The sequence below is a fragment of the Prionailurus viverrinus genome, chromosome D4 (assembly GCF_022837055.1).
Source record: "Prionailurus viverrinus isolate Anna chromosome D4, UM_Priviv_1.0, whole genome shotgun sequence".
Lineage (NCBI taxonomy): Eukaryota > Metazoa > Chordata > Mammalia > Carnivora > Felidae > Prionailurus > Prionailurus viverrinus.
This window is the reverse complement of record NC_062573.1, coordinates 59,528,152-59,599,450: the sequence shown is the minus strand read 5'-3', so window position 1 is coordinate 59,599,450 and position 71,299 is coordinate 59,528,152. Positions and strand designations below refer to the sequence as shown.

The 71,299-nt window shown below is 42.7% G+C and overlaps 3 protein-coding genes and 1 pseudogene across 6 annotated transcripts; 3 read left to right on the top strand and 1 right to left on the bottom strand.

The window, feature by feature from the left end:
• The first annotated feature begins 3,748 nt into the window (after positions 1-3,748).
• Positions 3,749-4,689, top strand: LOC125149878 (60S acidic ribosomal protein P0-like; annotated as a pseudogene).
• Positions 4,690-11,497: 6,808 nt separating this feature from the next.
• LOC125150379 (procathepsin L-like) lies at positions 11,498-32,213 on the bottom strand. 2 transcript variants are annotated; one of them, XM_047830231.1, is made up of 9 exons: positions 23,589-23,696; positions 15,503-15,819; positions 15,215-15,350; positions 14,796-14,915; positions 14,561-14,695; positions 13,911-14,135; positions 13,050-13,212; positions 12,280-12,397; positions 11,498-11,811 (listed from the first exon to the last, which is right to left on the bottom strand). In XM_047830231.1, exons 3-9 carry the CDS (start codon positions 15,338-15,340, stop codon positions 11,712-11,714), a joined length of 987 nt encoding a protein of 328 aa, XP_047686187.1. In that variant the 5' UTR covers positions 15,341-15,350; positions 15,503-15,819; positions 23,589-23,696; the 3' UTR covers positions 11,498-11,711. The 2 variants fall into 2 exon arrangements, with proteins under 2 accessions (XP_047686187.1, XP_047686188.1); XM_047830232.1 differs by lacking the exons at positions 15,215-15,350; positions 15,503-15,819; positions 23,589-23,696 and adding exons at positions 24,159-24,178; positions 32,088-32,213 and having other exon boundaries at positions 14,796-14,898.
• A 5,179-nt stretch (positions 32,214-37,392) lies between these two features.
• On the top strand, positions 37,393-38,046 carry LOC125150840 (protein YIPF6-like). Of its 2 annotated transcripts, XM_047831249.1 has the most exons (2): positions 37,393-37,452; positions 37,573-38,046. In XM_047831249.1, exons 1-2 carry the CDS (start codon positions 37,393-37,395, stop codon positions 38,044-38,046), a joined length of 534 nt encoding a protein of 177 aa, XP_047687205.1. The 2 variants fall into 2 exon arrangements, with proteins under 2 accessions (XP_047687205.1, XP_047687204.1); XM_047831248.1 differs by having other exon boundaries at positions 37,393-38,046.
• A 27,967-nt stretch (positions 38,047-66,013) lies between these two features.
• Positions 66,014-69,365, top strand: LOC125150423 (procathepsin L-like). 2 transcript variants are annotated; one of them, XM_047830362.1, is made up of 7 exons: positions 66,014-66,139; positions 66,669-66,791; positions 66,890-67,036; positions 67,221-67,445; positions 67,890-68,052; positions 68,697-68,814; positions 69,265-69,365. In XM_047830362.1, exons 1-7 carry the CDS (start codon positions 66,014-66,016, stop codon positions 69,362-69,364), a joined length of 1,002 nt encoding a protein of 333 aa, XP_047686318.1. In that variant the 3' UTR covers position 69,365. The 2 variants fall into 2 exon arrangements, with proteins under 2 accessions (XP_047686318.1, XP_047686319.1); XM_047830363.1 differs by having other exon boundaries at positions 66,014-66,143; positions 66,676-66,791; positions 66,890-67,024.
• Positions 69,366-71,299: the final 1,934 nt, after the last annotated feature.

Genomic DNA, 71,299 nt, shown 5'->3' with positions numbered 1-71,299 from the left:
ATACACATTTTTCTCAAGTACACCTGGAACATTCTCCAGAATAGATCACATACTGGGACACAAATCAGCCCTCGATAAGTACAAAAAGATCAAGAAAATACCTTTCATATTTTCAGAACACAATGCTATGAAACTCAAAATCAACCACAAGAAAAATTTGGCAAGATAACAAATACTTGGAGACTAAAGAACCACCTACTAAAGAAATAATGGGCTAATGAAGAAGTTATAGAGGAAATTACAAAGTACATGGAAGCCAATGAAAATGACAACACCACAGTCCAAAACCTCTGGGAAGCAGAAAAGGCTGCTCTAAGTGGGAACTATATAGCAATCCAGGACTTCCTAAAGAAGAAAGAAAGGCCTCAGATGCAGAACCTAACATTACACCTTAAAGAGTTGGAAAAAGAACAGCAAATAAAACACCAAAACAGCAGAAGACAGGGAATAATAAAGATTACAGCAGAAATCAATGCTATCACAACCAAAAAAACAGAACAGATCAACGAAACCAGAAGCTGGTTCTTCGAAAGAATTAGCAAAATTGATAAGCCCCCAGCGAGTTTTATCAAAAAGAAAAAGGAAAGGACCCAAATAAATAAAACCAAGAATGAAAGAGGAGAGATCACAACCAACACAGCAGAAATAAAAACAATAATAAGGGAATATTATGAGGAGTTATATGCAATAAAGTGGGCAATCTGGAAGAAATGGACAAATTCCAAGAAACACATAAACTACCAAAACTGGAACAAGAAGAAATAAAAAAGTTGAACAGACAATAACCAGTAACGAAATCGAATTACTAATCAAAAATCTCCCAAAAACCAAGAACCCAACACCAGATGGTTTTCCAGGGGAATACTACCAAACATTTAAAGAAGAGTTAACACCTATTCTCTTTTGAAGCTGTGCCAAAAAATAGAAATGGAAGGAAAACTTCCAAACTCTTTCCATGAAGGCAGCATTACCTTGATTCCAAAACCAGATGAAGACCCCACTAAAAAGAACTACAGACCAATTTCCCTGATGAACAGGGATGCAAAATCCTCAAGAAGATACTAGCCAACTGGATAAAATAATACATTAAAAGAATTATTCACCATGACCAAGTGGGATTTATATCCGGGATGTAGGGTTGGTTCAATATCAGCAAACAATCATTGTGATTCATCACACCAATAGAAGAAAGGACAAAAACCACATGATCCTCTCAATAGATGCAGAGAAAGCATTAGACAAAATGCAGTGTCCTTTCTTGATAAAAACTCTACAGTAAATAGGGATAGAAGGCTCATACCTCAAGATCATAAAAGCCATATATGAAAGACTCACCGGTAATATCATCCTCACTGGGGAAAAACTGAGAGCTTTCTCCCCAAGGTCAGGAACATGAGAGGGATGACCACTCTCACCACTATTATTCAACATAGTATTGGAAGTCTTAGCCTCAGCAATCAGACAACACAAAGGAAGAAATGGCATCCAAATCGGCGAGGAGGAAGTCAAACTTTCACTCTTTGCAGGTGACATGTTGCTCTGTATGGAAAACCCAAAAGATTCCATCAAAAAACTTCTAGAACTGATCCATGAATTCAGCAAAGTCACAGTATATAAAATCAATGCACAGAAATCAGTTGCATTTCTATACACCAATAATGAAGCAACAGAAAGAGAAATCAAAGAAATGATCCTATTTATGATTGCACCAAAAACCACATTATACCTAGGAATAAGCCTAACCAAAGACGTGAAAAACCTATACACTAAAAACTATAGAAAGTTTATAAAAGAAATTGAAGTAGACACAAAAACATGGAAAAATATTCCATGCTCTTGGATGGGAAGAACAAATATTTTTAAAATGTTGATACTACCCAAAGCAATCTACATATTCAATTCAATCCCTATCAAAATAACACCAGCATTCTTCACAGACCTAGAACAAGCAATCCCAAAATTTGTATGGAGCCAGAAAAGACCCCAAATAGCAAAGCAATCCTGAAAAAGAAAACCAAAGCAGGAGGCATCACAATCCCGGACTTCAAGATGTATTACAAATCTGTAAAGACAGAATGGTACCGGCACAAAAACAGACACTCAGATGAATGGAACAAAATAGAGAACCCAGAAATGGACTCACAAACGTATGGCCAACTAATCTTTGACAAAGCAGGAAAGAATAGCCAATGGAGTAAAGACAGTCTCTTCGGCAAATGGTGCTGGGAAAACTGGACAGAGACATGCAAAAAAAATGAACCTGGACCACTTTCTCACACCGCACACAAAAATAAACTCAAAATGGAGGAAAGACCTAAATGTAAGACAGGAGGCCACCAAATTCCTGGAGGAGAAAGCAGGCAAAACCTCTTTGGCTTCGGCCACAGCAACTTCTTACTCAACACGTCTCCAGAGGCAAGGGAAACAAAACTAAAAATGAACTATTGGAACCTCATCAAAATAAAGAGCTCCTGCACAGAGAAGAAAACAATCAGCAAAACTAAAAGGCAACCGACAGAATGGGAGAAGATATTTGCAAATGACATATCAGATAAAGGGTTAGTATCCAAAATCTACAAAGAACTTATCAAACTCAACACCCAAAAAACAAATAATCCAGTGAAGAAAACATGAACAGACACTTCTCCAAAGAAGACATCCAGATGGCCAACCGACACATGAAAAAAGGCTCAACATCACTCATCATCAGGGAAATACAAATCAAAACCACAATGAGATATCACCTTACACCTGTCAGAATGGCTAACATTAACAACTCAGGCAACAACAGATGTTGGCGGGGATGCGGAGAAAGAGGATCTCTTTTGCATTGTTGGTGCAATGCAAGCTGGCGCAGCCACTCTGGAAAACAGTATGGAGGTTTCTCAAAAAACTAAAAATAGAACCACCCTACAACCCAGCAATTGCACTACTAGGCATTTATCCACGGGATACAGGTATGCTTTTTTGAAGGGACACCTGCACCCCCATGTTTATAGCAGCACTATCAACAATAGCCAAAGTATGGAAAGAGCCCAAAATCCATCGATGGATGAATGGATAAAGAAAACGTGGTATAAATATACAATGGAGTATTACTCAGCAATCAAAAAAGAATGAAATCTTGCCATTTGCCACTACGTGGATGGAACTGGAGGGTATTATGCTAAGTGAAATTAATCAGAGAAAGACAAAAATCATATGACTTCACTCAGGACTTTAAGAGACAAAACAGATGAACATAAGGGAAGGGAATCAAAAATAATATAAAAACAGAGAGGGGAACAAAACATAACAGACTCTTAAATATAGAGAACAAACAAGGATTGCTGGAGGAGACAGAAGGTGGGATGGGCTAAATGGGTAAGGGGCAATAGGAAGACACTTGTTGGGATGAGCACTTGTTGGGTGGTATTCATAGGGAATGAGTCACTGGAACTAGCCTTGAAATCATTGTTGCACTATATGCTAATTAACTTGGATGTAAATTAAAATATAAATAAATAAATAAATAAATTTTCAAAAAAAGGACATAAAAAAAGAAATATAAATATTCTGTGCTTCGTCTTTATCAGATCATTCAAGAAAACTGAGTCTTAATATTAAAAGAGCTAAAGTTTGTTCACTATTGTATAACCTTCAGCATTTGCCTTTAAAATCTTTTATTCTTGGCCCTCCTCTCCAGGTGTCATCATGAGAGTCACTTCTTTCTTAAACTCTGCATGGCAATCATTGATGCATCCCCATGATGCCCAGGAAATACAAGGTGACCCAGAAGTCCAAGTACTTCCTTAAGATCATACATCTTTTGAACGATCATCCTTCATTGTGGGAGCAGACAACGTGGGTTCCAGGAAGATGCAGTAGGCCCCCATGTGTTTGCATGGGAAGGCTGTGGTGCTGCTGTGGCATGATCCCCATGATGTATGAGGTCATCTGAGGACATCTGGAGAACAACCAGCTCTGGAGAAACCGTTGCCTCATATCTGGGTGAATGTGGGCTTTGTGCTCACCAAGGAGGACCTCACCGAGATCAGGGACATGCTTCTGGCTAAGGTGCCAGCTGCCGCCATGGTGGTGCCATAGCCCCATGTGAAGTCACTGTACTAGCCCAGAACACTTGTCTGGGGCCAAAGAAGACCTTCTTCTCCCAGGCTTTAGGCATCACCACTAAAATGTCCAGGGGCACCACTGAAATCCTGAGTGATGTGCAGCTGATTAAGACTGGAGACAAAGCGGGGGCCAGCGAGGCCACACAGCTGAATGTGCTGAGAAACTCCCCCTTCTCCTTTGGGATGATCACCAGCAGGTGTTTGACAATGGCAGCATCTACAACCGTGAAGTGCTTGACATCACAGAGGAAACTACATTCTCACTTCCTGGAGGGCGTCTGCAGTGTTGCCAGTGTCTGTCTGCAGATAGGTCACCTGGTTGTTGCCTCACTGCCCCATCCTATCATCAATGGACACAAGCAGGTTCTGGCTTTGTCTGCATGGACTGGTTACAGCTTCCCACTTGCTGAAGCCATCACCACCACTGCTGTACCTGCTGCTGCCCTCAGCCCTGGCCAAAGCTGAAGCATAGGAAGAGTCAGATGAGTTGCATGAGGATATGGGATTTGTTGGTCTCTTGATTAATCACCGAAAAGCAACCAATTCGGCCCATTTTATTTGTGGAACAAGGGAATAAAGGCTCACTTCTCTTCAAAAAGGAATCTTTTATTGTCACTTGGGTTGAATAGTTAAATATTGTTGCATAATGATATGTGATCCTATTTAATCAAATGTTCAAATATTTTGATGTTTTGTAACACACACTTTCCAAAATCAAATTCTAAAATGAAGTATTTTGACCACAATGCAATTAAAATATTCCAGAGGATCCATGGAACATTTTCAAGAGATTTGGTCTTTTTATAAAAAGGAAGATATTATACTAATTAGGCTTATTTCTTATGCTAAATTACATAGGAAGCAATGCCAAATAAGGGATACTAACATCCTTAGATTACATTTATGTAGAAATATGTTAATAAAGTAAGTGTTTTAGAAATCATATGCAACTCTTAGAAACCTGATATGTCCTGAGATGTTACTGTCGTGTGTCAGAGAAATAACCAATTTCCTTGTCAGCAGCCTTGTCATGATCTCTCATCAGATATTTAACCTTGGACATTTTAAATCTTTATCATTTATAGACAGTTAGACTTTTACGCAGACGCTTTTACAAAAGCTTCTGCAAATGTGTTTCACCTGCAATGATGCTGATGGGAAGAACTCTTTTCTATAGGCTTCTGAAAACCTTAAGATTGTAAAGCTGCACTTGGTTAAGAATTTCCAGAATGAATGGAAGATCTGTATTGAAGCAGAACAAGAATTAATAACATGAGACTGGATGAATGGAAGATGATTCCCATTTTTACAAATTTTTTTGAAACATTGCTGATTTTTAAATGTTTTTTCCAGTATTAAGGAAACTGTTTTAAGCTATGACTTACAGCTGTATGATAAAACATGCTTCTGTGAAAAGACTGGGACACTTATCTTTTTGTCCCTACCAATCTGTCCAGAATTCAAAACCTTTCAGTGAGTATTCTCATATGTTCACGACAATAGGTTAATTTGCATAAGTTGAATAAGAATCTGCTCTCCTTGTAACAGGACATATTTGGAAACACTGGTTACATCACCAAGACTTTGACAGAAATGTCATATTCAAGGGGGGACTTGCACAGACACAGATATGACCAGACTGCTTGAAGGAACTCAGGCAGACTTTATGGAGCCAATAAAGCCCATTGGAAAAACAGCCTGATACTTATATCTGGGTCTATAAGCAAGGCAGTCAGTTTTTATACATTGTGACAAGAAGACAACAAATTCATGATGAATTAACAGGATGAAGAAAACAGATGTTTGGGACTGTTAATTAGTAAGGAATCCTAAGCAACTTTTTCTCATAAGCTATGATTTACAGCAGTTTCATCATCAGGCCAAGTTTAAAAAAAAAGCAACTATTACACTTTGCAAACAAATTGGTCTTAATTTGGCTGTCCTTGGTAAAAATGAGGATGATTATAGAAAGAAACATTATGTTTCAATTACACACCATTGTGGATTTTACAGTCTAATAGAGTTCACTATGAACTGGACGAGATCCTAATTTCTTCTAGTTTCCTCTGAAGCCTGGCCACAAGTCTCCAAACTAATATTTTCTACTTTTTTTCTATCCTTTTGACTTGGAATCACTGGATACCCAAAACTCCCCTTTTCCTGAAGCCCTGCAAATGGAATATGAACAACTTGATGTAACCTTCTGAGAAATCACTGCAAAACTCATATGTAGACAATCTTCATGCTGGTTCCTCTATGAGCCTCTCAGAAAGTCTGTCAGCCTGCCACTACCTACCTACCTTATCTGCCTAAAGATGCGTTAAGCCCAGCATCTAGAGATTCTTTCAACTGGCTATCCTTGGAACTCAGAAACTGGTTTATAACTGGATCCTTTTATTAACCATTATCTTTCTTGTACTGCCATAGAATTGCCTCTTATTTATTACCTGATCATTTGAATCAGAGGCCTCACTCTAAGAAGATACCTGCATTGCCTCTTCCTGAAATGAATTTGACTGAATTGACTCACTGTCTGAACAGAGACTGGATTAAGGACATAAAACCATCTATCAGCTCAACTTTGTTCTGAATGACAAGTTTGCTGGGTAAAGGATTCTTGTCTGCATATTTTTCCTGTTCATCACATTGAAAATTTCCTGCCATTCCCTTTTGTCCTGCCAAGTTTCAGTAGATAGGTTTGCTACTACCCTCATGTATCTACCTGTGTAGGTTAAGGGCATTTATCCCTAGCTGCTTTCAGAATTCTCTCCTTATCTTTGTATTTTGCCAGTTTCACTATGATATGTCATGTAGAAAATCGATCCAAGTTACGTCTGAAGGGAGTTCTCTGTGCCTCCTGAGTTGCAATATTTGTTTCCTTCCCCAGATTGGGGAAGTTCTCAACTATGATTTGTTCTTAGCTTTGGCCCCCCTCTCTCTCTTCTTCTTCTTCTGGAACTCCTATGATACGGATATTGTTACATTTCACTGAATCACTTACTTCTCTAATTATCCTCTTGTGATTCAGAATGTTTTTATCTCTCTTTTTCTCAGCTTCATCTTTTTCCATAATTTTATCTTCTATTTCACCTATTCTTCCCCCTGCCTCTTCAATTCTCGCTGTCACCACCTCTAGTTTATTTTGTACCTCATTTACAGCATTTTTAAATTCATCATGACTATTTTTAAGTTCCTTGATCTCTGCAACAATAGATTCTCTGCTGTCTTCTGTGCTTTATTCAAGCCCAGTGATTAATTTTATGACTATTATTTTAAATTCTCGTTCAGTTTTGATCAATTCTCTGTCATTTCCTCCTGGAATTTCTTTTGAGGAGAATTCTTCCGTTTCATCATTTTGGCTAGTTTTCTGTCCCTTATGTGTTTTAAATGCTCATTATATGTCTTGCACCTGCAAGCACTACTATATTAAAGAGGGATCATACGCTGTCCAAGGCCTGGCCCTTCAGGAGGTTTTCTTCGGAGAGTTACTTGCTCTCTGTTGTTGTTACTTTGGTTACTTTATCTCCCTGCTTGTAGTAATGTTTTGGACTCTCCACCAGGTGTGCTTTGGTTTGTTCATTGAAGTAGTCCTGGAAAGGAAAACAAACAGACAAACAAACAAACAAACAAACAAAAAACAACAGAAAAGACACACACACACACACACACACACACACACAAAACCAAAAGCAAAAAATCAGAAACACCAGCTACAAGTAAACAATGGGGTGGAGGCAGTGCTGATGGAAGAGGCCTTATCCCATACAAAAAGAGAAATGACAGGGCTGGGGAAGAAGAAAAAATAAAACTTGACCAGGCAAAGAAACTATAGGCTTAATCCAGAGAGAGAGTAAGGAAAATAAAGAAGGAGGTGGGGAAAAAGAAAAGAAGGTAAAGTTGTCCAGACAGAGAAACTATTAGGCTTAATAGAGACAGAGAAACAAAAGTAAAGAAGGGGGTGGGGAAAAAGAAGAGAAAATAAACTTGATCAAAGAAACTATATGGTTTAATCCAGAGGGAGAGAAAGGAAAATAAGGAAGGAGGTATAGAAAATGTATCAAGAGAACGGATTAAACATGTCTGCTTAAATAGGCCAAAAACCAGGGTAACCAGACTAGAGGAGGGAAGAGATAAGAATAAGAAAAGGAAGGAAGAATATATCTATATAATAAGAATTGTCCGTGAATTAAACCAGGCAAGGCAAAAGCGCTGCTCTGGAGGAGGGGCTATCTCAGCTTCAATCCCACTCCAGTAGATAGGCAGTTGCCAGGCACGGGAGGGTGGAGGTTTGATGTAGGCAGGTCCCGCCTCCACTGTGGGCATGATGTCTGTTCCCTGAAGCGCTCCTCCTATGGCCTGTCAGGTTGTCCAGGTGGGTCCCTGGAAGCAACTCTGCCTCTTTTCCTCCCGGACTCTTGGGGTTCAAGGTCCTTTGGCCTCAACATGGCTTTGTTGGAGAGGACAGAACTTCGGATCCCCCTACTTCTCTACCATGTTGGCCCCTCCCTTCAACCCCTCCCTTTTGAGGAACTGGGGCTTTGACCCACTGAGTTCCTCTGGGGGAGGGTCTTGCAGAGCAATGGCCAGGTGCCAGCCTGTCCACGGGAATGTTCAGGATACCACGCTGCTGCTGGTGCACAGAGACTGTGGCTGGGTGCCAGCCAGCCGCGGAAAAAGTTCGCGTGATCTTTTTTTTTTTAATTTTTTTTCAACGTTTTTATTTTTATTTTTGGGACAGAGAGAGACAGAGCATGAACGGGGGAGGGGCAGAGAGAGAGGGAGACACAGAATCGGAAACAGGCTCCAGGCTCTGAGCCATCAGCCCAGAGCCCGACGCGGGGCTCAAACTCACGGACCGCGAGATCGTGACCTGGCTGAAGTCGGACGCTTAACCGACTGCACCACCCAGGCGCCCCACCAAGAGAGTTGCAGAGCAAGGAATTGTATTGACCAAAGACAGGGCACCTAAAAACGTGGACCAAATATCTGGGCTTACTTGGCTGGGTGACAAAACCAAGCTTCCTAGCTGCCGGAGCCAAATAAGAAGACTCTGAAATCAGCTATTTTGAAACGTGTGCTGCTCTCAAAGACTGACAGGACCACAAGAAAAATGGAGATGTATGAACATTAACACTATCAATTAACACTCCAGACTTTGAAAAGTACAGGTTTCAACCTCACCTTGTCTGTAAACCACACTGCCTTTTTTTTTGAGAGAGAGAGAAAGAGAGAGGGCCCAAGTGGATGAAGGGCAGGGACAGAGGGACAGAGAGAAGGAGGGAGGGAGGGAGGGAGGGAGGGAGGGAGGGAGGGAGGGAGAGGGAGAGAGACAGGGGCTCACCTGAAACCAGGCTGGAGCTTACCTGATATGTGACTCAGGCTCATCAACTATGAGGTCATGACCTGAGCTGAAGTCAGATGCTTAAGGACTGAGCCACCCAGGTGCCCTTCTCCTTTATTTCATGTGTCAACAAAGCATATAAAGGGCTCCCACCTAAATGGTCAGAACCATATGGACTTGGATACCTGGCTTTTCTGTCACTGTGCTTAGTGACAGAATTTGTTCATAAAATTGTGTCACACCCACATGCCTGTTGAGGAATCATAGAAAATCGGATGATACATCAGAATTCCAGGTTCTCTTCAGCATTAAAGATCTTATTCCCAAGTTTCAGAGATGATGAATTAGAAAAGGCAATCCTAAATCTGTCTATGATAATGGAACAAGGAGGGTTCAATACCACTATGCATGCTTTGAAAACACTCCAGTCAGAAGGTAACAGCTTAGCCTCTGGGGGTCTCCAAAGTCATCATGTTCTAGATACCGTGACTGCTTAGCAGGGGATGCTCGTGCAATCATCAGTGGAAAATGTTGCTTTTTATCTAACCCAAATGAGGCACATAATATCTAAATTAAATCTACTTTAAAAAATGAATTAATATTTTCCATCAGATAAATGAAGCACATTTAATTGGTCAGATCTATTCCAGGATTGTGGGACTCATTTCATGAGGTGTGGGGAAATGTGTTCTCTTCTATTTATTCATTCTCTTGCCTTCTTTCCCAAATGTTTTGAGTATAAATGACACACGATGTTACCATAGTTTCAGGTGTACAACATAGTAACTTGCCAACTGTATACATTATGCTGTGCTCACCACAGTGTAGCTACCCCACCCCCCACATTGCTATTAAAATACCATTGACTATATTCCCTATGCTGTGCCCTTGATTCCTGTGACTGATTCATTCCATACCTGGTATTAATGAATACCAGGTACCCCCCACCCTCATTCACCTGTTCATTCATCCTTATGGTGATCTATGCTTTTCTTATTTTTTGTAGATTTCTTACTGCTCAATCCAAACTGGATTTCTCTCTCCACAGTCATCTACTCAGCTATTTATTATATAAACTTCCAGGGGAGTTTCAGAGGAAGAAACTGTGAGGCCCCAGGGAGGCCACCCCAAAATGTACCACCATGGCATATTGACTATCTTGAGTTGAAGCTGCTTGGGATACAGCCGGTGCAAGAACACCCAGGCTGTCACATACCCCTCTTGAAAGCAGGAAATGAGTGGCCCATATGAAAGGTCCCCTCCCTGTACTATGAGGTAAAGAGACATCCTTATCAGCAGAGATGGGGCTTCAAACCTGAAAAAGCTGTAGAAACAAACCTTGTTACTTTTTTACTCATCTACAACCTCAGCCCAGATTCCACTTAGAATTCCTGCAATTTAAAACTCCCACACACCTTTTCTCTTTTACCTGTCAATTCCTCACAAATTATTGTCTTTGTCCAAAATATATAAGACTGCAAAAAAACAAAACAAAACAAAACAAAACAAAACAAAAAAACCTGTCTGCCTTGGCCATTTCTTTGGGCTTAAATTCATTAGTGGGCCTACCTGCCTATGTAATAAAACTTTGAGGGTTGTTTTTTTTTTTTCCTCCTGTTAACCTGTCTCATGTCAATTAAATTCTTAAACCAGTTGGAAGAATTTTGGAGGAATGAGGATATTTCTTCCTCCCTACAAAACCATTGGATTTTTACTACAAAGAAGTTTATGTATCAAAAACAGAGCACACCTCAACATATGAAAGTAAATTTTATTTTAAAAGGTAAAACTTTCATGCAACTTTTAAACATGAACGTTCAGGGGCACCTGGGTGTCTCAGTTCACTGAGTGTCTGACCTCAGTTCAGGTCATGATCTGATGATTTGTGGGTTCGAGACCCACATTGGGCTCTGGGATGACAGCTCAGAGCCCGAAACCTGCTTGAGATTCTGTGTCTCCCTCTCTGGTCTCCCCCACTCACACCCTGTCTGCCTGTCTCTCTTTCAAAAATAAATTTTAAAAAATTAAAACATGAACATTCAAAAGTTATTAAGCAACTTAATCACACACTGTTGATTAGAGCAGGGAGTAAAGAATTAGTTTCGTCACCAGCGTAAACACTAACAGAATTCGTCACAACTTGGATCTCCAGTGATTCAAGTGTTTTACCCCACAAAATAAGATGTGATCAACTTTAGAATAAAATACATTTCCTGGATATTCTGTTATCAGTCAAGGCCTTCTTCATCACCATCATCTCACACGATAGGAAAGCTGGCCCTGGTGGCGATTCCACAGTTGTTATTCCGGTCTCTGGCCATTTTTATGTAGCCACCCATGCCCCAGTCAGTGCCCCAGCTGAAAGAAGACAGGGTTTTCCAACTATTACAAACAACCAAAAACATACATCTTTTGAACAATAGCATCCAGTATTGAGCAGTGCACCAGAGGCCAGGACAGATTCAGGAAGAATCAGGAGAGGCCGTTCTTGTTCATGGTTGAGTTCTAACCAAGCACAGACATTTCACAAAACTGCAGTGTGAACAGGAAAAGGAAACCCTTGGGACCTGGGTGTGATATACAATATTGAAAAACTTCCAATTTAGAAATACAGTGGTACCAAAACTATATCAGGACCCTAGCAAGCCTGAGACAGTATCTTAATGTTTCATCATATGACTATGTCTGTGCTCCCCCCCTAGATGGGGTAAACACTGCTGGGATTTCAGAAGTGTGCTCAAGGGTTGGGGGACCTGCGTCCAAACACTGGTTCCAAAAAACATTCCCTTTTCAAATTCAAAAGTACATATTCCTCGATTTTCATACCTGTTCTTGACAAACCAATATTTTTGGTTATCGGATTCTTTTCCTTGAAAGCCATAGCCAACCACCAGAACACCGTGATTCAGGTCTTCACTGCTGCACTTTGGATCATAATAAATGCCTGGGGAGTAATATTCAATGCTGAGTGAGGATTCCCACGTGACATGTGATAGTAACCCAGCCTATCAACCACAGTAGGGGAGGCATTTCAAAATTCAGTTATGATATTGGTATGAATTCAGATGAGATTTAAAAGTCAGATATTTTTGTTTAGTGGGAAGGGGTGGGGATTTGGGCCCTCATCTCACTCCAGGAGAAATACTAACTGTCACAATCCCTTTTGAAAATAATAGAAAAGGGGCATTAAAAAAATCACCTGCCGAAACCTTATTATTCTACTTGTAGGATGTCAACCTAGGGAAACAGCAGAGAACATAAAATTACTTGAGCCAAGAGCTACTTTCCACTGTTAATTTCAGTATCAAAATTCTTTAAAAGTTATCAAGGTCTAACATTTGGAAAAAAGTAAAGTAAGCTCTACTAATTAAATTATGTTGTCATTTAAATATATTTATTATATACTTACACTCATGGGGATTTGGGCCAAGTAATGGCAAATGGAAACAGCAGACATAAATATTACATGTACAGAATGAACAACTATATTAAATCCACACACCCCAAAATTATACATTGAATTCTACATACCAAAGTGTCATTCTTGCTGTTTCTTAGGGTGGTTTTCCAATTTTTCTGTATCAACAAATTCTTACCTCCTTTATAGAAGCGGAAGGTATCCAAGCTTGCATCTATAGCAGCAGAGATGGATCCCATGTTTTTCATTGCCACAAAGAGGGCCTCCTCCCGCCGAGGAATTGTCTGAAAGGCAGTGACATTGGCAGCAGAATACTCAGGCCTGTATTTGCAGGGTCCATCCTTTGAATGGTAAAGGAAAAGAAACTTGATTATGACCATCCACTTCCTGGGGAACATGACTTCAAGGCAGCTTACAGGTAAAAGATTTCCAAGTCAAGTTTGTTGTGAAGCAACCCAGGAAGTGAAAGGCTATTTATTGCCTTAAAATTAAAAAACTAATTGGTGGCTCAGTAGGTTAAGCATACAACTCTTGATTTTGGCTCAGGTCATGATCTCACAGTCATGGGATCGAGACCCGTGTTGGGCTCTGTACGGAGCATGGAGCCTGCTTGTGATTCTCTCTCTCTCCCTCTCTCTCTCTCTCTGGACCCCTTCGACTCTCATGCTCTCCCTCTCTTTCTCTCTCTCAAAATTAATAAAAAAAACCTTTTTTAAAAAAAGCAAAACTAACTGGTGTGGATTCAATGAAACACTCATGGTCTACCTGTCCATAAGAAGTTTTTCACTCTGGGGAAATCCGTACCTTGTGTAAAAGGTATGCATATCTCCATGTAATGTAGAAATAAAAACAGCTGTGTGGTAACCATCTAAGCAGAGAACTATGCCAGGCTAATACCGTTTAATGACAGTCCTGACAGACTGCAGATAGAGAGTCTACAATTGGAAATGTGAATGTTAAACATGGTGTCTGTTTTCTTCAAAAGCATTCAACTCTAAGGACAGAGCTGGAATGGTGACAAGTGAGGAGCTCTACTCACTCTTGCAACATATGGATAGGATGCTTCTGTGTCCAGACCTCTGTTGTTCCTAACATACTGGAAGGCATTACTCATTAGACCACCATTGCAGCCCTCATTGCCTTCAGCCTGAGAGCAGTCCAGGAGGTTCTGCACACTCAAGGAAACACGTTTGCCGTATTTCCGGAATATCTGTCCTTCGATGGCACCAGTTGCACTAAAAGCCCAGCCAGAAGCACACCGACCCTGAAAACAAATTATAAAGGTCTCAGTCTACAAAACCAATAACAAGAGTGAAAACAGTCCATCTATATGAAAACTTTAAAACATAGCAACGGCAGGGTGCCTGGGTGGCTCATGGTTAAGCGTTGGACTTCAGGCTCAGGTCATGATCTCAAGGCTTGTGGTCTACCTTCATCTACTCTGCATCAGGCTCTGTGATGACAGCTCAGAGCCTGGAGCCTGCTTTGGATTCTGTGTCTCCCTCTCTCTTTGCCCCTCCCCAACTCGTTCACTCTTTCTTTCTCTCAAAAATAAATGAACATTAAACAAAATAAATAAATATAGCTACAATATATTTTTCCACAGCAGGAAACCATAGCAGGGAGCCACTTTCTTTTTGGCTTTCCTCTTGGAGAGAGACCTGATGAGTAGTCATCCTTGATACTCACAAGACTAATATCAGGTGTCTGTCTCCTATTCATAGGTAAGGAGATACCAGCAGGGAAAGGGACTTTAAACACTGTCCCATTCTCATTCTTCTGGATTTTGAGACCAATCATCATGTGCCTGAATTCTTCATTGGTCTTCAGGGAAAAGAAAGTAGAATATTGACAAGCATGAGATTTTGGGGGGAAAGTACTGAGAGAAACAACAACACTTTCAGCAAATCCATGCCATACTCACCATGTCACCAAAGCCATTCATTGCCATCAAGAAGCTATGTTTCCCTTGAAGGTATTCCCTATTGTGCTGCATAATCATTTTCATATTCTTCTGCCACACGGCTCTTCTGCATTCTTCAACCTACAGGCAAACATATAACATATCATTTTTATTTGTATTTAAAACCTACTGACCTGCACCAAGTGGATGTGCTCACAGAGAGGAGGAGAAACCACAGCCATGGATGGTCTTATGCTTCTGGGAGCTGTTCTCCAGCAACCACACAGCAGGACATATGTCCACACTATGCACACTCATGGTGCTGTGCTTACTGCTTTGGTAAGAGTGGTCTCAAGATGCTACTCTGTGCTACAAACTCCCACCAGCACGGGCATTCTCTGTGAGTCCCCTAGATAGTTTAAATTTTAGATGTTACCAACCACACCATATTGTTTTCCATGTGTCTCCTTCCACCGGATCCACTGTGCATCTAAACTTTGATCAAGCTCTATAGTAGCTGAGACTATTCCCAAGCAAAGTGCAGTCAGGAAGTCAAAAGGATGCATGTTTCAAAACCTAGGAAGCAAAAAAAAAAAAAATGAGAATCTGATTAGACAGATCTGTCTAAAAATCCATCCTCCTTTCTTCTAGATGTTAGAGCCACTATGGTGGAGTAAAAACATTGAATTTATCCTCCCAAGTACTTACAGAAGGATAACACTGCTCACCTGATCATGCAGCTGTGCAGATGCTCTCGGCAGATATAGCCCCAGGGCTTTCTGGTGCTGGGCAGTGACTCTGAGGCCACCCACTTAAATCCCTGGGGTTTGGCCTGATTGGCCCTATCCATATGGCCCAGTACACTGTAATCTTCCCGATCTGCTTTTGTTTCCCAAGCTGATGACTTCTATTCTGATGTTTTCTTGGTGATAATTGCTTGTTCTTTACAGAAGAAAAACTTGTTGACAATGGTCTGGGCTCACTTTCCTGTCAAATGGTCCTTAACTGGTTTGACTAAAACAATAGAGCAGTCACAGTGGTCCAGCTAAGGGTCCAAAAGAAAAAGCTCATGCTTATTCAACAAAGAAAATAATGTTAAACTTCCACTTAGTTGATGCCATTATAAGATATGAAAAAAGTGTGTATTGAAGGCACACTGAAATATATTTAGTGGTGATTTAGTGATCTGTGTCCCTGCATGTCAAATCTGAGGACAGGGAGCTGGGAGGAGCTTGGGACTCCCCTCATTTCATTCTCAGAGGCTACATATCAAAGATTCAAAGCCACTGGTGGAATGGCACCCGGGTGACCGTCATTCCATAGGCAGGGGACAGAGGAACTCTTGGGATCTCTAGCCTGTGACCTGAGAACCCCTTTCTTCTGTTTCTCATTCTTTCCTGATTGCCTTTCCACTGGAAGGTTACATGCTTGGGCCTGTCTCATGGGGAATCCAGGTGTGTTTTCCATTTTCTAGCATCCCCTAAAGTACTCTGTAGAGCTCTGGCCCTACTTGGGGAACGTGGGAGCATTCACTGGGTTGCATTGGACTCTGGGAAAATAGGCTTCAGCAACTGGAAGGCTGAGCGATCAAAAGGAGAAAAGCCATATGATTATTTTAATAGATGCTTTTTAAAAATAAAAAGAAACATGCTATTTCAAATCAGTGGGAAGAGAATGGTCAATAAGTAGCTAGTCATCCAGGAAAAATTAGAAGCAGATCCACAAAACGTATTACTGATGGATTCCAGAATTCAACATAAAAAAACAAAAGTATGAAAGTATTAAAAACATAAAAGAAAATGTATTTATGACCTTACACGGGACCAAAGACACTAAGCACAAAGTGTAAAGAAAAGATAGATGTGATTACGTCAAAATGGGAATTACACCCCACGAACAAAGTTAAAAGACACTCCACAGCACAGGAGAAAAATGTTTGTAACGTGTAACACAAAGTGCACATCAAAGATCATACCTATTAAGAGGGAAAAGAAACATCACTTCAGAGAGATAAACTAAGGATATAAGACTACAGTTTGTGAAGAGAAAATACAAATAGTAGATGAAGCCATGGGAGACGGTGAGCTTCCCTGAGGATCAGGAAATGAGAAGAACATGGCCCATCCGTTCTCACTTAGCAGATGCACAATAAACAGCAGCGACTGATCCTTTCAGATGTCCTCAGGTGCTGGGACACGGCCCTCTTCTGCCTGCTGGAGAGACAGATCACAGGACGGCCACGGGACGGCAACGTGGCAGCTCTGTGGACTTTGAGAAGTTTAGATAAGCAGGCCCTCTGACCTGCGGGTCAACAGGAAAACCTAGATGAGCCTTTCTAAAGTTACATATTGTCTGTAAGAGCAAAAAGATGGGAAGGATCCAAGTGTCCAGCAGTAGGGAGATGGTTGACTGTGGAAAGCTCTTCAGTGGTTTGAGAAAGTTGGGAATTACTTAGAAACCCGCTCCAGCTTTTATGAGCTTGGAAATCAATCCCTTACCTGGTTCAAGGGACATCACAATAGATGAATGTGAAAAGAAATATATTGGTGCCATGCTAAGTAAGGCCTTTTACTTCCACCTATCCTGATGACAATTAACACCGTCTTGACTCTCTATTCACTTCCTGTATTGAAACTAACCACTTTCGGGGCGCCTGGGTGGCGCAGTCGGTTAAGCGTCCGACTTCAGCCAGGTCACGATCTCGCGGTCCGTGAGTTCGAGCCCCGCGTCGGGCTCTGGGCTGATGGCTAGGAGCCTGGAGCCTGTTTCCAATTCTGTGTCTCCCTCTCTCTCTGCCCCTCCCCCGTTCATGCTCTGTCTCTCTCTGTCCCAAAAATAAAAAAAAAAATGTTGAAACTAACCACTTTCTATAATAATAATAATAATTGCAAAGAAGGGAAAAAGGCATGAGAAAGATATGCTAGGAGATGGTGGGTGGGTCTATAAGATGGGTCCGTGTATCAGTCTGAGGTCCCCAGAGAAACAGAACAGAATTTAAGCCCTCCACCCCACGTAAACACACACACACACACACACACACTGTGTCACAGTCTAGATGCAGCATTCCTTCTTCCACAGAAACCTCAGTTTTGTTCCTAAGACATTCTACTATTCGCTGAGGCTGCAGGGGTTTGGGACACACTCCCCCAAAGTAAGCGACTGTGGCATATTGGTTGTTTTGAGCTGCAGGCACTTGAGAAGCAGCAGATGCAGGAAGGGCTCTCTAACATCCCCTTTCCAGAAGCAGGTCATAAAATTTCCCTGAGAAAGGTGTTCTCCCTTGAGAAAGGATCCAGCAAGAGAGCATCCTGACCAACGGAGGCTGGGAGTCAATAGCGAACGCATCTATGCAAACAATTCCTAAATAATCCTGTTCTTCCACTAGTTTTGTCCCCTGCCCCCCAAAGTATCTCCTTGTCACTTCCCCAAAACTTACTGTGCTTTGTCTTGTCATTTATTTACAAATTTATCAAGACTTCCTCTAAAGTTACAGAAGCTTCCAGCTGTGGTCACCCCTTGGGGTATTTAATTCGATTGTGAAGGCCCCCATGTCAATATAAAAATTTAATACACTTGGATGCTTCCTCTGATGAATTTGCCTTAAGTCAGTTTAATCTCATGTTAGACCAGAGATCTTTTTTTTTTTATTTTTTTTTTTGACGTTTATTTTTGAGACAGAGAGAGACAAAGCATGAATGGGGGAGGGTCAGAGAGAGGGAGACACAGAATCTGAAACAGGCTCCAGGCTCTGAGCTGTCAGCACAGAGCTCGACGCAGGGCTGGAACTCACGGACCGCGAGATCATGACCTGAGCCGAAGTTGGCCGCTTAACCGACTGAGCCACCCAGACGCCCCAAGACCAGAGATCTTAAGAGCACAGGAAAACATTTTTCAGCCATGTGTGCTCAGGTGTGTGTTCTGCGTCCTCGCTGGGAACTCGTTCCCCAAGCCCCAGTCTCCTTCACCTGACTTATGTGGATTCCTGTTGCAAAGGGGAACTGTTCTAAGGTTGCTGCCCCATGATTTTCACAGTAGAGGCTCAGTGAGCACTTGAATCAGAGGAATCCAAGCAGTCTGGGCAATAATCCAACAGGTGCTCTGCTGTGATGTTACTAGAAAGGTCAGGCTTGGTGCCAACAATCACCTGTACAGGAGGAGATCCTGCCCCAGCCACACAGGGCTTGGGTTGAATGCAGGTGAAATGTGGGCCCCACGGCCCCCTCCTCCAAGCACATTGTAGCAGTCTACACAGCACACAAGCGTTTGCAGGGACTGGACAGGAAGTATGCTGTTGCAGGGAAGATGCACAGCCCGCTGCACCCCTGCTTGCTCAGAGCTCATGATCTAGACAGGTGGGCAGCAGAAGATCCCTGCTGGCTGGTCACACTCATAGGACAGCACCAGGGAGCTGGACCCCAGGAGGTCAGCACTGTCCTCCTGAGACCACAGACCACCATCTTACCCAATGTGTTCCTTGCTCTTTTTCCAGGACAGAGTGAGAAAGCTTCCCACGCTCGCCTGCTGACTGGGAAGCAAGGTGAATCGCTTTTTACTGTGGTGAAATATGCACAACAAAATTGACCCTTTTAACCGTTTTAATTTAGTGCAGTCACACTGTTGCAACCCTTACTACTATCCATCTCCAGAATATTCCTCATCTCACATTGAACTCTGTCCCCATGAAACCCTAACACCCCTCTCCCCTCTCCTCTCAGCCACTCAATTTCAACTGTGATGGGGATAATATTTTTGGAAGGCTTATGTTCATTTTTTATTCACATTCGTATATGCAACACACCCTTGATTCACCAGAAGCATCCATTGCCTTGGGAAGTATAGTAAAGGAGACATGAAAATAAAAGTCAAATGTTCAGGATTTAACTTGCAAAACCAGAGTTTTGAGCTCCTGGCTTTCAATAATAAGCCAGGCTTTATAGATAGATACACTGTCCTTCCAAATGCCAGATGCTCAGGAGAAGCTGGGTGGCACTGAGGACCTCCGACTCACAATCACCTTGTCTTCCACTGTGCACGTCTTCAAGAGACAAAGGAATCCACAAGCAGCACCATAACTAGTTGTCTTAGAAATGTTTACATGGCTATCGTGGATGAGGATTCCAGGCTTCTCTGTCACATGGAAGGAAGGACAGGGATGGGAAGTTCAGGTGGGAACATGAACACTCTTATGAAGTAAAACCTGCTCTTCCCATTCTCCATCCCAGAGTCTATGGAATAGAGATGCACTGACCCTTGTGTTTCATGACAGGCCGTGGTCTGACATGTGCATGACTCCAGGTTTCCTACTAACGCTGGAATCTGTGAGTGCATTTCAAGAGCAGCCAGAATCACTGGTCTTCCCAAAGGGAGGCCCTGCCTGCGGAACACAGGATGACTTTTACAGTGTCATGGGACGGGATCCATGTGGGTACGAAATATTTCATGGGCAGGGCCTGTGGGGCTTTCCCTGCACTTCTATGCACAGCACAGTCAAATGCCTCTAGACAAGCAAAACAGCAATAAACCTGAAAGCCACACTGCCCACAGCAATGTGGTCACTAGTCTTGTGAAATGGAGAAGAAATAGGACCATAGGATGCTTTTGTTCTAAGATTAAGTTATTCAATTAAAAAATGTCCAGGGGCAGCTGGGTGGTTCAGTCAGTTAAGCATGTGACTTCTGTTCAGGTCATGATCTCGCAGTTTGTGAGTTTGAGCCACAAGCTGAGCTGACAGCTCAGATCCTGGAGCCTGCTTCAGATTCTGTGTCTCCCTTTCTCTCTGCCCCTCCCCTGCTCGCACTCTGTCTCTCAAAAAATAAATAAATGTTAAAAATAAAAAAAAAAACAAAGAAAAAATGCCCACAATTCTGAGGCTCTGACTCTCCTAGATTTCAGATTTCTTTGTTTTAAATGCTTGTTTTCTTTCTTTCTGTTTCTCTTGATAGCCAATACAATGTTTAAAACTATTTTACCATGACTAGTGATTGCGCTGGGAAGCTGTTGCTGTTTCTAAGTGGTCTTACTCTGTGTAACAGAGTGTCAGTCTCCATGTTCTTCGTGAAATTCACACAGTGTGGGAACCTCCGGCACACAGTAGGGCTGCTCAGGTTCTGGAGTCAGCAAATGAAAAGCTCATCTATGTTAAAAACAGTCTCAAACTACTTTGGGAACAGAGGTAGTAAAGCTTATTCTTATTTATTTTCAGAATAGCGTTTTGCCAAAATGATAAATGGAAACGAACCATGTTGGAAGTCCACGTTTGTCCAGTTTATGGGGCATAAGTTAGATGTCACCAGTAGAAACAATCAGGTAAGGCCACAAATCAGAACATTCTACAGGATAACCAGTTTTGCATGTTGGCCCTGGAGCTGGGTGTTCTCTACATGATGGGTCTTTTGTGGTGTCCTTGCTATGTACAGTCCTTGTTGACTGATAAGGTCCCCCAGTCAGGGGGAGCCTTTCCCAATGGGAGGCCAGGCAGGGCTCCAGCTGGACAGCAGGCTCCCAGGCGCAGAGATGTGAGGAGGCTGGAGAAATGGGGACCTGGGCCAGGTGGCAGGGAGCCTCACAGGGAGAAAAGCCCAGAGTGCTAGTGAGGCTGTGTCCCCAGTGAAGGGAGCCCACAGAGGAATTCAACCCCTCAGACCAGACTGAGAAGGATGCAGACCCCCAGAGACTGGCTAATATTGTTGCAATTCAACGAGCATTCAAATGAGTCAGCAAATGAGAAAACTCCACATGTCTGAAGATTCTAAAACTTACGTTTCAATAAAAAATATCTAACTTGATAGAGGTTTTCCAGATTTGGAAAAAACTCTTAAAACTGCATCCATAATGAGTTTTGAAGCTAAAGGTTTTCTAAACTACTAATAATTATAATATTGACCAACATTTTTGTTTCTCATGATGGTAGGAAGATTGAATTTTCTTTCCATTCATGCTAAAACGTGACATAAAATCTGTTATATTTAGTAAAACAATGTTGTAAAAAAATATTATAAGGTATGGCAAAAATTCATTAATAAATTCATATTTTTCTAGGAAAAGTTCTCAGCGTGCTCTTTCAGTGCCTGGAATGTGGAAAATGGACACTCATGGATAAATCAGTGAGTCTCAAGGCTCTTGCCCAGGAGATCAAGTTTTTAGGGCTAGAAAATCCTTTACGTCATTAAAAAACATACACACATACACACATAATAACACAAACTTACATATATATGTATATATACACATGTATGTGTGTATATATATGTATATATACATATATATACATGTGTATATATATGTATATATACACATATACACTTACACATAGGCACACATATAGTTACATACATTCATTCATTCGTGCACATATATACATATGCACACACATACACATGTGCACGTATGCATACACACTTTCACAGTATCTAAATATATACGTACACTCATAACACACACATGCTCATACACAATATTATACTTTAAATACTTAGCACAGGAGAATAACTGGCCCCCAAGTGTGGGCAGACAGCCTGACAATTATTCTGAATTATAATAATTAAATATAAAATTCTATTTAAAATCTTAAACCCTTTGTTTCAGGTCACAGAGAGAATGGCTTAATCAAACCCTCTGAAAGTCTCCTTAGTTGTAAATTCCATGATTTCAGGGAGACAAGGCACATCATCCTCCCCAGAGCTGGCCTCAGTCCCCTCTCTGTGCCCCTGACAGGAGCCCCACAGGGTAGAGTCATAGCATCTGGCACCTGGCCAGGCCCCCTCACCAAACATCAGCCCCAAGAGGGAGGGCACATCACAGTCCCACCTCGGGGGAACCTCTGCTGTAGAAACCTGTGCAACTTCTTTCCTGCCCCTCCTCCCCATGCCCACACTCTTCTTCATTCTTTAGGAGCAAAGACTTGGCCCTGAGAGCGATAGTCACAACCAGCAAGCATCTGAGGATGGGGTTCTAGAATATTAGCAGCATTATCCTGAGCCATTTCTCCCTCCGGTCACACACATTTCCAGAGGTGCCCATGGAATCTCCTTAAAATCCCCTTCCAGGGTCTCCTCCCTGGCCTTCCCTCCTCCAGGGTGTTCAGTGGGGACCTGCGCTCCCACCCCTGTCCTGGCCTGTGTCTGGAAGCTACTGAGTTCCAGGCTGAGGGGGCTGAGGCCCCAGCCTGTCAGCAACACATGACCTTTGGTTGCGAAGATGAAGTCTGATCTTACTCTCAGGTGGCCACCCAAAATACAGCTCCAATCCCTGGAAATAACACCCAGAAACAATTTTTCAGGCACTGTTGACTTGACCCTGGTGACCTCCCTGGATAAGCAGGCACATGAGTGAACCTGACTCTGTGCCTTCTTGTGAGCCTGGGGCTGGCACTCACCATAGCTGCTCAGCCATGGTCTCTAGACAATGAATCTGATAACTGCCCACCTTATAAACAGTTTGGCTCAAGTCCTCAAGAATCAAAAGTCTGGACAAGACTATGATTCAAACTGGGGGGAAAAATGGAAAAACAAAAGAGAAAAAAGTCAAACAAAATTTTTAATTCTTCCTCTTCTGATACCACTTTAGATGTTTCCCTAAAGTAACACATCTCAAATTCTTGCAAAGTGCATTGGATCATGTTTTCTATCTCAGCCCTTTTTGGGAGCCCAGCTTCTCTGCATACTCTGAACACAGTGGGAAATTTTGCATATTCCTCTGCAAGCTTTTCTCTTACCTGGTTATTAACTTTCAGCTTGATGGGTTTTTTTTACTTTGTTTTTAAGAAATTGTGGTAAGAGAGACAAACCTCAAAATTAGTCGTTTTAGCACATTTACCTGCGGGGTGCACCCTCAGCACCAGCCTTCTCCAGAGCGTTTCTCATCTTGCAAACCTGGAAACTACTCCTCACAAAGGCAGTCATTTTCAGCCTCAGGTCTCCCAACCTCCCTCAGGTTTTACAGCCTGCATGCCATCTAGTGGCTGCTTGCGCAGGTACAGCCAGGCCGGCCCTTGGTGTTGGAGGGGCTCTCCCAGGGTCACGCCATCCAGGTTTAGTGACAGCCCCGTGGACTCTGGACATTGATGAGTCTCATTTGGCTGCAGGGGCTGAGCCATGTTCTGGTTTCTTCCTCCTGCAGGGGGTGGAGCCAGCAACGCATGGTGGGACTTCACCAGACAGTTCCCACCTCACCTGATTTCAGGAACAGAACACCCTGAAGGCCCCCCTGGCCTGTCCCCCGAGGGCTTTCCCAGGATGGGGCAGTGAGCGCAGTGGTCCTTAAGCCCTTCGGGTTTGGGTTATACGCCTCGTTGTTTTACTTTAACATTCCCGGAGCCCAGGCAGCCCCACATCCTGATGTACACGTGCCAGTCCCGGCACCTGCATCTGAGAAAAGTAGACAGACTCTTGCCATCCTTTGCTTTTCTTTGCCCAGAGCTCTTCTGGTCCCTTCCCTGTTAACAGAACTCTCCCCGTGGGGAGGATGGCTCCTTTCCCAGCACCGCCCCGGGGCCCTGGGGCCCTGGGGCCCTGGGGCCAGGCCACCAGAGAACTCCATCTCCCCACCCCTTGATGCTTATGCAGGCCCACTCCAGAACCCACGCTGGGCCAGTCAGAACCTTCTGTGGAGCTCTGCACACAGAGAAAGACAGAGACAACCCTGACTTCTGGGTTCGGGCAGTGTGGTGCCACATCCCTGTATGTGAGGGTCTCTTTGAAGCAAGAGAGAGAGCCATCGCCATTCAGGAGAATGTTGCCATGAGAAAAGAGCATCCACTCTCCTAAGGAAGGGATGCCCCGAAAGGTGGACCCCATGGAGGCCTCTCCCAGGCTTGCCTGTCATTGGGCTTCTACTTAGGGTCGGCTAATGGGGGCACTGCACGGGCTGGGGGAGATTAGGCTCACGTGTTTCCTCCCCCATCACTCAGTGCTGCTTCTCTGACTCCAGCTGTGTGTCTGTGACTCTAAATTCTTGAGCGGCTTCACCCCTGGGCTCCAGCTTCCCCAGGAAAGGATTTATCCCTGTGTCTTTCTGCCCCAGGGGAGGTAATGGCTTCCTTCTGTCCCAGCCTCCAGATGCTTCACTGTCTCGGGTCTTCCTGTGAATTTTGCCCATGACTCTGCCTTTCATTAATGTCCCCACCAGGACCCTGACTGATGTGGATCAAGCACTATCACTCAGGTCCGAGAGACCATTTTTTGTTAAAGGCAACAATAAGTGCACACAGGAGCTGTCCGAGGTTTTCGGTGCCACTGAGCATCCCAGTGAGAAAGGTCTTCCTTTATGGAATCCCCTCCAGGGCTTTCGGTCGCTCTAGGGGCAGGTCTCGATTTGTGGCCTGAAGTTCCTCTCGGCTAATCTCCCCTGTTGAGAAAGCAGGACTGAGCAACTGCACGTACCAGATGTCAGCCCCGTGGTTGGCGGTTCACGCAATATTTCTATCAATGGCAGCAATAGTGCTTTTCCGTTATGGGAAGGATATTAACGATCCACTTTTCAAGTCCACGTCTGTTAGTAAATGGAAATAACGGATCAATTTTGAAATATCACATAAACATGTATGGTGAGACCTGTGAGGTTAGCTGGAAACACGATTTGGGTCCCTTGCGTCTGTACCTAGAGCCTGGGGGCCTCAGGAGTGGTGCCCATGGACCCACGGCCCCATTACTAGCGTGCCTGCCTGTCTCTCCTCCATTGTCCTGAGGGCAGAGCTAGTCTGTCTGCCTCAGGGCTGGGACTTGGGCAGTGAGAGGCGGTTCCCCATAAGTGCACTGGGGGAGGGACCCGGGGAGCTGAGATACAGCTGTAGTTAGCACCTTAGGTTTGCAGGGAATAGTAACACACATTGCAAAGTCCTGAAGAATTGACCATTTCCCCCAGGCTGCCTGACTTTCACAGTCGGTGAGCCAAACACAAAGTGAGCCCTTGCATAAGAGCAAAGATTTCAGACTGAGGACAAGCCCAATGGGAAAATTCAAGGCAGGAAGGAGAAAAGCAGGAACAGTTACTCTTAAGTGAATAGGTCTCTCTCATTATACAAGTAGGACACTTGGCCAATAGAAATGTAAAGAAGAAATGACGTAACCCTCAGTGGCAACGTGGGCCCCGTCGCAGTGTGCTTCTCTGCAGACTTTTAGTCCAAGTGGCGAAGGCTCTCGGGTTTCCCGAGAAGGGGTCTGTCCACTCCCCGTGGCGTCAAGCCTGTGTCCTGGACAAGCACCGTCAGGGATGGACTGTCTCAGTGGCACCATGGCCTCCGGCTTCCTAGGAGCAAACCAGATTTGCCAAATGAAAGGCATTCCGGCACCTCCTGCAGGAATTTTTTGTCGGGAGGACAAAAGATTGGGACAGAGTTGTACACAGTATTACAACAATAATGATTTCATGTGGAGACATTAAAATTACAGAGGGAAAACATTAATTTTTGCTAACTGCTGGCCCCTAGTGGCCTGATGGAGAAGCCCCTTTGCAAGCTGGGCAGAAGACCTTCCCTTGTGCTCCTCTCTGGGGACAGAGGGCAGCAGCCCTCTGCAAGAGGCCCAAATACCCAACTTGTCCAGTGACATCTCTTCAAGTGTGAATGGTGGCAGCAAATCCAGTTTTCCTCCTCCCTCCCTCACCCATGTGCACAGCACTGCCAGACCCTGGGTCTCAGCCTCTGCCTTCGTCTCAGGCACATTACGTCTCTGAGCCCCGGGTTACTTCTCCCCGAAGGGGGTTTATCACACAAGCTCACCAAGTCGGGAGAATCCGGTGAGATGACACAAGTGTGGCACCTGGACCAGGTCAGCAGCCTCCCCGGGAGACCCGCTGCATCGCTGTGCTGATTGCAGCTGGGGCGGCTTCTGGGTCAAAAGGCACATCCTCCTGACAGAACCTTCTGTCACCAGGCCCCAAGTCCCAAGTCTCCCTAAGCAGTGGCTGAAGGATGCTGCCACCCACAGTGACACCTGTGGATAATCCCGCCACCCTGGGCCACATTTTGTCAAGAATCTACTTGCAGAATCTTCAAGTTAGGGAAAATTGATGAGAAGGAAGATGAATGGAGACATGACTTCTGAGGGGTGAGGGGTGAGTAGCAAATAACATTTCTCTCTCCCCAGGAACCATGTGTCACTTGTTGTGCGGCTGGTTCAGGGTAACTCCTAGGCTCCTGGAACATAATCTTCATTACCCATGAGGACCTGTGAAATTTCCAGGTAACAGATATAAACAGATTTCTTTGTCTCTCTATCTCTGTCTCTCTCCCTGCCTATCCTTGTCTCTCTGTCACCAATCTTTGTCTCTGTCTCTCTCAGTCTCGGTCTCTCTCTCTCTCTCTGTCTCTCTCTCTCTCTCTGTGTCTCTCTCTCTCTCTCTGTCTCTCACTCAGGCACACAAGTTCTCATCCTATCCTGCCTCCCTTGTGGTTCAGACTGGAATAAATTTAACCCCACAGCAGGGAGCTGGCTCCCTCTAGGGGGAACAGCAGGAATTGTGAGGGAACTTGACCTACAACTAGAAGCACTGGCCTGATTCATATTCAGAGTCTGAGCCTAATCATTAAATCAGGAAAACTGCTGCCCTCAGAGAAGGTGTAACCCATCCTACATTTATAAATCAAATCAAAACTACAGAAGAAAATGAAAAATGCATGTATGAAATTGCCTTTATGCTGAAGTCATCACTAGGCACTGGCAAAAGAACCAGATGCTTCATGAACTGCCAGCTGTGTTGCAAGGGCAGCCCGCTTGGCCCCTCCAGGCTTCAGTGAAATTGTGGAGAGATACCCTGTAGGCTCTCGTGTGGACATCTATGAGGTGTCACATGTACTGTATTTTGTCCAGTGCTCTGCACACACTTGGTGCTCAGAAAGTAGTAGCAATATGTATGAGCAACATTGTAGACATCAATCCAGTTTGGTATTATTTCTTCCCAAAGTAGCAATTCTTCTGTGTTCACAAAAAATAAGTGGAAAGGGCATGTTAACCTCAGTAAACTGTCCCCTGTTCCCAACAAATTCAACTCAGATGTCCTTCCTCATGGAGAGAGGGTTCACATAGAAACACCATGTATAATACCATTGTTTTTGATGTGGCTACAGATATGACACTATGTGATATCATGTACACAAGTGAATTTGAGGTACAAAATTGAAACTGTTATGGAAAATCAATGAGAGGCTATATTCTTATTTTCCCAAAGGTAATTTCCTCACTTGGGGGGATCTGGAGAAATAAAATCCCAACAAAGCTCCGTGTGAGTGAGTGCGCAATCCCAACATTAAGCCACATTACGGAGCATTCATTCCAACATCACCAACTTTGAGATGCACAGGAACAGGATTCCATAGGAACCCAATTGTGCTGCCCTCTGCTCTCAAGTCACTGGGTGTGCCCAGCATTCCAAGAAGAAATCCTAAGGCGAGGACCCATCCTGAGGCCAATGCTGGATCTGTGCAATCTGGAAGCTGTGTTCATCGAAACTCATTGTGTCTTCAAGGGCTGGGTCCCACCTTTCCTCCCAATAGAACACGATGCCATGTGCAGTTTACACATTTGTGATGTGGACTTTTGTTTTCTGTGACCATGATTTCAGTGAGGCCTGTCCTTGCTATTGCTGGGACATCTGCAAGTGCAGGCCAGGAAGGGGGTGGACACAGGGCCCACAGCCAGGCTGACCACACCTAAGTCCACCAAGGCACTAGGAGACACGAGCCAAGCAACCAACGCAAAGCCAGCACTCCTCCTAGACCATGACAGGAGACAGCACAAAGCAAGCACGGAGTGGAGAGACAGGAGCCGGGGAGGAGGCGCCTATGTGCTGGCTTCCAGAGCCGGGGTGAGGGCAGGAACCTTGTGGAGCTGGTGGAGGAGAGGCTGGGACAGTGTCTTCTGAAGAAGTTTCTCAGCTGCAGACACTTAAGGATCCCACCAGGGTGGTTTTCCCAGACCCCAAGGGGCCCAACAGCTGCTTTTGATTCCACCCTGGATATTAAGGAGGGTCACAGCTACTGGAGGAAGGGTCCTCAGTGCGTATCCTGAACACAGGTGACAGAAGGTGTGTTACTCACAGAAAAAGGCAAGGCCCTGAGCAGATTTTAAATTTTGCCCCAGGTTCAGAATTCCTGCCTGGTCTGTGCTTTTTGTGATAAGAACTTTCAAGAGCTCCTCCCTTAGGGACTTTCAAATATGCAATAGAGTGTAATGAACTGTGGTTCCATCCTGTACAGTACATCCTGGGACTTACTTATTTTACACCTGAAAGTGGTACCCTGGTCAGCGATGCTACCCATGTCTGATTCTGTCCCGTTGCATCTAAAAACAATTCATGTAAAGTGCACACAACAGATAACTGACCATTTTAGCCATTTCAGAGGGACTGAAACTCTGTGGCTTTACTATGTGTACAATGTGTACAACCAGCACTGCTCTGGGTTCCAGAGCATTTCCATCCCCTAAGGAAGCTCCATAGCTATAACAAGTCACCCCCTGTCCCTGCCCAGGCTCTGGCAACAACCAGCATGCTCTCTGTCACCAGGGATGTGCCCGCGTCCATGGTATTTTGGTGCACAAGAAATGGGGTGGAGTAACTCCCATGAAGCTGTCAATTTAAAAGGGAACCAGAGTCAGCCTGTCAGCCTGGCCCAGGGGCCCCTGCCCCTCTGTGTGGAGGGGTCCCATTCCCTCATGACACCGTGATGGCACCAGATGCTGAGAAGGGGCATCAGGAAGTACATACATGATGCTGTATGGGGCCAGAGGACCCCGTAACCTTCCCACTGTCCTCTCTCAGCCCTACATGGAGAAGCAGGATTATTCACAGGTTCACTCACTCACTCATTTATGGAGGCCCCCATGGGCTGAGCAAAGTGCAGGGAACAGGAAGGTGTGGACCCGGCCCAGATCCGTGTCCTGAGGAGACACAGACACATGAACACTGACACCAAACCCAACAAGAACTCTGATAGGATGGTGTGGGTGGGTGCTCTGTGCACCCAGAGAGCCTACTTCTACACCTGCACGGTCAGGGATGGCTCTCACTGCCCTTGCTCCAACCAGCCTCACAGCCAGCCTGCTCTCCCACCCCCAGCCTGATCCTGGCCCCAGAACAGGGTCTGTTGGAGTGTGGGGTGTAGCCTCGGGGGGGATTCCCTCCTGACCCAGGATGGTCCAGCTGCTTTAGCCTGGAGGGCGCAGTTGGGTGAGGCTTGGTGTCATAGTTCTGCTCTCCACTAGGTGACACTGCTTAGTTTACTGGGATGGATCAGTGTACAAGTGGAAATAGATTACCCAGCTCTCCAGTCTGGCACTGGAAATTGGCGCTCTCACTCACCCAAAATCAACCACCCCTCTTTGTCTCAGGCCTCCTCCACTCCCCGCCTCTACCCGGTCTGTGTCCAAGCTGTTCACTTGCCCGGCGGCACCTTCCTCCAGAGTTTCATCTCAGATGGGGTGTTGTTTTAAAACCACACGCTTCAGAGACTCCCACAGTTCGGACCCGTGCCAACTCTCTGAGGGAGGGTCTCACTGAGAAATGGCCAGTACTGGTTTGCCCCAGAAAACGTTTGTGCGGTCGGGAAGCAGCAGAGGTTCAGAGATTATGACAAACCACAACATACAGCGGGCACCAGGTTTTGCTGCAGTCTGGTGTCTTTGTCCCAATACCCGCAAATGTGGCTGCTCTCTGGGGTCCTGTGGGACCTTTGCCTGCAGGGAGGCCCTATAGCCTCTACCAAATGCACACCAAGCAGGGAAACTGCTTCTCCCCATGTGGCACAGGGACACCTCAGATCCTGCTGCCTGTTCCTGGGGATTCGCCCTGCTTCCTCACCAGAGCACAACTAGGCACTGAGCTCCAAAATTTCAGACTCTGCTCTTCACTTATTATAGAATCTTGGTGGTATTGAAACCCTCTTCTTTCTCCCTGTAAATGATTTGGGGAACAGATTTCTTGTTCAGTCTCCTGCGAGTATTTTCACTCTTTCTCCCCAGCTACTTTTTTTTTTTGGAGGGGGGGTTGTGTGCCTTTTGTGCATGATCCCAATGTGCCATACTCTCCCCATTTCTCTTTCTCTCTCTGTTCTCTCTCCATGAAAATGGCCCCCTTCCCTCCACAGCCTTTCTCTCCCCACTTCACCTCTCCACACCGCAGACTTGCCAAGCTCTGTAGCTCAAGTTATGCAGATTGTTGCACTAATCCTCAGATCAATTCCCTAGGAGTTCAAAATGGTTTGGTGGTGATCTAGCTGCATTTCAGGGATAAGACAATTCAGGGTCTCCATGCTGCTCTGTCATCTTAAACTCTCCCTAATCATCTTTATTTCTATTTAAAACCAACTCAGGGCACCCAGGTGGCTCAGTCCATTAAGCATCTGACTTAGGCTCAGGTTATCGTCTCATACTCGTGAATTCAAGCCCTGTGTTGGGCTCTGTACCCTCATCTCTGAGCCTGGAGCCTGCTTCAGATTCTGTGTGTGTGTGTCTTTCTCTCTCTACCCTTACCCCATTCATGCTCTGTCTCTGTCTCTCAAAAATAAATAAACATTAAAAAAATTAAAACCAACTCTACTGTACCAAGTGGACATGCTCAAAGAAAGGAGGAGAAACCATAGCCAGGGGTGGCCTGATGCTTCTGGGAGCTGTTCTCCAGCAATCACACAGCAGGACATATGCCCATGTTGTGCACAGTTATAGTGCCCTGCTTACTGCCTTGGTAAGATCAGCCTCAAGAAGATACTTTCTGCTTGTTATGCTAAGTGAAATAAGCCATACGGAGAAAGACAGATCCCATATGTTGTCACTCTTAATGTGGATCCTGAGAAACTTAACAGACCATGGGGGAGGGGAACGGGAAAAAAAAAGTTAGAGAGGGAGGGAGACAAACCATAAGAGACTCTCAAAAACTGAGAATAAACTGAGGGTTGATGGAGGGTGGGAGGGAGGGGAAAGTGGGTGATGGGCATTGAGGAGGGCACCTGTTGGGATGAGCACTGCTTGTTGTATGGAAACCAATGTGACAATAAATTTCATATAAATAAATAAATAGATAAATAAATAAATAAAAATTAAAAAAAAAGACAGATATGCTATGGAAATATTCTGGATTAAAATAGGCTAAAAAATTCTGACAACTAAATGCAATACCTAACTCTAGACTGGATCTTTGTATTGAAGGCATGAAAATGTTACCATAGGCTATTATTAGGTCAAGTGACCAGAATATGGATAGTAGCTCAAATAAAAATATTACATCAATGTAAAAAAAAAAAAAAACATACTCCCTGCTATGAACTCCGACCAGCACAGACTGTTCTCTGCGGTGGTCCCTCTGTGCAGCTTAAATGTTACCAACCATGCCATATAGCTTCCCGTGTGTTGCCTTCCACTGGGACCATAGTTCATCTAAGCTCTGGTTGAGTTGCGGAGCAGCTGAGGCTATTCCCAAGCAAAGGGCAGCCAGGAAGAGAGAAGGATGCATGTTTCAAAACCTAGGAAAGCAAAACACATGAGTTTCTAATTAAACCAAACTGTCTAAAAGCTATCTCCTTTCTTCTGAGATGTTAGAGCCACCCTGATAGAGAAGAAATACTCCCAAGTGTTTGCACAGGGCTGGGGAGGAAGGCTGAGGACGTGGGATTTGCAGGAGACTTGCAGAACTGCTCCCCACCCTGCAACCATTTCCATTTCCAGGGCATGTGGACAGGGGCACATGGCACGGCCATCCACAGCCCAGTAGGTGGGGCGTATGATGGGGCCAGGCTCAAGGACAGCACCTTCTGCGAGCTCTGAACCTCTAAACCAAAAGGTGGTGGCCAAGCTTGTTTGGGGGTGGCCCATCCCCTCAGGACTGGCCCAGCACCTCAACTGTGCCAGGCACAGCCCCACTGAGCTGACAGAAGGATCTGCTCTGAGCCAAACCCCCGCTTTTCAGGCCACATTCTCCATGTGGAAAACCTTACCAAGGTTCCCAAGGGAATGGGCGGTGGTGCTCACAGGGCTTTCATAGTGATAGGACACATGCTAATAAATGAAGGTACGTATTTGCCTGTCTTGTTTTGTATAAATAAAGGCTATTGCCAGCAGGTCTTGAAAGCCAAGAAACCACAAAACTCAATGGGCATGGGTTGAGCATTTAAAGGCTGCTAGAGCTCTGACCATCTCAAAGAGACACCCATGATGGCAGAAGGTGGTCATAGAACAGGTTAGACGGACACCAGGTCACCTGTCAGCCTCAAGAAAATTTTCCTATAACTTGGTACCCTGTGACACACCGCACAGCCCTCAACCCCATGACACCTCCCTTTCAGGTATTAGCTTGGCTCCACAAAACCCAAAGCCATAACTACTGGGATCCTTAAATTCTAGAGTCAGGTGTGCTAGCTTTTCACACACCTGCTTATTTTCTGTCTAAGAACTGTAGTCCCAGAAGGTACAGATATCTAGAAAGATGAAAACATTTATTAAAAATAACCTAGAATTATAGTGGCCATTATGGGGAATTTCCAGTTGGACAGAACTATTCACTTAAGATGTATACATGAAAGTCAGGCTTCTCAGTTTAAATAAACAGAATGGGGTACTTATTTTAATGCATATGCAGAAGACTCCAAAAGCCTTCAGTATTCCAAAATAGCTGCATTGAAAGATTCACTACAAAAGCCTACTGAAAAATTAGAAACACAACAGGTGCTTAAGACCAAAGACTGTAAGACTGACTTACGTCCTCCACCTCCTCAGCCCTCCTTGCCCTGAGTGCTGCATCTGCTACTTTCCTGTCCCAGATGCCTTTCCACCTGAAGACACACTCACCTTTTTACAGGACACCACAGGTGATCCTCCTGAGAGGCTTTTCATTGTTGGTCAAGGACTGAACTGAGGCCCACAGTAAAATATTTCTTTTTTTTTTTAATATTTATTTATTATTGAGAGACAGAGACAGAGTATGAGCATGGGAGGGGCAGAGAGAGGGGAGACTCAGAATCTGAAGCAGGCTCCAGGCTCTGTGCAGACAGCTCAGAGCCTGACATGGGCCTCGAACCCAGGAACCATGAGATCATGACCTGAGCCAAAGTTGGACATTTAACCGACTGAGCCACCCAGGTGCCCCGCCCACAGTAAAACATTTCTTAAACCTGAGCAGGGCCCCCAAGAGTTTTTTGTTTGTTTCATATTTATTTATTTATTTATTTATCTATTTGTCTGTATGTGTTTGTTTCATTTTTTAAAAATGTTTATTTATTGACTTTGAGACAGACTGCACTTCAGAGCCAGGGAAGGAAAGAGAAAGAGGGAGAAAGAGAATCCCAGGCAAGGTCCATGCCAGCAGCACAGAGCCTGACTAGAGACTTGATCTTACAAACCATGAGATCATGACCTAAGCTGAAATCAAGAGTCTGATGCTTAACCAATTGAGCCATGCAGACTCCCCTTTTTCTTTCATTTTTAAATCAATTCCTCCTGAGAAATAAAAATTCACATTATCCCTTCCTTTCCAAGTCCAGTCTCATTAGTTATGGATCCTTTTTTCCCAGGAATAACTCTTTCCTTCTTATCCGTTTGGTTTTACATCCTAAGAATGTGGCTTGGCTTTCCACTTGCCTGGGGTCTCTCTTCAGCTATCTTTGGGAGTGGCTCTAGATCTTGTCAAAGTAGTACTGTTTACACCCTTTTGGAGGATGTCTTTCAGGTCCATGATGTTGTTTAATACTGCCAGAAATGTTATTGGTTTTCCTGGCTAAAAACTGATAATATATTTTTAAAATTTTTTATAACTCTATAAGAAAAACTTACACCAAAATTAAAGTTGATCATCAGAGCCTGCTGGAATTTTTTTGTTTTAATTTTTTTTCAATTTTTAATTTTTAGGCCTTATTCTACCAAACAGAAAAATAAAAACAGATCCAAAGTAAAAGGTTTTTTTTAAGATTTTATTTTTTAAGTAATCTCTACACACGACATGGGGCTTGAACCAACAACCCAGAGATCAAGAGTCACATGTTCTATCAACTGAGTCAGCCAGGCTCCCCCAAACTAGTAAGTTTTATACCTATTTCATGACAGTAATTTTACACCAGAAGCTATAAGGTCTGCGACTCTGTACATTGACGTTCACATTTTTATGTGTTGTAAACGCTTCCACATTCAGATGGCATTGCTAAAATTCCCTTGTGAAGACCTCTATTTACCTGGTTCAAAGGCAAATGACAGTAAGCACTGGGCATTCTAAAACTGCAAAAGGTAGAGACCAACCCAAATACTTTCAAGTTCAAAAGATCTAAGAAATTACTTGATAAGGTACTTTAAGTTTGATGGTTTAATTAACACAAACACATCTTTAGAGTTATCAACAGTAAATAAACAGACTTGTATTCTACCTGAGTTCACTAACCAAATAAGTTATCTCTTATAAGATCTTACAGCCACAAAAAAATAAATAAATAAAATAATAGCCTAGGATAAAACTTACTTTGTCTAATGCCTAATAAAGCTTTGTAAGTAATCTGCACAAAATTGTTAAAAACAAGTAGATTAAATCTCAAGTTTTGGAGCAAATTTTTTAAATGTGGATGCAGGGGCCAAGTGCAGGCTGCTCCAAGATGGGCCACTTTGGCAAAAAGATTGTTTTGGAGTTAAAAGAAACCAAAACCCAGCTGATTCAGGAAAAACTCTTTACCTCTCCCCTCAACTATCTGTCTGTAGAAGGAAGGGGACATTAGCTTACAGATTGCTCCTTCCCTAAGAAACTAAACTACACAACAGGACAAACATTGTTTTCCAAACATCCTGCTTGCCAATGGTCTCCCTCCTCTTTGTATCCTCAGCCCTGACCTTTCTCCTTATCTCAGGATGTCCTGTGAGCCTCATGTTGCCTGTCTTTGGAATTCCATGACAACATGGGTTCCCTGTATGTATGAAACTAAATTTGATTTTTCTTCTGCAACTCTTAGATTCTTAGCCCAACTTAAAGGGCAGAGGAAATTTTTCCTCCTGGTAACTAACAAAATTCAACCAAATAAATTTGGAGATCTAAGTGTCTTTCTGAAATGCTTCATGAATCAGGCAGGACCCCACTGAGCATATAGAGATGTGCATCCAGGAGTAGTACAAAATGGAAGACTTTATAGAAGGGGGTGTCCAGAGAGTTATTAGCAAAGGAAAAGGATTGCTCCTGGCAGTGCTCTTTCTAGGGGACAAAACATGGTTTCTACCTCACCTCTTTGAGGGACGGAGAGGACCCAAGTGGCAGACTCATTGGACTAGATTGAAAAATTCTTGGCTGACAGATTAATATTACATTGGTGGGGGGTAGGTGGAAACTGCAGTTAGGTTCTATATTAAGAACCACTTTGAGGGGCTCCTGGGTGGCGCAGTCGGTTGTCTGACTTTGGCTCAAAGTCAAGATCTCACGGTTTGTGGTTCAAGCCCCGCATTGGTCTCTGTGCTGACAGCTCAGATCCTGGAGCCTGCTTCAGATTCTCAATCTCCCTGTCTCTCTGTCCCTCTCCTGCTCATGTTCTGTCTCTCTCTGTCAAAAATAAATAAACATTAAAAAAAAGAACCAGTTTGGGAACTTAGCTGAAATGACATTCTGGATTTAAAATGACTACTTTTGAAGGGTATTGCAAAGATTATAGAGGATAAGTTATATGGCAGTCAGCATACAATCCCTAGCATATAGCTACTATATTATTCTTCATGATGTTCTGGTATTTAAGAGGGCCCTTATCATCAAAACACCCTTGTTAGGGTCATATCTTAAGATATATCACTGAAGATTTGAGAACTGTCAAACAGTCCAGAAATAATAGGACACATGACAAGCCCTTGAGGTCTGGGGAGGGAAAAGCACCTGAGGTCACAGGACCCAACAGAGATGGACGGAGGATTAGGGTCAGAAGGCCACAACTCTCTCAGCTGGAGCCATTCCAACACACTGCCTCAGGTGTGCTCTCTGCTCAAGGTTGGATGGAGAATAAAAGACTAAGGTGCACTTGGAGTCTCTCAACCAAACCAGCTTCCATCATCATAGCTTTCTGCCCAGATTTTCCTTGCTTACTGGGTCCCCAAATGGGCATGATGCACTGAAAGAGGTCAATCGTGGGTAGATCTTTGGGCAAAATGCAATGCTGCCTCCTGGACTCACCTCAGTGAATCTTGCTCATCAGTGATCAAGCTGGTGTTCTTCCCCTCTTTTCTTGCGCATTCTCAGAAAAATAATCAGCAGGTCAAAAACTACTTTCTCCACTTCTAGTGGATTCACTCTCCAAACTGGACTTGTCAGAAAACATGAGTCAACAGTTGCCTTAAAATTTCAGTGTCTAAGTCTTGACCTATTTGTAATCTAATGGAAAATAGGGTTTTTGTGAAAATACAGAGTACGTGGATGTTTAATTATCAAGTGGAACAACTAACCAAACCAGCGACCTAGCTCATGAGCAATAGTGTCACATGTTGCTTACATGGTCGTCCTGGGGATGGGACAGGAATGCATCATTTCCCTGGCTTGTCTCCCCCCATTAGAGCTTTCATGAACAACTTGGCAGGGGGTGTTTTTAAGGATTCTCAGAGGGACCTTGGCCATTGTCCTCCCAGCAATTTCTTCTGTTTTTTAATTAAGAAAAACAAGTAGGGAGCAACCCGGGAGAAGGAGGGCCAAGATGGCGAAAGCAGCAGAGTCTTCGGGAGAGCCAGGGACAACGTGGCCCAGGCCCCTGTTTGCAGGCCTTTCTGATATATCCATCTCACAAGACATCCTCGTGGAAGAAGGAGAATTCACCATTCCTATGAGATCTCACATTCGGGAATTTGACAGATCCACGTTAAATGAATCTGTTCAGAATACTATTATGCGTGATCTAAAAGCTGTTGGGAAAAAATTCATGCATGTTTTGTACCCAAGAAAAAGTAATAGTCTTTTGAGAGATTGGGATTTATGGGGACCTTTGATCCTTTGTGTGACACTTGCATCAATGCTTCAAAGAAGCTCTGTAGATAGTGAAAAGGATGGAGGGCCCCAGTTTGCAGAAGTCTTTGTCATTGTCTGGTTTCGTGCAGTTACCACCACCCTCAACTCAAAACTTCTTGAAAGAAACTTATCTTTTTTCCAAAGCCTCTGTGTGCTGGGTTACCGTATACTTCCCTTAACAGTGTCAATGCTGGTTTGCCAGTTGGTCCTTTTGGCCGAGCAGGGACCAATAAACTTCATGGTCTGGCTTTTTGTGGTGATTGTGATGTTTGCCTGGTCTATAGCAGCCTCTACAGCTTTTCTTGCCGATAGCCAGCCTCCAAACCGCAAAGCCCTTGCCATTTAGCTTGTTTTCTTGTTCTATTTTGTCATTAATTGGATGATTCTCACCTTCACTCTCAAGTAAATCAGAAAATGGAAATCAAAAGTCAGTGAATTGAAAGCTCATCTGAAGGATACAATTCACCATGGAGCTTTGCCTCTGGCCCTCTTTTGTCTAATTTTGGAGATATTTTGAGATGAAATGGGAGCCATAAAGCACCATCGCCACTTATATAAGGAACTGATGTTCGAAAGGTTGTCCTTTTCCTCTTAATGTCATTTCTTGAAAATACATAGTATACACAGTATAGTGCTGCCTTAAGGCATGATAGGGTCACTGTGGTCCATTTGAGTGACAACCAATGATTTAGAAAGCACATGGATACATCCTGCAAGTTGAATAGAATTAGTAAGTGTATTTTCAGTTTTGAGAATACCAGTTCAGGTGCAGCTCTTAAATACATTGCCTTATGACTATTAGAATATGCCTCTCTCTTCATAAATAAGAATGGATAGTCTGTATCCATTTTCTTTTATTTCTCTCTTAGGCTTAAAAAGGCAATGACAGAGGTTGGGAAGGGGTTTCATAATTGGGTAGGAGAAAACATGCATTCACCAGTGTTCAGATTTTGACAGGGGAAAATTCTACACTTGTTGCTTTTTTAAAAAGCAAAGGGCAGCTAAAGAATTGGCTTCTTTAGTCTTTCCATATAGTCACCTTTCTGCCATGCTTAACAGCACCTCAGTGACACTCTAATTTTTCATCTTACCCCCCCCCAGCTCTGAATATGCAAACTGTTCGCAGTTACCATATAATTTTCCTTTGATTAAAGCTCTCTGTGGACCAGTGCTTGAACTTATCCAGGTGGAAGACCTTAGTCCTTCATTCATATTATCATGTGGGCACTTTCTTCTTAACAGTAGGAGGTAGTTTGGATACAGCATAACTCTAAAGAATTATTCTGCGTAGTCTGGCCTCTAACTAGAAAGTAAAGCTAAATCAGAAGCCTGCACTTAACCATGTGAACACGGAGGGATTTAGTGTTCTGATGGCTGGTTCACAGAACAGCTAGATGCTTAGAGCATGATGTAGAATGAGTTAGGTTTACAGCTGCCACCTTTTCATAGTGGGCTTAGCAGTTTTTCATTAGATGTGCTTGTCGGATTGGGGAATAGCAATATATTTTCTTGGTTTTAGACTTTATTTGTAAATCTAATTAACTCTTCTTTAGAAAAGTACTTTTTTTGCACATGTGCACCTGCTTGTATTCTCAGCTATTTATACACACAAGTGTGAGGGCTTTTCAGGGAGCAGAGTGTCTGGAAAGGCTGATTTCTAAGTTAAACTGGGTTCCTTTAAGGTAATATGAGCTACTGCCTTCTATAAATTGCACATTGAAGAACTCTTAGTAGACAAAAGATTGGGAGTCAGGCAGACAACATTCACTGTATATACAGTTACTTATAAAAATAGGAATTTATTCCACATTTTTTCTTTATCATGGAATTTAAATATTTATTAATTTTGTATCTAAAGACTATCTACACATAGATATATAATTTTAAAAACACACTTTCTCCATTCTCAGCTTAACTAAGAACAATACTAGGACAAATGGGTTCCTGGAGTGATATTAAATTACAGAGCATTACAAAGTTGGTCCCCTCTGTCCCAGCCTTGTCCAGAGTTTTTGGTTATATCTTTATTTCAGCTTCCCTTCTAAATTTCAAAATAAACCCGTGAGCACAAAGCCAATGTTTCAGTCTTAAAGTGGTAAAGAAAATATTTTGAAACTGGTTCTGATTGGTCCAAAAGTATCATCCATTTCCATTGTCTGAGATTTTCTAACTTCTTACCAAAAACATCTCTCTTCCAAAGTTATTTCATACTCTGTCACAATGGTTATAATGTAAAATTTAAAAAAATAATACTGTTTCTCAAAAGGGAATTATCTGCTGAATTTTATTCAGGCTAAATATTTTGGTCAGGAATTTTTAGGGCCACAAATGAAGTAAGGGGTTGTGTGGGGGTGGGTGGCGGGGGTTATACATATTGGGTGTTGAGGCAGCTTATTCTGTATATTAACCTGTTGCTCTTTGGTGACTTCAAGAATGATTTTATTTGATTTAAATGAAGGTGGGTAAAATGGAGATTATCTTTCTCAAAATGAACGATCCATTTTATGGCATAAATTATATTTTCTTAATATATGCAAAAAAAGTGCATTGCTTTCTGTAGCAGAAGACCTGATTATCTGGAAGTTGTAATCCTCAACACAGCTTTCCCTGATTTGCTGCAAAGGCACATGGCTAATTATAGAAAGAAAGACTAGAAGAGAAGGGGATTTTAACAAAGGAAACCCTCTTCCAAGAATTGGGAATTTTCATGCTTTAAATGAAACTCAAGTGTGTGAGCATCATTACCAAATGTGGTGGATCATTGCCGAGTGTGGTGCATCACTACTGTCGTGGCTTGTCATTTGCTGCTCCTGCTTCTGAGATTGAGCCTCCACTGTCATATTCTTTAGCAATAGGAAGGGTAAAGACTGGATTTAATCGCTGTTCAGATTATAAAAACTCAACTGCAAAAATATTTGAATGTGCCATGTAGTCATAAATGTCAGCCATACCATTAATTTTCAAGTCTTTTGCATTTTAAAAGGCTTATTACATTAATTCAATTGGATCTTTTTATTTTGATGGGGTTTTGTTTTGTTGGGCAAGGTGGGCTTGTCCCAGAGCATGGGACTGGTAAGCATTTAACTGTTTACTATATTTGTCTTTTTATAAAGTATTCCCCAGATGTGATGAGAAGGTTAGCAAGCCTTTGTATTTGAAGATTTAATTGTACACTTTTTATAAGCTAACTACTTACCGTACCTGGACTTCCTGTTTATTCCTGGAGATGAAAATGAAAATCTCCTGTCATTTCAAATCTTTGGGTCATCAAGTCATTGAAATGTATCTAAATGCTATCATGATATGATCAGACATCCATTGCATGCAGCTGTTTTATTCCAGGTAAAATACTGACATTGTTACTCTTCATTAGACTGTTAATTTCTGAGACAATTTGGATAGAAATAAATGTGTGAATGTTAAAAAATAAAAAATTAAAAAACAAGTAATCACTTTGAAAATATGACAAAGTTCTGGTAAGTGAGATTAAAAAAAAAAAGCATCCAAAATTCCAGTCTACTTCCTTGTGGCCTCATGAAACCAGTAGACAACTGGGATTTATGGCTCACTCAAGGAATACTCTGTTTTGACTGATGGCCTTTGATCATCATAATAAACTTTATCTTATCTTACAGATGAATGAACTAAAGCTTAGAGAGGTTTGGGAACTTCCTTAACAAGCAAGCAGGGAGCCAGGATTTTATCTCAGGAGCTGTAAGGTATAATTCCAGACCAGAAAGCACTTAGCACCACAGGGCTGTGCCAGACCCAAGATGGAAGGCTGACAATCAGTGAAGATAATGGAAGAGAATTGCAAAGGACAATAGTTAATGTTTTATGCTGCAGCCAAGGGACTTCACACCTCCCCACCACCTCCCCAAAATCAGTACCCTAGGCACAGTCCCTAAAATGATGGTTTGGAGAATTGTTGCCAGGCATGGGAAGACACTTGTAGAAATCAGAATCCAGTTGTTATGATGATCAGTACTAGAATCTACTATGTACAAAGCTGTGTCTGAAACATATAATCTCTCTATAATCACTTCATTTTTACCAAAGGTAGTCAAATTAATATTATTTGCAAAATAAGTCTAGTTTTGAAAAATACTTGGCCTGATTATTTACCTAAGTGCAGCAAGAATAGTGATTGACATATGATTTCATCTTCTGACATCTTCTTGGGGCTTTATAGGCTCCATAAAGTCAACCTTAGTTCCTTAAAGCTGTCTGGTCAGATCTGAGTCTGTGCATGTCTTTCCCAGGTAGGTAGGACATTCCACTCAAAGCCTTGGTCATATAACCAGTGTTTCCAATGTGTCCCTGTTCTAAGGAAAATAGATTCTTACTGAATGTATGCAAATAAATACATTGCCATAAAATATAAGAGTACTCAGTGAGGTTCTGAATTTTGGAGGGTTCAAGTGGGGAGAAAAGATGGCTGTTTCAATCCTGCTTACAACAGTGTAATACATCAAATTGCTAGAAGTCAGTTAGCTTAAAAGAAAATGTTTCCTTAACTCTGGGAAAACAAAACATTTTTTAAGTGAGCATGAAGTCATAAAAATGCTACCAATCCTCCTTGGTTCATTCAGTCCCATGTTATTAAGTCTTGTTCTGCTTGAATCCAGTTTTTCCACTAGTTCTGGATATTTTTACATAGCTCAGTTTTATGATCTTAAGGTTGTCAGAAATCTATACTCAGAGGTTTAGTTTCTGGTTTTGTTTCTATGTTTTATTTTTTTCATGAGCCTCACTGAAGATGAAACACATTGGCAGAAAGCTTTTATAAAAGTATTTGAGTAGAAGTATAAATGTCTGTAAATAATAAAAAGCTTGAAAACTGCCATGGCTAAAGAACTGGTGAGAGTTCATGACAATACAATTGACAAGGACATTTGATTGTTTCTATGACACACAACACTTCAATATAATAACAGACCTGGACATCAGGTCTCTGTGGGCTTTATACGATTTTATACGATTTTGAAACACTTATTTTAATAACATCTCTATACAATTATAATCTAACAGAATTTAGCATCACTTACTCGACAATGCTTTAATTTTTTGTCATTTTTAACACACCAAGAAAGGCTAATTAATTTCTCAGAAAATCTTTTAAATGTTCCTATATTATATATATATATATATATATATATATATATATATATATACATAATGTGTGTATATATGTGTATATATATGTATATATACACACATACACATCAAAAGGTTTGAACACTTGATTAAATGGGATCATAGATCATTATGTAACAGTAGTTACGCATTTAACAAAGTGACAATAAAGGATGTCAAAGGCAAAAAAAAAGGAAAGAAAAGAAAAAAGATGTCAAAGGTTATATAGTTATAAGCAAAATTTGTTAAGATTTTTAATAGAAAGACTCAGTTTTCTTAAGTTTTCAAAATCCAGATAGACATAGAAAAGTATTTTCATGGTATATAGAATCCGGTTTTTTGTTTTGTTTTTTTAGCAGATAACTTTGAAGGTAAAGAAAAACCTTTGTTTATAATTTTTTTTAACGTTTATTTATTTTTTTTGAGACAGAGAGAGACAGAGCATGAACAGGGGAGGATCAGAGACAGAGGGAGACACAGAATGTGAAACAGGCTCCAGGCTCTGAGCAGTCAGCACAGAGCCCGATGCGGGGCGCGAACACAAGGACCGGGAGATGGTGACCTGAGCCGAAGTGGGACGCTTAACCAACTGAGCCACCCAGGCGCCCCCCTTTGTTTATAATTTTTAATGAACAGCCAACCATTAGTTCAAGAAATATTTGTTCTTTTAACAAAGAGAAACAAATTTTCCACTAGGGTGCTTTTTTTTTCTTTTTCTTTTATATAGTTTATTTATTTTGAGAGAGAGAGAGTGCGCGCGCACACACAAGTGGGGGAGGGGTAGAGACAGGGAGGGAGAATCCCACTGACCGTGCAGAGCCCAATGCGGAGCTTGAACTCACAAAACATGAGATCATGACCTGAGCCAAAGTAGGACCCTACACCAGGATGCTTTTAATATAAAAATTCATTTCTGGGGCACCTGGGTGGCTCAGTTGGTTGAGCCTCGGACTCTTGATTTTGTCTCAGGTCACGATTCCAGAATCATGGGATCAAAACCCGAGTCCAGCTCCATGATATGTGTGGAGCCTGCTTGGTATGATCTCTCTCTCTCTCTCTTTCTCTCTCTCTCTCTCTCTGTCTCTCTCTCTCTTTCCCTCTGAACCTCTCCCCTGCTCACACACACTCTCTCAAAAAAAAATTTTTTTACTTAAATTTATTTTTTTTAATTCTTTTTAATATCTATATTTTTGAGACAGAGAGAGAGAGCACCACCTGGGGAGGGGCAGAGAGAGAAGGAGAGAGAGGAACCCAAGCAGGCTCAGTGCTGTCAGCACAGAGCCCTATGTGGGGCTCCATCACATGAACTGTGAGATAATGACTTGAGCCGAAATCAGGAGTCTAGCACTTAACTGATGGAACCACCCAGATGCCCCAAGATTATTTTAATTTTAGCTTGTACTGACCAAACATAAAACTCCTCTCCAAAGATTACTTTTCTATAAACCTTTTACAACTTTCCTTCTTACATTCAGATAGTCTTAACTTTTTGTTGTTTCGTTCGTTTGTTTTTGCCCCCAATCAGCCTCACATTAAGAGAAAAATCTTCTTTTCTCTAAAAAAAATATATATCTCCATCCTAATACCTTTTTTGCAATAGAGCTAGCCTGCACTTATTTGAATCTTAGCAAACACACAATAAAAGTCTCATATTTAATGCTGATAATTCTAAAGATACGTCTATTTTAATAAAATCAATAACCTTAAATTACCTTTAGTACCAAATATTTTCCAAGATCACATGAACTTGAAAAACATTTCAGGTGTTTTTTTTATCTTTTTGAGGTTTACAATGCCCAATTTCTACAAGCACTTACCTCCAAACTACATAGAGCTCTTTCACAACTTAATGTTAGCAATACCATCTGGAGGAACAGAAATCATCCCGCATTTACAACATGTGCAGACATATACACAGACAAGATAGATAGTAAAAAAATACTAATTTTCTGGAGAGGACATAGGCACATTTTTCAAATATCTCCCTCTATTTTTTCATTTTTTTTAAATTTTTTTAATGTTTATTTATTTTTGAGACAGAGAGAGACAGAGCATGAACAGGGGAGGGGCAGAGAGAGAGGGAGACACAGAATCCGAATCAGGCTCCAGGCTCTGAGCTGTCAGCACAGAGCCCGAAGCAGGGCTCAAACTCACGGACCCTGAGATCATGACCTGAGCCGAAGTCAGACGCTTAACCGACTGAGCCACCCAGGCGCCCCTACTTTTTTTTTTCTGATGACACCTTTTTCTCTACAGTTTGCATTTCAAAGAATGGCTTTAGGTCTTGGAGAAGATGGGGGTAGAAAATTTATATCAGGAAGCTGCAGAAAGAGTGTTTTAAGTTTTCTCCAAGGTAGAAATTAAGAGCATATCTTACTGATATCGGAGGTGATAGAGTCTGGGAAGAAGAGCCCTTTTAGCAGTTTGTATTTTAAAAAGCTCGCTAATTTAATCAAGTGAGTAAGTAAGTAAGCAAGTAAAATTTTTTGAAAGGCCACTTTCCCTACTCCCGGCCAGGCTCAGATGATTCGAGCTGTCTTTACATTTTAAGACAAGATTTATAATTGTAAGAAGAGAGAAAATAATGTACACTTTTTTTCTAGAGTTTCAGAATAACTGCTATTTAAAATGGATCCTACTTGGGACACCATGAGTAGCTCAATCAATCAGCCACCGGGTAGCTGACTCTTGATTTCAGCAGGTCATGCATGATCTCATGGTTTGTGAGTTCCAGCCCCACATCGGGTCTGAGCTCACTGTGCAGAGCCTGATTCGGATCCTCTGTATCCCTCTTTCTGGCCTTCTCCAGCTCACATTCTCTCTCTCTCTCTCAAAAATAAGTAAATGTTAACAAAAACATGAAAATGGATTTTTTTTCCTGAAGTACAGGACAATTTGTTCCCATACCCTGATCTTTTATATCCACAAACATTTTGAGAGGAATAGGTGCGTTTGGAGGATTGGTAAATACATGTGGATTTGGACTTGCTTTTAGGGTTGTATTTCAGGTCTTGCGGAGATTTGGAAGACAGATGGTTGTTTCTAATTTCCCAAAGAACTGGATTATACATTGAATATCAAGGGATTGGCCCATCTTTTTAATGAAATGATTTTGTTTCTCTTTTTATATCAGAAAGACTTTGCACTGAAATGGGAATCAAAAGATTTATACCTTTGTAAAGTCTGTGTAAAGCATTTTAACAAAAGCCTTCTTTCTGGGTATCCAACTGAAACATGGCTTCTATTAGCCCCTGAATATTGGCCTTTTGCAGATCATTTGTAGGAGGGCCTAGGGGAATTTTAGTCCTGTTTCCTCTGTGAAGTTGGGGGGGGGCGGGTAGTGAATAGTCATTATTCTACTTCTCTCCACAGCTGGTAGGATATATTTTTTTAAGTTTATTTATTTATTTCGAGAAATAGAGAGAGCTCAAGCAGGGGAGAGGCAGAAGGACAATCCCAGGAAATTTCCGCACTGTCAGCATAGAGCCTGATATGGGGCTCAAGCTCATGAACAATGAGAACATGACCTGAGCCAAAATCAAGAGTGGAACACTTAACTGACTAAGCCACCCAAGCACCCCTCTTGTAGGACGCTTTAAAACCAGGGGCAAAAAGCTTTATAATTTAAAAGATCTGCTGGTGCCCAGAGGACACCAATTCTTTGGTGGTGGGGCTGTAGGGTACACCTGTAAAGAACATTGGATAAGAATGTCTGACCTGCAGCGCCTGATGATGGAGCCTACAGGTTGGCAAAAAGTGGGCCTTACTGCCGGTCTCAGGTGCTTTTGTTAAATTCTTTTTCCAGCTTTCAGCATTTAATTTGAACCTGGACATTGGGCCAGAGTGCTCCCTGAAAGTTTTTAGGGCAGGGAAGTAGTAACAAGTAAATGAAGCCCAACCTTAAGAATGGCAGGCTGTCCTGTAGTAATGCCTGGGAGTGAGGAGCAGGGGCTATGGATTTCCTAAAGATGGCTCCTGCCTTAGAATATTCTCTTGTGTGTTTCCCCACCCGCCCCTCACAGGCAGGCTGGTGTGGCTAGATGCAGAGGTGAGGCTGGAGTGTCCATGGCTGTGGGCCTCTTGCAGGTGTGGCTGCTAGTGTTGTGAAGAGTGGGGGGGCAGGGGGGTGGGAGCAGCAGGGAACAAGAGGAATCAGAATTCTAAGCCAGTCCCTCCTTCCAGGTGGTCAGAAGAGTGTATTTGCATAAGTAGGAAGCAGAACACGTGCTATTTCCCTGTTTGTTTGCTTTAATTTTCTACTTCAAGTATTTACCCAGGAATGGGGGCCTCTGTGTGCATGCCTGCCCATGGCTCACAAAGTAACTGAGGGAGGGAAATTCCCTAAGTGGGTTCCATCTTGCTCCCACCTGCTGAGCACATCTGAGCACAGGTAACTGAGTCTGGACAACCCCATCCAAGTGCTATCATAACTCAGGACCTTCTGCCTGCTCATCCTATCTTCTGAGCTCTGAGCCAGCAGGGGTGGGGGAGGCTGTGTATCTTACCTGCAAATGCTTGTGTGCTGTGTAGACTGCTGTAAGGTGCCTAGAGGAGGAGACTGTGGGGCCCACATTTCGCCTGTATTCAACCCAAGCCCTGTGTACCTGGGGCAGGATCTTCTCCTGTGCAGGTGATCCTTGCCACCAAGTCTGACCATTCCAGTAACACCATTTGGCACAGTCTCTGTTGGATTTGTGCCCAGACTTCTTGGGTTCCCCTGAGCTCACTAAGCATCCACTATACAAAATCATGGGGAACTGACCTTAGAACAGTTCCCCCTTTGCAACAGGAATGCACACAACACAGGGTGGAGGAGAGTGGGGTGTGGGGAAGGAGTTCATCAGCCAGGACTGAGAAACTAAAGCACTGAGCCAGGACTGAGCACATAAGCTGATGCAGCCAAAATGGCTTAACCTATTAGAGAGACTCTGGCATTTTCTTTTAATGTGTGTTAACCTTAATCCTTGTTAGTATCTGAGTAGAACTGGAAGTGAAAGTGTATCCACTGGAATCCTAGGACAAGCCTAAGGAGGGAGAATAAACCTCAATTCCCCAGAATGCATCAACCCCCTGCCACTTCCTTCCATTTTCTGTGAACTAATTAGCCTTTGTCATACTCAACTATGTCTGTAACCCAGACTTTGGGCATGATTAATCTCCACACTATTGAGAACTACCATATTCCTTTATTCTTCTTAAAATCAATGTGACCTAAAGCCACCATGAAAAATCTAGTGTCTTTCATTCATGGAGCCCCTCCTTCTCCCCATGGCTGTGCAAGGGTCCTGGAGTTTTATAAACATTCTGTTTTTGCCAGCCCTTGGTCATTCCAGGATGCCTGGGAATCTTCCATAGCCCATCCTTGCTAGACCAGCTTCACATAGCATGAGTACAAGCAGGCTACTGTCCTCAGTCTGAGAATCCCCTGCCCTTCTCCCCTCTTGTCCCATTCCACTAAGCAATAGACACTTCATTCCTTGATGACAGACACATTATAGGAGGTATTCTCTCTCCCTGCAATTAGGAAATCTTTTGGTTTTGTTTGTTTGTTTGTTCGTTATTTTGTCTTCAAAGCTTGGCTTTCAGAGCCCTTGGACTCAGGAATTCTAAATGAGACGTCAAGTGCTGAAAAGTGACTCTTTTCCTCTTTGCATTCCTGCTGTTGAAATCCTCATTTTCCATGAGACAAGGATGTCCCTAGCCATAGAGGGGACCAGTCCCTAGAAATGGAATGCAAACGGGAAAAGAACACTGACATTTCAGACAGTACCACTGCCCTGTGACACACATGAGGGCCCCTCTCAGCATCTGATACAGTCTCCCCTCAGCCCTGACAACGGCACCCAGGACCTGCTCTAGAAGAAAGAACTCAGGAGTGGGAGGTCTTCTTCTAGGAGAAGAGAGTTGTGGTTCCCGGGGGGAGAAGGGAAGATCTCCCCATGAGGCAGTGCAAGTCACAGACACAGGAGGCACTTTCCAGAAATGTTGAATGGACACAGTGACAGAGGGTTAGGGACTGTGCCAGGGGTAATGATGTGGGGCCCCAGGGAGGACTGTGGTGCCTTGGTTGCTGTCCCCAGGACTGCAGCATAAAGCATTGGCTGTTGTCCTCTGCAATTGTCTTTAATGATCTTTACTGACATCCAGCCTTCAATCGCGGGTCTGGTACAGCTCTGTGTGCTGCCTTGTCTGGAGTTACAGCTCCTGAGATCAAACCCTGGCTCCCTGCTCACCAGCTGAGGAAGCTGCCAAGCCTCTCCAAGCTTCAGTTCATTCATCCATAAGATGGGATAAGGGGAATTATGGTGAACAAAGGCCATCACCCGAAGCAGAGTGTTTGTGACTATATTCAGTTGTCCACTGGCTTCAAGAGGCCACAAGAAAGTAGACTGGGAATTTGGATGCATATTTTTTCCATTTTGCTTATTTTATTTGTCTTTTAACTTAAAAGAAAGAGAGAGAGGAAGGAAGGAAGGAAGAAAGGAAGGAAGGGAGGGAGGGAGGGAGGGAAGGAGGGAGGGAAGAAGGAAGGAAGGAAGGAAGGAAGGAAGGAAGGAAGGGAAAAAAAAGTAACAAAGAAACTTTGGAAGCACAAGGGCCAAGGTCCTTCTGAGAATCCTTCACAACAGCCACTGCCAGTTTGTTCATGAAGGTCTACGGGAAGGAGACAAGCCAGGGCAACCTTGCATTACTGCCACCTCCCCAGGGACATGACATAAGGAATGTGTGACATTGTTGCTCATGAGCTGCGTGACAGGTTTGGTTGATTGTTCCACTTGGTAATGAAACATTCACGTACTCTTCATTTTTATAGCAAACCACTGCATTTCCATTAGATTATGGATACGTCCAGGACATAGAGACTGAAATTTTAAGGTAATCCTTCACTCATGTCTCCTGGCAAGTCCAGTTTGCCTGGACCAATTGTAGACTGACTCTACTGGAAGCCTACAAAGTCATTTTCACTTGTTTCTCATTTTTCTGACAACACCCAAGAAAAGGGGGGGAGGAACACCAGCTTCCCAGATGGATCACTGATGAGCAAAGTTCACCAAGGCAAAGCCTGGACTCAGCATTGAATTTTGCCCAAAAATCTGCCCACAGGTGACCTATTTCAGTGTGTCATGCACATTTGGGGCCTCAAAAAACAGGGAAATGCAGGGCAGAAAGCTATGATGATGGAAGCCAGTTTGGTTGAGAGACTCGAAGGGCACCTTAGTCCTTCACTCTCCATCCAACCTCAAGCACAGAGCACACCTGAGGCAGCGTGTTGGAATGGCCCCAGGTGAGTGTTTGTGGCCTTGTGTTGCTAATCCTCTGTTCATCTCTGCTGGTCCTATGACCTCAGGTGCTCTGCCCTCCCCGGACCTTAAATCTCTGTCACATGTTCTATTCTTTTTCTGTGTTGTCTGATAATTCTATAATCTTAAGTGATATATCTAAAAGCATGACCCCAACGAGGGTGTTTTGATGGTTTAAGGGCCCTAATAAATTCCAGAAAATCATTAAGAATAATAGTAGTAGCTACATGCTGGGGATTGTATGCTGACCACCATATAATGTATCCTCTATCATCCTTACAATATCAATCAGAGGTAGGCATTTTTAATCCCCTTTCACAGATGAGAAAATGGAGGCGCTTTAAGGTGAAGGGTCTTGCCAAGGTTATACATGACTAGTAAGAAGCAGAATCAAGATTTGAATCCAGAATTATTTAATTCCAAAACCAGTGGCCTGAACGACTACATATTTATTTGATTATTGTCTGCCTTTGCCTGTGAATCAATCATCACGTTCATGTAGGTCCTAAATAAGTATTTGTTGAATGAATGAACACTATCTCCTGTCCACACCTAAGGAATAGAGGTATAATGGTGGAATGGCAGATTGTTATGACAGCTGAGCAAACAAAGAGAGGACTTACCCCTACTTCCCCTCCTTGCTCCAGCTAAACTGAGTTCTCACAAGGCCCCTACTCGTGAAGTATGAAGTATGGGGTTGCACTATACCCAAAGGAACTACTCGAGTTTTCTAACTTAAACAAACAGCTCTGGGGAATATGTATGAGAATGGATAGTAAGAGAGTGAAGCAGTGGGGAGAAGAACATAAACTTTTACTAAGATGAATTTCTTGACATGGACTCCTCAAGAAGAGGTGCTACATTTAATGATGGAGCTTGGGGAGTCAGAAAGGGTCTAGCAGTTTGTTTGGTTGGTTGTGAAACATGGACCAAAATGTGGCCCATAGTAACTGAGTGGAAATGCCAGACCTGCCCTGGTTTAATGTAGAAGAAGGGATACACGGGTGTAGAAAAATTGGAATGTTAGGTAGGATTTGTCACTTAAGACATTCTTACCCACACTGGGAAGATGCAGAAGACATATTTTGGACCACTCTTTTTTTTTTTTTTTTTTTAATTTTTTTTTTTCAAAGTTTATTCATTTTTGGGACAGAGAGAGAGACAGAACATGAACGGGGGAGGGGCAGAGAGAGAGGGAGACACAGAATCGGAAACAGGCTCCAGGCTCTGAGCCATCAGCCCAGAGCCTGACGCGGGGCTCGAACTCCCGGACCGCGAGATTGTGACCTGGCTGAAGTCGGACGCTTAACCGACTGCGCCACCCAGGCGCCCCAGGACCACTCTTGTGAGAAATGAATTTGTAATGGGTCCAGTGGCAGCCCAAGGCAGAGTTGGTGCCATCACTGTGATGGACAGCAAAGTCAGAGCAGCAATCAGAATTGTCTGCCTCACGCACACCTGTGACGTTGGCTAGTTGATCACAGTGTTCCTAGAGGTCAAACAAATATGAAGCTGCTAAATTCTTACTAAGCAGAAAAGTTCCAGATTAAGTGAACAAAAGTCTAACCTGAATCATAAATGAGAATCACATCCCTTAATCAATTCCCAGACTTGATCCAGTTTACAGACCCTGGACCATTGAATGAAGGGGAGTCCAGGACCCCTTGAGGAAGGACTCTGGTACAGTAGCAAACATTTTTCCTGTTAATCCCTCTCCAGCCTTTCCTCAAGGCACCTCTGGCTTAGACCAGGGTAAATACATTGGAAATAATCAGACATTTCAGGGACTACTAGAGACTCACTCTGAATCAGCACTAATTCCAAGAGACCCAAAATGTCGCTATGGTCCACCAGTCAAAGTACAGGCTTATGGAAATCAGGTGATCACTGAAGTTTTAGTACAGATCCATCTCCCAGTTGTCCTAGTGGATTTCCAAACCCATCCTGTGATTATCTCCTCAGTTCTGGAATACATAATTAGAATAGATATTACCGAGCCCTGTGTTTTGCAGAATCCACATATTGGCTCCCTGACGTGTGAAGTGAGGGATATTAATGATGGAAAAGTCAAGTACAAGCCACTAGAACTTCCTCTACCTAGGAAAGTAAAACCAGAAGTAATACCACATCCCTGGAGAGGTTACAGAGGTTAGTGCCTCCATCAAGGCCTTGAAAGTCATAGGAGTGGTGATTGTCATTGCATCCCCATTCATCTCTCCTATGTGGCCTGTGAAGAAGACAGTTGGATCCTGGAGAATGACAGTGGATAATCGTAAGCTTAAGCAGTAGGTCACATCAATGACAGTGTTGGACCAGATGTGGATGCATGGCTTGAACAAATAGTGTGTGGCTTTGATTTGGTCAAATGCCCTTTTCTCCATCTCTGCCATAAGTCTAATCAGAAGCAGCTTGCTTTCAGCTGGCAAGGCCATCAATATACCTTCCAGGTTCTATATCAGGGATATATGAACACCCCAGCCCTCTGTCATAATTTAGTTCACAAGGGTCATGATTGTCCCTCCTTCCAGAAGATATCACAGTGGTCTATTACATGACATTATGCTGATTGGACCTAATGAGCAAGAGAGCAATGACTCTAGAATTGTTGGTAAGACATTTTTTGTGTTAGAGGGTAAAAAAATAAATCAGACAAAAATTCAATGGTCTTCTATTTCTGTGAAATGCCTAGGCACCCAATGGTATGGGGCTGGTGGAGAGACCTCTTCTAAGGAGAAGGATATGTTATAGCATCTCCCCGCCGCTAACCAAAAATGAAGTACAAGGCTTCCTTTGGGTTTTGGCATCTTTGAATTAGGAAACAACATATTCCTCCTGTGGATGTCATGTCATGTCTATTTACTGAGTAACCAAACACACTGCTGGTTTTGAGTGAGGTTCAGAAACAAGAGAAAGCTCTGCACCAGGTACAATAGCTATGTGGCTGTTCTGCCGCTTGGGTCACGTTCAATGGTGTTTGAGGTCAGTGGCAGATAGGGGTGCTGTTTGGAGTCTTTGGCAGGCTCCTGTAGGTGAATCACAGCTCAGACAGTGAGGATTTTGGAGGGAATCCATATTCTCCTTTTGATAAAGAGTTCTTGGCCTGCTCCTGAGCCTTAGTGGAGACTGAATATTTAACCACGGGTCATCAGTTTACAGCATGACCTGGGCTGCCCAGCAAGCATGGATGTTATCTGATAAACAAAGCCATAAAGTTGGACATGCACATCAACACCCTTCATCAGATGGAAGTGATATATGCACCATTAAGCCCAAGTCGGCCCTGAAAACATGAGTAATTTACCCTAAGGAGCAGCCCAAATTCCATGGCCCCAACCCTGCCTTCTTTTGCCCAGCCTGCACCTATGGCCTCCCTAGGAGTTCTCTACAGTCTATTGACAGAGAAAGATAAGATTCAGGCCAGGTTTACAGGTGGTTCTGCACAACGGGTAGCATTCACTTGGAAGTACACAGCTGCAGCACTACAGTGGTTCCAAGGAAATTTTGGGGAAAATTATGTGAACAAACCTTTCTTAATGGGTAGAAAGATATTTGTGTCCTGTGCGAATGCTCACCAAAGGGTGAGCTCAGCAGAGGAGGATTTTAACAATCAAGTGGGTAGGGTGAGCCATTCTGTGAATAGCAGTCAGCCTCTTTCCACAGTCACCCCACCATTGCCCAAAGGACTCACAGACAAAGTGGCAAGAATGGAGATTATGCATAGGCTCAGCAACATGGTCTGCTTTCACAAGGGCAACCTGGCAATGGCCACTGCTGAGTGCCCAATCTGCTGGAAGCAAAGACGAACACTGAGTCTCTGATATGACACCATTCTCCAGGGTGATCAGCTAGCTACCTGGTGGCAGGTTGATTACATTGGACCCCTTCCATCATGAAAGGGGCAGCCTTTTGTTCTTCATCGAACAGACAGTCTGGATACAAATTTGCCTTCCCCGCATGCAATCCTTTTGCTGAAAGGATTCAATACAATTATGGTATCCCACACAGCATTACCATATTCCAGGACCTCACTTGACAGCCAGTGAACTGCAGCAATGGTCCCATGCCCATGTAATTCCCTGGTCTTCTCATGTTTCCTAACATCCAAAATGGCTGGCTTGATAGAATGGTGTGATGGCCTTTTGAAGACTCAGTTACAGCACCAGCTGCATGGCAATATCTTGCAGGACTGAGGGTCTTGCAAGGCTTTCTAGCAGGCTGCATGTGGTCTGAATCAGCATCCAATATGGTGTTATTTCCCCAATAGCCAGACCTCCAAGGTCTAAGAATCAAAGAGTGGATATGGGAGTGGCAGCTCTCACTATTACCCTTAGTGATCCAATAGTAAAATTTATGCTTCCTGTTCTTACCACCTTATTTTCCTCTGCTCTAGATGCCCTAGTTCCAGAGGGAGAAATGCTTCCACCAGAATATACACAATGATTCCACTGAACTGGAAGTTAAGACTGTTGCTTAGCCACTTAGGTTCATCACACCTTTGAGTCAACAGGTAAAAGAGGGAGCTATGGTACTGGCTGAGGTAAATAATTCTCACTACCAAGGAGAAATTGGACTGCTACTATACAATGGAGGTAAGGGAGACTATGTCTGGAATACAGGAGATACCTTAGGTTGACCTGTGATTAAGGTCAATAGAAAATTACAGCAACCCAATCCAGCAGGCTAGTTTGGTCTAAGACCCTTCAAGGATGAAGGTTTGGGTCACTACACCAGGTAAAGTATCATAACCAGCTGAGGTGCTTGCTGAGGGCCAAGGGAATGTAGAATGGTTCATCTCCAGTACCAGGGAAAGGGACAGAGCCTGTGGAAGAAAGTAGTTATAAATACTAGATATGTAGTACTATGTGGCCACTTCCAGAATGAGGGTTGCCATTATCATGAACGTTTCCTTCTATTTTGTCATGAATACACATGTGTATGTGTGTGCATAAAATATCTTTGTCATTTTCCCCCTCTCTTTGTCCTTTATCGAATTACATAAGATGTGCTGACTTTGTATCATAGTATTTAGTTATTGTTGATTTTACATCATAGTATTTTAGTTTTGGGGTATCAAGGACAAGAGTAAATAAGGAAACTTATTTCCTCTGTGGAGAAAGGCATTAGTGCATTTTTGGTTGTACAGTTTATTTGGATCATTTTAGGCAGAATTATGACCTTGTCATTGTCTTTATCTGGAGATGAAGTATGGTTTGAGAAGATGTGTGAGTACGCCAAGTGGACAAGGGCTTGAATTGTGAGAGTTAAATTTATGTGTCAACTTGACTAGTTCAGAGAATACTTGAACATCTGTTCAAACATTCTCAGTGTGTTTGTGAGAGTGATTTGGAACGAGAATAACATTGGATTGGTATACTAAGTAATGCAGACTGTCCTCCCTAATGTGGGCAGCCCTCTTCCAATCAGTTGAAGGGCTAAACAGGTTTAAAAAGGAAACAACTGATCCTCTCCTGAGTAATGGGGAACTCCTCCTGCTGCCTGACTTCTAGCTGGGACATTGGTCTTTCCTGACCTTGGACTTGAAGTGAAACACTGGCTCTCTTGGGCCTGGAGCCTGACAGCATTTGGACTGGAACTTGAACCATTGGCTCTCTGGGTCTAACACCTGGTACTCAGGTCGTCCCAGTTGGACTGAACTACACCTTGGGATCTTTTGTGTCTCTGGCTTGTTGGCTGCAGATGTTGAGAACTGTAGCTTCCTAAGCATGTGGACCAATTCCTTATCATAAATCTCATTCTCTATATATACATCCTGTTGCTTCTGTTTCTCTGGAGAACCCTAACTAATAAAGACCACCTGAAGTCTGTCCATGAACCCAAGAGATCAATGGACATCAGATTAAGAAGCCTTGCCCTAGAGGACTTTCGGTCTCAGGATTTGTCTACAAGGCATAGTATACACAGGGCAAATCCAGAGCCCAGAACTGCAGAGCTGCAGAGACAGCCTCCCTGCAGCAGGAACAACCACAGTCCACACTGGTCTGACAAGCTAGTCAAAGTAGCCATGAGGGTCATGACCAAGATTGTGTTTAGAGAAAGTAGACACTCTGCTGCACTCCTCTATCGGATGACACTGCTGAACACCCAGTACTCATCTGCAGACAGGATCAAGGAGCCATTTTCGGCACGGGTGCCTGTGGATGACCCTGGACAGAACACAGGAAACAACAGCAGCCCTTTTGTTTGGCTCTGAATGAGCTCCTGACATCTGCGCACTATGTGCACGAAGGAAGACTTCTTATCTTCACCAAGGAACATATGCAGATGGCCAATGAACACATGAGACAGTGTTCACTACTATCAGCCGTTGGAGAAATGCCAGTTTAAGCCAGGATGATCATCTTTATACACCTATTAGATTGGGTAAAATACAATAGAGGTAAAACCTAATACTGGTAAGAACGGGGAGAAACTGGACCACTTAGTCATTGCTGGTGGGAATGTAAAGTGGTACAGCCACTCTAGAATATAGTTTAGCATTTGCTGGTTTTCTCAGTTTTATTGACATGTAACTGAGATATAACATTGTATTAAAGTATACAACAAAGATTTGATATGTGTATAAATTGCAAAATGATCCACAATAACTTTAATTAACATCCTTCACCCCCAAAGTTATAATTATTTTTCCTTGTGATGAGAACTTTTTTTTTTAACTTCATTTATTTAGAGAGAGACAGAGAGAGAGCTGGGGAAGGGCAGAGAGAGAGGAGACAGAGAATCTCAAGCAGGCTTCAAGCTGCCAGCACAGAGCCCCATGCAGGGCTCGAATTCACAAACTTGAGATCATAACCCGTGCCGAAATCAAGAGTCAGAGGGTTAACCAACTGAGCCACCCAGGCACCCCTGTGATGAGATCTTTAAATTTTACTCTCTCAGCAACTTTCAAATATACAGCACTGTTCACCATAGTCACCACACTGGACATTTCATGCCAAGAACTTATTTATCTAATAATTGGAAGCTTATACCTTTTGTCTTCCTGCCCCCATATCCCCTACACCCAAACAGAGTCTTATAAAAGGAAACATTCTATTACCTTATGACCCAGCAATTGTACTCTTCCCCCCCCTCCGACTTAATCACCCCCTCCTCCTTGAGAGTGTTTCAGGTGTCACTGACCAAACCTATCTCCAGGACCAAGCCCAATATCTCTTCCTTCATCTACAAGCCACAGAGATGTATTTATTTTAATTATTTTTAATATAATTTATTGTCAAATTGGCTAACATACAGTGTGTCACAGATACGTATTTAAAATGAGCACCTGCTGCAGGCTCATTAGAGCCAGTGGAACAATTCCAAGACTGTCTATGCTATTCGACAAAATCCTTTCTCTTTTCTGAGGATGCCATCCTTAGAAATAGATAAGTCTGTAATGGTCAAGAGTGATTATAAGAAGTCTGAGTGAAGCCAACAGCCACGAGTCAGAGTGGATGGATGGAAGGAATGCACACTGGGCGTGATTACATCATTCATGGAGGTTCGTCTGACACCTACTAAGCTTTTGAATCCAGCTGTGCTTGAAGAGAAACTACCCTGTTTCCCATGCAAAGGCAATATACTATTTTCAAGCCTACTGAGTTAGGTTTCTGTCATTTGAAACTGGAAGAGTGATGTCTAATAGAGAAACCAGTACTTGGAAATAGGGTCTTACAAATAAAAGTCTGTACAACGTGGATTGGCTGAGCTGTGATAGGGTGGATACAGTGAGGGTACGTCTCTCCTTACTAAGTAAGCTGAGAAGCTGGAAATGTCGGTTACAATGTGGTTGACCTGTCACCTATTGTTCCTGGGGGTATGGACAACACCTAACCAGGCTGGAATATTAGGAAACTTGGCAGAAAAATGTGAGAATGTAGGATGTAGTGGTTACTCCTTGTTCCCTGCACTAAGTTCCAGCAAGAAACACACTTCCTTTACAGAGAAACTTCTATGCACGCCAGCCCATCAGGAAACAGAAAGAAGAAAAGAAAGCATTGTTAAGAGAGACTCTTTCTATGCACAATAATTGAAGGTGTTTTAGATTCTATGCATTGTTTTACCTGCAGGGTTAGAGGCAATAAATTCTCTGCCCCAGGCTAATGTTGGAATTAAAGAAGGAACAGAAGGTAAGATATCAGGAGGAACCGACAACTTTTTTTCCCTCAGGCTTCTTTTTTTCTTTTTGTAATATCCTTTACTTTTTGACCCCCTTCCCATTTCTCCCACTCCACAGTCCCTGCGTCTGCCAACCACTAATCTACTTTCTGTATCTATTAGCTTACTTTGTTTTTTTTTTGTTTATTTGTTTTGCTTGATTTTTGTTTTTTTGCTTTTTGTTTTGATTCCACATTTGACAGAGATTATATAGTATTTACCTTTCTTTGTCTGACTTATCGCACTTAAGATAATGACCCTCAAGGTCCATCCATATTGTCACAAATGGCAAAATTCCATTCTTTTTTATGGCTGAGCAGTATGTCAGTGTATATATATGCCACATCTTCTTTGTGCATTCATTCATTCATTGACACTTAGGTTGTTTCTATATCTTGACTCTTTTATATATAATAGTCTTTTAAATAATACTGCAATGGATATGTAGTACATATATCATTTCCAGTTAGTATTTTCATTTTCTATGAATGAATACCCAGAAGTGGGAATTCTGGATATTATAGTAGTTCTACATTTAATTTGGGGGAACCTCCATACTGTTTTCCACATGAGCTGCACCAGTTTACATTCCCACAAAGTGCAAAGGAGTCCTTTTCTCTACATCCTCACTATGCTTTTTATTTCTTGTCTTTTTGATAATAGTAACACTAACAGGTGTGAGGTAACATCTCAATGTGATTTTTATTTGCATTTCCTGCTCAACAATGATGAGCATCTTTTCATGTACTTTTTGGCCATCCATGTGTCTTCTTTGGAAAAATATCTATTCACATTCTCTGTATATGTGTGAGTTTATTTCTGGACTTTCTATTCTATTCCATCCATCTATGTGTTTGTTTTCATTTAATTAAGAAGGACATGGGTTTTCTCTGTATTATTTCTTACAATTGCATGGGACTACAATTATCTCAAAAGAAAACATTTAATAAAAAGAAAAAGCTTATCTGTATGTTGACAAGCTAAATGGAGACTGCCATGTTGAACAAAGGCTATTTCTTAGCCACCAGCATCCATTTCCTCTTGTCTTGGTAGGAACAGCGTGCTCTCATTTGTGGTTTCTTCTTCCCCATCACATGCAGTCTTGTGGGGGAGGGGGCTATATTAAGATGCCTTTCCCTCCCTTAGACACGGGTTGAAATATTGACAGACATTGTCTTCCAGGTTTTTCAATCTGGAAGCAGAATGATGCAAGGATGGAGGAAACAATGTGAATTCTTTTATTACAGCAACTGAGCCCTGACCACATTGCTGACTAGTTCCTGCTGCTTAGATGCCAGATTTGCCCTGGATTCCAGGTGTTTTGGTCCTGACATCTGTTTCTTAGCATTGCTATGAACTCTGTCAATATCCCAATATCTTCTCCAAAATTCTATTTAAAAAAAAAAGAATATAATTGGTTTGGATGACCTGTCTTTTGCTCTTCAAAGATATCTTAAAATACCTGAGCTGTCAATTACCCTAGTTTCACATCATGTCAGTTTTCTTATTCTTTGCATATGGACCAACTTAGAGTTCACCAACTCCAAATTTTCATCATTGGGAAGTGCAACAAGGATTCAAAGACTCTCTCAGGCCGAAGTCACTGTGAAAGGAAATGCAGTTATATATTTAAACCATGTAACAATGCCTAACATATCACAAGCTGTTGACAACTACCACAAAGGTGATGATGACGATGATGGTAATGATGTTGGTTTCCTGGACTGTAGAATGTCTGAAGCAAAAGTTGCAAGTAACTTGCTCTTGTTGTTGATAAAGTGAAACCAAGTAGACTGATGATCTTAATAAGTAGCTGATATACTTGTAATAATCTGGCCATCTGAATGCAGATAATAATAATACTAACCATGTTATAAGCATTTTTTTCTATTAAATAATTTAAAACATTTTCTGCACTTGCTTGAACATTAGTTTATTCATGATATTCTTTCTTAATATATAGTGTGGAAGGAAAATTCACATGCTTTGGGTGAATTATCACAGATTAAAGTTGGAAAAAGAAACAGAAAAATTTATAAACATAAATGTGAATATTTCAGCTCCATTTATTCATTTTTAATGTGACCAAAATGAGAGCAACTTTATGCATGGATGTACTTTGCAAATAAAAAAAAAAGTCAAAATCTAAAGGAACTGAAAGTCATCATTTGGTTCTGCTGCCCATATTTTTAGTGCAGCATGCAACCTTTCTTATTAATCAAGCACCTGCTGACCCAATCATTGAGATACTGGGTTCAATGGTGTAATAGACATGAACATGACTTTGAGGAGCTCAGCCTAGCCAGGATTACCAAAAACTTATAAACACTGTAACAGGCACCCTGAAAGCTTTGAAGTCCAGAAGCTGTGGAAACACAAAGAAAAAATCCATTTACTGGCTTTTCATAGGGGACTGGAGGGAAGAGCAGGATTCCACCAGACATTTAAAGAGGTGGAATGGAAAGGAAGAACATTCCAGGGGGAAGACACAGCTTGGCAAAGACACTGAGGCACAGGAGAGCTCCTCAGAGTAACATCAGGTCATCAGAGTAGCGCGCTGATGGACTGCACTGTTTATGGCATTGTGGCAGGGATGAGATACGAGCCTGGAAATGCCATTTAGGGCCAGCAATTAAAGAATGGCAGAAAACAAAGATTATGATGAGGGTGATGGTACTCCTTCAGAATGGGATAAAAGGACAATGAACCCAGGGATAACACTGTGAAGGACTAAGTAGTCCAACAGTCACGGACAATTAATCAGAAACCACTTGCTATGACTTTATACCATGTGAATTAAATATTTCCTGCTTGTATTGCATAAAGGTTGGGGGCACTTGGCCTGTTACAGTGACATCAAAAGTGCACACTGTGACCTTCTCTTCTACTTCCTGTTAAATTTCCCTGAAGTGATGTATTTCTTCTATTAATGGATCATTCTTGTGCTACCTGGAAGATGCAAAATATTTGGAAACTATAATGAATGTGATATAAAATATAAAAGTGTGAATTTTTAAAGGACTCATAGTCTCCATAATTTGGAGTACTGAACCAGAAAACTACCCTGAATAAATGTTGACTGAAGTAATATTTTTTTAAAGAAAGATTTCCCCCAGAGCATAAACATATTGCAAATCTTTGAACACAAGCACTATTGTGCAGTTTTTATTTTGTATGAAATGACAGGAGCATATACTTCAGTAGAAATGAGGTCCTCACATAGAGAAACAGGCTTTACAAACAGAAAAGTCAAATACAGAAGTAAAACCAGCTTTTCTCCTGAAGCAAAGTCAGTTTCCACATCTCCCCCTCTTCTGCTCCTTCCCAACAGTTGCACACATCTTTGCTTCCCTAGGAGATGTTCTAACGGTCTACTTTAGAAACACAGACTAAGAATCTGGAGGAAACTTTTATTGTTTTACAAATAAATGTGAAATCAGTAACTAATTGTTCTCTTGCTGCTTTAAAAGATTAAAAATGCCCCAAATATGTCCATCAACTAATGAATGGATAAAGAAGATGTCATACACACACACACACACACACACACACACACACACACACAATGGAATACTACTCGGCAATGAAAAGAAATGAAATCTTGCCATTTGCAACAACGTGGATAGAACTGGGGGGGTATTATGCTAAGTGAAATAAGTCAGTCAGAGAAAGACAGATATCATAGGTTTTCACTCATATGTGGAAGTTGAGAAACTTAACAGAAGACCATGGGGGAAGGTAAAGGAAAAAAATAGTTACAGAGAGCGAGGCAAACCATAATAGACTTTTAAATACAGAGAATAAACTGACAGTGGTACGGGGTGGGGGGCGGGAGGGCAGGGAAAATGGATGATAGGCACTGAGGAGGGCACTTGTTGGGATGAGCACTGGGTGTTTTATGTAAGTGGTGGATCACAGGAATCTACTGAAGCCAAGAGCACCCTGTATACACCTTACGTTAGCTAACTTGACAATGGAAATTGTCAAATGAGTCAGGAAATAAGTCAGGAAAAAAAAATAAAGATTCAACATGTTATTTAAGTCCTGTGTCAGCTGAGTATTTTTAGAATAATTCACAGAGGAAGAGAATAAGGGCCTCATGGATGGACAGGCTTCCCAGGATCTCACCCTGAGTTCAGACCACTCTGTCCTCTGAGAGCTACCCTGTGGCTTCAGGTGAGCCCAGGCTGCAGGCACTGGTGACCCAGAGAAGCTAGAGGTCAGGTTTTCCTTTCCCAGCTGCTTTTCCAAGGGAGGCTTACTGTCGCTGCTTATTTCCACCACATTAACAAGCGCAGATAGTGGTCTTACTTGGGGCACAGCTCTAGGTCAATAGAAAGATTTGGCTACTTTCTACAGATTTTTTTTTTCAGGGAAAAGTCAGGAATTTGCTCAGTATCCTGACAAAACATCCATGTTTTACAGTTTAACTTTGTGGGGTTTTTTTTTTTTTGCTTTGATCTCAAATTTTATCCTAACAAAGTTTCTATTGAGGTAGAATTTTACATAAAATGAAATTAATAGATCTTAAGTATATAGCTGAGTAAGTCTTGACAAATATACACACCCATGGAACTATCCCCCAGATTAGGGTATAGAATTTCCCAACATTCTGGGGTACCTGGGTGGCTTAGTTGGTTAAAATCCAACTCTTGGTTTCAGCTCAGGTCATGATCTCACAGTTTATGCATCAAGCCCCACATCTGACAAGTGCAAAGTCTGCTGTGGATTCTCTCTCTCCCTCTCTTTGCCCCTCCCCTGCTCTCTCTTTCTCTCTCTCTCAAAATAAATAATAAAAGAAACTTAAAGAAAAAGAATTTCGCACATTTTAATGAGTTCTCTTTTGCCCCTTTCCAGTCAATAATTCCCCTGAAAGTAACTACTGTTATGAGATCTATCACCACAGATTAGTTTTGCCTTTTGAACTTCATATAATACACGTAGATATGTACTTTTGAACATGTGCCTTCTTTTGCTTGACATACTGTTTTTAAGAATCATATACTGTTCAGGGGGCACCTGCGTGGCTCAGTCGGTTAAGCGGCCGACTTCGGCTCAGGTCATGATCTCACAATCTGTGAGTTCGAGCCCCGCGTCGGGCTCTGTGCTGACAGCTCAGAGCCTGGGGCCTGTTTCAGATTCTGTGTCTCCCTCTCTCTGACCCTCCCCCGTTTATGCTCTGTCTCTCTCTGTCTCAAAAATAAATAAACGTTTAAAAAAATTAAAAAAAGAAAAGAATCATATACTGTTCAGAGTACCTGGGTGACTCAGTTGGTTAAGCATCCAACTTTGGCTCAGGTCATGATCTCACAGTCCATGAGTTCGAGCCCCGCATCGGACTCTGTGCTGAAAGCTCGGAGCCTGGAGCATGCTTCAGATTCTGTGTCTCCCTCTCTCTGACCTTCCCCCATTCATGCTCTGTCTCTCTCAGTCTCAAAAATAAACATTTAAAAAAAATTTTTTAAGAAGAATCATATACTGTTCTTTTTTAAATGTTGAGTAAGAATGTACTACAGTGTGTTTATTCATTCTCCTCTGGTTTCCAGTTTGAACTTCTTGTGAGTAAAGCTGATGTGAACATTCTCGCTTGGGTAGATCTTAACACTATAATTGCTGAGTTAATGGTCACGTGTGTAGTTACTGTTATAAGCAAGTGGTGAGCCACTGTCCAGAGGGGTTTACCATCTACATTCCCACTAGCAATGTACGAGAGTTTCAACAGTTCCACATCCTCACCCACATTTACTATTGCACCCTTGTCAATATTATCCATCCTGAGGAGTATGAAATATCATCTTGTTGTAATCTCAACAGCTTGTAGAAAAACTTGAGCCACCTTAGCACACTCAGATGACTGCCTAAATTCTAATAGGAAAGAAAAAAAGCTATCTGTAATTTAAAATGTGATATCATCTCTAGCATAATGGGTCAAAAGAGAGACAATAGATTGTATTTTAGGTTCCGTGGGTATAGTTAGGATATGTATGCCTCATTTATCAGTTTGGGAGTATAATTCAAGAATGTTAACCAGATGTAGCTTGGATTTTTAATGTATAGGTTTACTTAACCACTATAATTTATGATTCATTTCACTAAACTGGTGACCTGGTTCACAGGAAGAAAAGAAGTCAGTAGGGATTGCCTATGTATCAAATTCTCAAATAAATACTTTCTGAATGAAGCAAGACCTTTGGAAGGATTTTCTGTGACCTCACAAGGAACCAGTATTAAATTAGCCCTACTCTATGCTTGTGCCTCACATGTATTATCTCATTTAATCTTCACAAGAATTCTCTAAGGAAAACCAAATTATTGCCCTATGTCTTCACTGAGGAAACTGAGGTTAATAAATGTCTTTTTGCTTGAAATAAATGTCTTTCTGAAACTTTTAAAATTAAATCTGAAGAAAAATATGTTTGATACTGAGAAACATACTAATCCATAAGACAGACAGTAGGCAGGAAAAGGATGTTTCTACATTCTGCCTGTCCTCCTTTTATTAAACCATATTATTCTGGAAATAACACTTTTCTGTCAGTTTTGAGAAAGGCTTGAGAGGGAAGAAGAATCTCTACCTGGGGGAGGCAGGACAGGAGCATTACAAAATGCCACGCCTTCTCCGGACATCCCTCCCTTCTGCCCCTTTCCCTGAAAGGACTTGAGCCTTGCCCAGTGCATACCCTGTTTGGGGAACTGCCTGCCCTCTCCAGACTCTTCCATAACCCAGGGGCATCCCATCCTGACACAGTCATAACACCTCCCCCTGTGGGCTCTGCACCCTTCACCTGCTGCACCTTCGATCGAAATAAACAGGAACCACTAGACTAGATTATCCTGTTCTCATTCCTCCAGGAGATTTTAACCAAAAATTCTAGGACTAAAGGACAGGCAGGGTCCTTAAAAGCCAGTTGGGGTTCCCTGTAAGTTCTTTTCATGAACCATCCTCCAATGCATAAATTCATGGTAATTATTTGATGTGGGTCCCCAGGGAGGCGCTGGACCCCCCCCCCCCCCCACAGGGCTGTCCCTGGTTCTTCAGCTCACCTCCCCCTGGGGCCACTAAAGCAGGCACAGATTCCCCTGGGATAATTAGGCACCCAGGCATCACATGCCCAGAGCTCCAGGGCATAGAGGCCCCGCCCACAAGATGGATCAGCCAATTGCAGGGCACGCAGGTGATGGGGGCAGGGCTGGTAGGGCCAATCTCAGACCTTAAATGGGCAGCCTCCCAACCATTGCCAGGCCTTCTGGACATCCCCTGACCTGAAGGTGTGACTGAGCTGCACAACTGCACCTACCACAGGTGAGATCCCCAGAACTGGCATGAAAGGTGGGCCACCTCGGAAAACACTGGGGACAGCTGCCTTGGGGGTAGGGGGTTTGGGGCTTCCAGGAGGCACTCTTTGAGGACCTGACCCCTCCAGACATGGCAGCTTGCCCCCTCCCCCCCCCCCCCTCCCCGGACTCCGGGCTCCTCACTCCCTGCACTGCCATTTACATGCTTTGGAACCAGTAGGCAGGTCACGAGGCAGGGAGTGGGAGCACTGCACGTCCCACATCTTCAGCCTTCCTCCACGCCCGTGTAAACACTCAGGAGGATAAATTCAATCTTTTTGCTCTACTTCAGTGGCTCTAACATCTCAGAAGGAAGAATGGCTTTTTAGGTGGTTTGATCTAATCAGACACTCATTTTTTTTTTCCTTTCCTAGGTTTTCAAACATGCATCCTTCCTTCTTCCTGGCTACCCTTTGCCTGGGAATAGCATCAGCTGCTCCACAAGTCAATCAGAGCTTAGATGAACAATGGTCCCAGTGGAAGGCAACACACGGGAAACTATATAGCATGGTTGGTAACATTTAAACTTTCCAGAGGGACTCTTGCAGAGAACATTCCATGCTGGTGGGAGTTCATAGCAGGGAGTAGCTTCTTGAGGCTAATTCTCACCTAGGCAGTAAGCAGGGCACTGGGACTGTGCACAACATGGGCATATGTCCTACTGTGTGGTTGCTGGAGAACAGTTCCCAGAAGCCTCAGGCCATCCCTGGTTGTGTGGGATATCCTTCTCTCTGTAAGCACATCCACTAGGTGTAGGTCATTAGGTTTTTTTATTTTTTTTCACATTTATTTATTTTTGAGAGAAAGAGACAGACAGAAATTGAGCTGAGGAGGAACAGAGAGAGAGGAAGATGCAGAAAACTAAACAGGCTCCAGGTTCTGAGCTGTCAGGACAGAGCCTGACACTGGGCTCAAACCCCAGACCACGAGATCATGTCCTGAGCCCAAGTTGGATGCTTAACTGACTGAGGAACCCACACGTCCCAGGGCAGTAGATTTTAAATAGGACAAAGATGGTAAGTTATATGTTTGTCTCCAGGATGAAGAAGGACAGAGGAGAGCAGTGTGGGAGAGGAATATGCAAATGATTGAACAGCACAATCGGGAACACAGCCAAGGGAAACACAGCTTCACAATGGCAATGAATGGTTTTGGTGACATGGTGAGTGTGACACGAATTGCTGAATGTTTCATGCTTCCTCTAAGTACTTTTTCAAAACATCTCATGCTTGCCAACATTCTGTTTCCTTTTCCTTGAAGACCAGTGAGGAATTCAAGCAGGTGTTGAATGACCTTAAAATCCAGAAACACAAAAAGGGGAAAGTGTTCCAAGCACCTCTCTTTGCTGAGATCCCTTCATCTGTGGACTGGAGAGAGAAAGGCTATGTGACTCCCGTGAAGAATCAGGTGGGACAGTATTCAGCAGGTTCCTCTCAAGAGTAAAGCCAAAAGGAATCAGTGTTGTTGCTTTGGAAATTGAGGCACAATATGCAGTTTGTTATGTTTTAGAAGAGTTTTTAAGATTTATGGGATGTTGTCAAAGTCTTGCAATTTATTTTGTAGGCTCAGAGCGTTTGCATTTTGTTTTCAGGGTGACTGTCATTCTTGTTGGGCTTTTAGTGCAACTGGTGCCCTTGAAGGACAGATGTTCCGGAAAACTGGCAAACTTGTTTCATTGAGTGAGCAGAACCTGGTGGACTGCTCTTGGTCTCAAGGCAATAAGGGCTGCCATGGTGGCCTAATGGATAAAGCCTTCCAGTATGTTAAGGACAATGGGGGACTGGACTCAGAGGAATCCTATCCATATCATGCACGGGTAAGTGGAGTTCCTTATCTTCTATCAAAGTTGAGCATTTCAGTAGAAACAGATCCTGTATTTAGAATTCTTGTATGTGATTGTTGACTCTATACCTGCAAATGGTCAGAACTGCCATTAAAATGTATTAGCCTAGCACAGCTCTCTGATCACCTCATTACCATATAGCTGTTCCTACAACTATGTTACACGGTGTCACGAACACCATCTTATATACAGTACAGGTCTCCAGAGTGAAAACTTTATGAATGAGTAGACCCAAAGAGTGTCTCATTGGATAGACACTGCTAATTTTTCAACTTCAAAACAATCAATCCCATTTTATGTCCTGAGATGCTTTATAACAAACTTGACTTGGAAATCATTCAGCTAAACAGTCTTGCACTCCTGTTCCCCTGGAGGTGGATGGTAGTGATCAAGCCTCTCCCCCTTTACCTTTGAAAGAACGAATCCTGCAAATACAAGCCTGAGAATTCTGTTGCCAACGTGACTGCCTTCTGGAGTGTCGTAAACAAGGAGGATGGCCTAATGACCACAGTGGCAACTGTGGGGCCTGTCTCTGCTGCTGTAGATGCAAGCCTGAATTCCTTCCAGTTCTATAAAAAAGGTCAGCATGTGTCTACGTAGAAAAGTAGGCAGGACAAATGGAGAACCACCATCATATAAGGCAAGATAGACCCTTTTCTGTGTACAGATCAGGAGGGTATGGATTTCATGTAGTTGTTCCTTCAACACATGTGATTTTGTGCCTGTTGTTCAGCATGTTGACATGACTTCACCCAAATTCCCCTGCTTTCAAGCACTTCATAAATATATTCAAATGGCTACGTAATTTGATTGGTATAGTTTAACTTACTTTAGTTCTTCCCACCTGTTAGACCTGGAAGATTTCCAAAGAGTTTTACTAGTGAAATGGACACTGGAAAGAACCCCTTGGCTCAAGTGATTGTGTGTTTTTCTGCTGCTTCCCAATGCTGACATGGTAGAATAGAATGACAAGGTTTCAACGAGTGTTCTTCTATGCCTCTTGACTGTTCTTTACAAAAGAGATTGTGATGATGTGTGTGTGATACTGTGCATGAGAGCCTGAATCCCCAGCCTTGCTAAACAAAAAGAACTGATTTCTAAATCTTATTGGATTTATATTCCACCTGAATTTTGAGATGCCTCCTTACTGCCGTGACTCGGTTATTGTTAGATGTTATCATGTTGCTTTGATGTCCCACCTTGGAACTGAATTTACTTTTCCAGGCATTTATTATGATCCAAAGTGCAGCAATAAACACCTGAATCACGCTGTTCTGGTGGTTGGCTATGGCTTTGAAGGAGAAGAATCGGATAACAAAAAATACTGGATTGTCAAGAACAGGTATAAAAAGCCAAAAATATTTGTCTTTGGAATTGAAAAGAAAATCCTTTTGGCATCAGTGTTTGGATACAAATCATCAAACACTTGAGCCCACTTCTGAGATCCCAGAAGTGTTTGCCCCACTTAGCAGGAACAGAGACATATTCATTTGATGACATTAAGCTACTGCTTCAAACTTGCAAGGGTCCTGCTATAGTTTGAGTAGTACTGCATCTGAAACACATCTGACCCAAGACTTTCCTTTTCCTGTCTCTCATTTTGCAGTTTGTGAAAGTTTTGGGGATAGATTTCTCTGCTGGGTTGGAACTCAACCATGAACAAGGATGGCCTCTCTTGATTCATCCTGAATCTGTCCTGGCCTCTGGGGCACTGCTGAGTATCAGGTGTTATTGTCCATAAGAGAAATGTGTTTCTTCCTCTGTAATAAATGAAAAAAACCATTTTTTTCAGCTGGGGTGCAAATTGGGGCAAACACGGCTACATACTCATGGCCAAGGACCGGGACAACCACTGTGGAATCGCCACCATGGCCAGCTTTCCTATTGTGTGAGATGATGGTGTAAAGAAGACCTTGACTGGCAACAAATTGTCCAGAAAATGGGTTTTATTTTCAAGCCTACCACACCCTGCTGTGTGGGGTGAAACACTTGAATCATTAAAAAACCAAGTTGTGATTTGATTCTGTGACATTTTTCACTGTGAATGTTACCACTTCACTCATTACTGCTGTAAATACTTTTGTATGAGTGACTAGTCTAGTAACTTTTGAATTTTCAAGTTTCATTTAAAAATGTATGAAATTTTACTTTTTAAAAGTGAAACAACTGCAGGGGTGCCTGGGTGGCTCCGTTGGAGAGTGTCCAACTCTTGATTTCAACTGAGGTCATGATCTCATGGTTCGAGGGATTGAGCCCCTCGTTGGGCTCTGTGAGCTGACAGTTTAGGATTTTAATTTCTTTAGAGAAACCCACAAACGTGGCCTAACTACCATTAATGTTTTCCTCCACCATAAAATGTTGGAACAAAAAAGAAGGACTTGAATAGTGTGTGATCTCTAACTAAGCTTTAGTGATAATGATTGAAATATATGCGCTGCTGGAATGGAGATTTCTTCACTCTTCTGAGTCCTTTGCTCCTAAAAGAACAAAGTGTTGTAGGTACACACACACTTGTCCAAATTCCACTTTCTAATTTCTGAATCATTTGCTTCCCTTGCAATTTGTTTTGATAGAAATTATAAAGGTCTATGGAATGTAGGAAACACTGGTAATTACTTTATGATACATGCAAGACTTAGAGAGGAGTCAAAATTTGTTTTCTGCTTTATTTATTTCATGTCTATAAGCTTCTCTTAGAAGTAGGATTTTTAAGTTTATTTATTTATTTTGAAAAACAGAAAGCACAAGCAGTGGAAAACTCAGAGAAAGAGGGAGAGAGACAATCCCAAGCAGGCCTCACACTGTCAGTGCACAGCCTGACATAAGACTCAATCTCATGAACTTGAAACCATGACCCGAGCCAAAATCAAGAGTCTATTTCTCAACCGACTGGGCCACCCAAGTGCTCCTCAAAATAGTTTTATGAAAGATTATTTGTGATTTTCCAATTTTTAAATAAATATGAATGGCTTGTAAATTACAGAAGCTTCTAATATCTGCTGAATTGTTCACACATCAGTCAGATCTACCCGCTTTCTGTCCCATCGGCACCTGCACATTTCTCAGAGTCTTGGGCTGAACTCCCAGGATGGTGTGGACAGCAGTCTGAGTGAGCCTGTCATGGTGAAGCAAGATGACTTTTACAAACAGTCCTTTCTAGGGGATGTTCAGAGACTGACTATGGCAGACTGCATGTTCCAAATGGACCCAGCCTTGTCTTCCATCCCACACGCCCCTCTGCTCAGTGACTTTTCCTCTCCCCATCATGAGGTGGGGTCTCAGCCCTTGCCTGGATCCCTGGGCATCCCTGGTGACAGGCTCCAAATACAGTACAGCAGCAGAGTCTCCCTGGGGACCAAGGCCAGATCATAAGAGCCTGGAGCTCCATGTGGGCATCCTGGCACACTTGTTATTACGATGTTGCACAAAGGTCTTTGTTTTCTTAGACTCTTTGCAGGAGTAAACTTTGGATCATGGGGACCTCTTCATCCATACCCTCTCCAGAAACATCCTTGCATCCATGGTAGAGACTTATTCTAATCCTGGAAAGTTGTCGCCGAGTCCTTTCATAAAGAGGCTTCTTGGATTGAGTCACGATTAGAATAAATATATTAATGGTGATCCCACTGGCCATTAGCAGACAGCAGATCTTTCAGATTAGAAAATGTTCTATATTTAGAACATTTCTTAGAGAGTTCTCCTTCCTAGCAGCTGCCTTCTTGGCATTTAGGGGAGGATGAAGATGAAAAGAAAACACATGGGAATGCAAGCTGGTGTAGCCACTCTGGAAAACAGTATGGAGGTTCCTCAAAAAACTAAAAATAGAA

Bases quoted from the DNA above. Each gene is read 5' to 3' on its own strand.
- LOC125150379 (XM_047830232.1), bottom strand. From the start codon at position 32,213: ATGCATCCTTCTCTCTTCCTGGCTGCCCTTTGCTTGGGAATAGCCTCA. The intron at 13,213-13,910 runs GTGAGTAGAGCT...TACCATTCAAAG, and splicing joins CCTATCCATATGTTGCAAGA to GATGGACCCTGCAAATACAG. The intron at 12,398-13,049 runs GTAAGAATTTGT...ATTACTCCCCAG, and splicing joins CTTCCGCTTCTATAAAGGAG to GCATTTATTATGATCCAAAG.
- LOC125150840 (XM_047831248.1), top strand. From the start codon at position 37,393: ATGGCGAAAGCAGCAGAGTCTTCGGGAGAGCCAGGGACAACGTGGCCC.
- LOC125150423 (XM_047830362.1), top strand. From the start codon at position 66,014: ATGCATCCTTCCTTCTTCCTGGCTACCCTTTGCCTGGGAATAGCATCA. The intron at 68,053-68,696 runs GTCAGCATGTGT...TTACTTTTCCAG, and splicing joins CTTCCAGTTCTATAAAAAAG to GCATTTATTATGATCCAAAG. The intron at 68,815-69,264 runs GTATAAAAAGCC...CATTTTTTTCAG, and splicing joins TACTGGATTGTCAAGAACAG to CTGGGGTGCAAATTGGGGCA.